The following is a 72,089-nucleotide window of genomic DNA, read 5'->3' on the forward strand; positions in this document are numbered from 1 at the left end:
TTCTTGTCACCAGCGTCACACCATGATCTCCATCATCATGATCTCCATCAACGTGTCGCCATCGGGGTTGTCGTGCTACTCATGCTATTACTACTAAAGCTACATCCTAGCAATATAGTAAACGCATCTGCAAGCACAAACGTTAGTTTAAAGACAACCCTATGGCTCCTGCCGGTTGTCGTACCATCGACGTGCAAGTCGATATTAACTATTACAACATGATCATCTCATACATCCAATATATCACATCACATCGTTGGCCATATCACATCACAAGCATACCCTGCAAAAACAAGTTAGACGTCCTCTAATTGTTGTTGCATGTTTTACGTGGTGACCATGGGTATCTAGTAGGATCGCATCTTATTTACGCAAACACCACAACGGAGATATATGAATTGCTATTTAACCTCATCCAAGGACCTCCTTGGTCAATTTCGATACAACTAAAGTTGGAGAAACTGACACACGCCAGTCATCTTTGAGCAACGGAGTTACTCGTAGCGATGAAACCAGTCTCTCGTAAGCGTACGAGTAATGTCGGTCCAAGCCGCTTCGATCCAACAATACCGCAGAATCAAGAAAAGACTAAGGAGGGCAGCAAAACGCACATCACCGCCCACAAAAACTTTCGTGTTCTACTCGAGAAGACATCTACGCATGAACCTAGCTCAAGATGCCACTGTTGGGGACCGTCGCATGGAAACAAAAAAATTCCTACGCGCACGAAGACCTATCATGGTGATGTCCATCTACGAGAGGGGATGTGTGATCTACGTACCCTTGTAGACCGTACAGCAGAAGCGTTAGTGAACGCGGTTGATGTAGTGGAACGTCCTCACGTCCCTCGATCCGCCCCGCGAACCGTCCCGCGATCAGTCCCACGATCTAGTGCCGAACGGACGGCACCTCCGCGTTCAGCACACGTACAGCTCGACGATGATCTTGGCCTTCTTGATCCAGCAAGAGAGACGGAGAGGTAGATGAGTTCTCCGGAAACGTGACGGCGCTCCAGAGGTTGGTGATGATCTTATCTCAGCAGGGCTCCGCCCGAGCTCCGCAGAAACGCGATCTAGAGGAAAAACCGTGGAGGTATGTGGTCGGGCTGCCGTGGAAAAGTTATCTCAATCAGCCCTCAAACCTCCGTATATATAGGTGGGAGAGGGGGGGCCTTGCCTTGCGGCTCAAGGAGCCCCAAGGGGGTCGGCCGAGCCAAAGGGGGGAAGGTCTCCCCTTCCAAACCGAATCCAACTTGGTTTGGAAGGTGGAGTCCTTCTTCCCTTTCCCACCTCCTCCTTTTTTTCTCTTTGATTTTTTTCCTATGGCGCATAGGGCCTTCTTGGGCTGTCCCACCAGCCCACTAAGGGCTGGTGCGCCACCCCCAAGGCCTATGGGCTTCCCCGGGGTGGGTTGCCCCCCCCCCCCCCAGTGAACACCCGGAACCCATTCGTCATTCCCGGTACATTCCCGGTAACTCCGAAAACCTTCCGGTAATCAAATGAGGTCATCCTATATATCAATCTTCGTTTCCGGACCATTCCGGAAACCCTCGTGACGTCCGTGATCTCATCCGGGACTCCGAACAACATTCGGTAACCAACCATATAACTCAAATACGCATAAAACAACGTCGAACCTTAAGTGTGCAGACCCTGCGGGTTCGAGAACTATGTAGACATGACCCGAGAGACTCCTCGGTCAATATCCAATAGCAGGACCTGGATGCCCATATTGGATCCTACATATTCTACGAAGATCTTATCGTTTGAACCTCAGTGCCAAGGATTCATATAATCCCGTATGTCATTCCCTTTGTCCTTCGGTATGTTACTTGCCCGAGATTCGATCGTCAGTATCCGCATACCTATTTCAATCTCATTTACCGGCAAGTCTCTTTACTCGTTCCGTAATACAAGATCCTGCAACTTACACTAAGTCACATTGCTTGCAAGGCTTGTGTGTGATGTTGTATTACCGAGTGGGCCCCGAGATACCTCTCCGTCACACGGAGTGACAAATCCCAGTCTTGATCCATACTAACTCAACGGACACCTTCGGAGATACCTGTAGAGCATCTTTATAGCCACCCAGTTACGTTGTGACGTTTGATACACACAAAGTATTCCTCCGGTGTCAGTGAGTTATATGATCTCATGGTCATAGGAATAAATACTTGACACGCAGAAAACAGTAGCAACAAAATGACACGATCAACATGCTACGTATATTAGTTTGGGTCTTAGTCCATCACATGATTCTCCTAATGATGTGATCCTGTTATCAAGTGACAACACTTGCCCATGGTCAGGAAACCTTGACCATCTTTGATCAACGAGCTAGTCAACTAGAGGCTTACTAGGGACAGTGTTTTGTCTATGTATCCACACATGCACTGTGTTTCCAATCAATACAATTATAGCATGGATAATAAACGATTATCATGAACAAATAAATATAATAATAACTAATTTATTATTGCCTCTAGGGCATATTTCCAACATTGAGTTCCTCTTGTTGCCCCAGAATTGCCTTGATGCAAGAGCCATGTGCTCATGATAGGCATACTTTGTGTCTTCAGGGCAGCTCTCCTCTTCCTCATCCTCTTCTTCTTCTTCAAACATTGCTTTTGCTTTTAACGCAAGGTTGGGTGAAGTTGTCTTTGAGCAAACACGAGCAAGTGCATTGTCGGCTGTTTCGTTCATGATTGACATTGCAATGAATTCATCCAACACCTCACTGGAAGACAAGGGGTGGAAGTCTGGCCGCTGACGAATGACAGATGACATGGCTTTGTTGAAAGGCATGATGGCTTTGAGAAACTTGCGCTTGACCCATGTATCATCCACATCCTTGCTCCCATGATCCTTGAGTGCCACAGCAATAGCAGTCACCCTCCGATAGAGATCACGAGGGTCCTCGTCTTCCTTCATCACAAACTCATCGGCCTTATCAAGTATCACTTCATAGTTGGATCGTTGAATGCTTGAGCTTCCCTTGTACAACACCATAATATGCTCCCAACAATCCTTAGCCAAAGTGAAGGGACGCAAGTGAGGAAGATCTTCAGGTGGCACTGCGGACTGGAGAATAAACAAGGCGGGGTGATTGTATTGATTGTCTGCATCTTCTCTTGGAGTGAGGTTGCTTGGATCATGGGGATAATATCCTTGCTCGATGATTCTCCACAAGTTTGTTGAGCTGTGATTCAAATGAGACTTAATAGAAAATACCCAGTTACCAAAGTCACCTTTCACAAGCTTAGGAGGAGGACCAACAGGATTAAGACGCGGTGCGGGAACGGATCCTCCATAGACCATGGGGGTGGAACTGAGGCATATGTTCCAGTCCCATCCTTTTTGTGAGATGAGGAAGGCCGCATACCTTTAGCCCCTTCCTTAGAGGAATTGGCCTCCGAGTCGGTGATGGTGGGTTTAACCACTAACGCCGGTTCAGGTGGACTTTTAAATCCCTCAATTAACTCTTTAAGCATGGTCTTGACTTCGTTTGTCAAGGACGTCTTGAGGGCGGCCATAGCCATATTCAAGTCGTCCCTTGTGACCGAAGTCAAGTGCATGGCCTCGGGTTGCCCATGGTTAATTCCCACTTCGCCTTCCATACTCTTCGGGTGGTGAAACCCTTAATAAAGAGACGTGGCTCTGATACCGATTGAAAGGATCAATATGGTTGACTATAGGGGGGGTGAATACGCAACGACCACTTTTTAATTAATCTTAGCAAGTTAGGGTAAACAACATACGGGTTCACAAATATTACAACAATGGGTGGACCTTAATGAAGCTAACAACGAGAGCTACTAAGACAAGTAAGAGATAGACAACAACATATGCATACACAAAGTAAAGGTTAAAGATAACCACAAGTGGAACCAATGGAGACGAGGATGTGTTACCGAAGTTCCTTCCCTTTGAAAGGAAGTACGTCTCCGTTGGAGCGGTGTGGAGGCACAATGCTCCCCAATAAGCCACTAAGGCCACCGTATTCTCCTCATGCCCTTGCACGATGCAAGGTACCGTGATTCCACTATAGGTGCCCTTGAAGGCGGCGACCGAACCTTTACAAACGAGGTTGGGGCAAACTCCACATAAAGCTTGGAGGCTCCCAACAAGACCACGAAGCTTCACCACAATGGAATGTGGCTTCGAGGTGACCTCAACCGTCTAGGATGCTCAAACACCCAAGAGTAACAAGATCCGCAAGGGATTGGTGGGGGAATCAACTTTTCTCTTGGTGGAAGTGTGGATCTAGACTTTCTCAACCAATCCCTAAAGAATCAACAAGTTTGATTGGCTAGGGAGAGAGATCAGGCACTTTTGAGCTTAGGGAGCAACAATGGAGCTTGGGAGGGTAAGAGATAGAGTTCCACAGCTAGAAGAACCCTTTATATAGTGGGGGAGAAAATCCAACTGTTTTCCCACTCACAGCCCGTGCCTAGCGGTACTACCGCTAGCACTCCAGCGGTACTACCGCTGGCTGCAGCGGTACTACCGTTGGGCCCCTGGTAATGCATAAGCACTACCACCACCAAGAAAGTCTTCGCAAAAAGGTTCGTCCACGTACAACCGCTAGGCAGGCGGTACTAAGCTCCTGGAGCGGTACTACCGCTGACCAGGGGCGGTACTACCGCTGGCTGCAGCGGTACTACCGCTAGCACTCCATCGGTAATACCGCTAGGGCCAGCGGTACTACGGCTAGGGCCAGCGGTACTACCGCTGGGGGACCATTTGCAAAGAAGAAAGAAACACCAAGGTGGGAGCCACTCCAAAGTTGCCGGCAAGGGGGAAAAGAGGTGAAGTGTGCGCGTGCAAGATTGATTCCACACAAACCTTTCCACTACGGTTCCCCTCTTAATAGTACGGCTTTCCTATGACTCAAATAAAGAGAATCGTAGAGAACACCGTGCTTCTGTTCCACGAAAGAGGGGGCGAGTCGTCTTGTGCCGTTCACGTGTGTTATCTGAAATCTTAATACACATGGTTAGTCCTTTGCGGTACTGTCATCAATCACCAAAATTACTTAGGCATAAACTATGCCCCAACACCATGAATTTGTCAAGGGGTACGAAAGTGATCCACGAATGGATTACTGGACAGCGGTCAAAAGCTATCCTTAGTAACTAGTAGACTAAGGAATTTTTCTCAATTATGGAGGTGATTAAAGAGTTCGTCGTAAAAGGTTACATCGATGCAAGCGTTGACACTAATCTGAATAACTATGAGTAGTAAACCGGATTCGTATAGTGGAGCAGTCATTTGGAATAGTTCCAAATGGTGCGTGGTAGCAGCATCTATAGGATGACATAGAAATTTGTAAAGCACACACGGATCTGAAAGGTTCAAACCCATACTAAAAACCTCTCTCACAAGCAAGATATGATCAAACCCCATAATTGTATGGGTGTTAGGTTCATTACAATCACATAGTGATGTGAACTAGATTATTGACTCTAGTGCAAGTGGGAGACTGTTGGAAATATGCCCTAGAGGCAATAATAACTTGGTTATCATTATATTTCCTTGTTCATAATAATCATTTATTATCCATGCTACAATTGTATTGATTGGAAACTCTAATACATGTGTGGATACATAGACAACACACTGTCCCTAGTGAGCCCCTAGTTGACTAGCTCGTTGATCAAAGATGGTCAAGGTTTCCTGGCCATAGACAAGTGTTGTCACTTGATAACAGGATCACGTCATTGGGAGAATGATGTGCTGGACAAGACCCAAAACTATGAACGTAGCATATGATCGTGTCAGTTTATTGCTACTGTTTTCTGCATGTCAATGTATCTGTTCCTATGACCATGAGATCATGCAACTCCCGGACACCGGAGGAATACCTTGTGGGTTATCAAACATCGCAACATAACTGGGTGATATAAAGGTGCTCTATAGGTATCTCCAAAGGTGTCTGTTGGGTTGGCATGGATCAAGACTGGGATTTGTCACTCCGTGTGACGGAGAGGTATCTCGGGGCCCACTCGGTAATACAACATCACAACAAGCCTTGCAAGCAATGTGACTAATGAGTTAGTTACGAGATCTTGTATTATGGAACGTGTAAAGAGACTTGCCGGTAACGAGATTGAACTAGGTATGGAGATACCGATGATCGAATCTAGGGCAAGTAACATACCGAAGGACAAAGGGAACAACATATGGGATTAACTAAATCCTTGACATCGAAGTTCAACCGATAGAGATCTTCGTAGAATATGTGGGAGCCAATATGGACATCCAGGTCCCGCTATTAGTTATTGACCGGAGAGTGTCTCAGGTCATGTCTGCATAGTTCTCGAACCCGCAGTGTCTGCACACTTAAGGTTCAGTGACGTTTCAGTATGGTTGAGTTATATGTGTTGGTGACCGAAGTTTTGTTTGGAGTCCCGTATGAGATCTCGGACATCATGAGGAGTTCCGGAATGGTCCAGAAATGAAGATTGATATATAGGAAGTTGGTATTTGGATTCTGGAAGGTTTTCGGGCATTGTTGGCAGTGTACCGGGTTCCGATGGCCCACTGGGTGGGCCCACCACGCCCCAAGGGGTCCACATGGGTTTATTGGATTCGCAATAAGGCTTATTGGGCTGACAAGTCATCCTAGGAAATCCCATGAGGAAAAAGGTGGAAAATCCAAAAGAGGTGGGAAATTAAGGAAGGAGTCCTCATCCAAGTGGGATTGGAGGAGGACTCCTCCCTCTCCCACTTCGGCCGAGGCAAGGAGGCTCTCCTTGAGCCTCAAGCCTAGCCCCTCCCTCCTCTTATATATGCTAGAGGGCTTAGGTATTTTTGAGGCACAACTTTGCCACGTGCAACCCGAAACCTCTACTTCGTAGTTCTTCCTCTAGATCGGATTTTCTGCGGTGCTTAGGCGAAGCCGTGCAGGAATAGATCACCACCACCACCGGCGCACCGTCACGCTGTCGGAGAACTCAACTACATCCATATCTCTCTTGCTGGATAAAGAAGGTGGAGATCATCATCGAGCTGTACGTGTGCGGAACGCGGAGGTTCGTCCATTCGACATTTAATCAGGACGGATCGTGGGACGGATCGTGAGACGGTTCGTGGGACGGTTCGTGGGATGGATCGTGAAGGCGTACCACTACATCAACTGCGTTTATTAACGCTTCCTCTTAGCAATCTACAAGGGTATGTGGATCCGGTCTCCCTCTCGTAGATGATCATCACCATGATAGATTTTCGTGTGCGTGGGAATTTTTTTGTTTCCCATGCAACGTTCCCCAACATGTAGAGTGTATAAAAATGATCATCATGAGTTGTGTCCCCGGCTACAGACAATGTAGAGTAACTCAACCGAGAATTGTCAGTTGATCTCATCACCTCTTCTAATAAAAATTAATGGGTTGAACCAACGGGGAGTGGGGAGTCGACCTCACAGGACTGGAGGACCCAGGCTCTCTGCAGAGAGGCTTGGACTACTCGGTTTGCTCGCGTGATACTAGTAGCACTATCTGGGATTGGTCCAGGGCTGAAGTGCGATGTGGATGCCCACATACTCAAACAACACTAGGGTACCACGTGATACGGTATGTCGAGGTCTACCCCATGATGCGGTGCGACCAACTAATAGAGTAGACCACTATATTAGAAACTATAGGGAAAAACTATGTTTTCTCCGACAAGGTGCATCTAGGTGAGCGGGTTTCCATTAATTGTTGACTTGCCAATACATTCAATGTATTGACCCTAGTGGCTGCAATGTATCATGTTGCAATATTTACCATATCAAAGAGAATGTATGAAGTAGGGTTACGATGTTATACTCAACTCTTGCTTGTGAGTCAATGGACGCCACAAGTCTAGAATATTATTCCACTGTATGATTGTATTGTAAGCTAGACCATGATCTAAGCATGTGTGTATTGTAAGCACTCAATCTTCAATGTAAATACTATGACATGTGATGTATTCCATCGACTGTGCGTGTCAACTATTGATCAAGGGACTGACATAGTAAGTGCAGAGATTCGAGGCCCTCTCACGGGACCTGGTCATGACACCTGCAACCGTCCAGAAACCCCTGTCAGCAAGCCTTGAAAGAAATAAAAGCCTCCATAAACATTCCTTCTCAAATGTCTTGCCCCTAATTTTGTACTCCACGGTATCCTTGTCGAGTTCTACAACACTGCTTAGATTTGCCATCTCCACTTCAGCTTTGTAGGTGTACAACAAAGCAAAACTTCCACTCCATGGACCATTAGTTATGTTAAGAGACATTTCCTATGCATAAAAAATCCTCATGTATGGGTATGCTCATCTTATACTTCTCAAACAACAACTTGTGTAGTCCTATAGGATCAAGTGATGGTATGTCTCTCATCTAATCCAGGATTACATCTACCACCCACCTAGTTTTTGCTATTTTTTTGGTTGGGCCTCCCCCTCTAGGTGGGAAAGTGTGCACATGTGGGTTTAGATTGACCCAAAATTCAATGATACAAGTGTATCAAAGAAAAGGGGTCAAGCATTACTGAAAGTAATTTGTGTGCAAAATTAAATACGTGAATAGATTTAGTTGTACGCATATAGGAGGCATGCAACCTCCATGTACACCTCTCATACGGGCAGTGAACCGTCAACCTTCTGGGCTCACTCTTGTCAATTACAAAATCATTTTGACTAAGAAAGAGAGAAAACATTATGTAGTCAGTGCATTCCTAGAGTCCATCATCGATTCAAATATTGTTCATGGAGTAAGTTGATGATCATTCATGGTCCACTCAATTGTTGGCATGTACTCACCATCGTATTCGTCTAGAACCAACATGTAAGTGTTTCCTTTCTTCTTTTCATCATCAGTGTCATCAAATCTAGCATGTTCGGTTGGATCCTCCGGGTATTCATCCTGCATTGCCTATTGGCTGAATTTATCAACCAATTCAAGCTACATCCTCTCATCCTTATCACCCTTTCAAGGCACTGGCTCGTTAGGTTGTGCATCATCTTCTACATCCACTGTAGCACTCGCCTGACTTTCACTACCAGTAAGTTTAGCCAGTCTAGATCTACGAGGAGTGCAGGGCCACTCACCATTAGGAGAGTTATCAGGCGCGACACCCTTTCCCCTTCCCATTCTTTTGGCGGCTAGAGCACGTCGACTTGAATTTTAACGAAACAATTACCAACATTAAACCAAAAAGTAATTCTAGATGCTCATTGCAAGTTTGTGAAACAAATTTTTGATCACTTCTATTGAGATATTTTAGATCAACGACATCGACTTGGAACCACGTATAATTAAAACAGAGGGATTTACATAAATCCCTAAAATGAAATAATTGTTTCTACCACCTTTGGATAACAAAATACAGACAACATATGAGATTTTGTACCCTGCAGGATGCTAGTTTCTATTCTAACTCTGAGCTGAAAGGCAAGCGCTGAATCAATCCTACGGTTAGGCAGGCAATAATTCAGTCAGACAGGCAACAATTCATGCGCCCATTGGTCAAATGCTAGGCATGTTTTTGAGTGAGATCACACATTACAAGGGATTCGAGGCTTACCCAACATGGAATCAATGAGTTCTCTGTTGCTCCAGGTTGGACCCAGTCATCCCCATGGTCGACAGGACGGAGGCGGATGTCCCTCAACATTGCCAAACCCGTGCAACTCAAGTTGTTCCTGCATGACCGCCGGCTAGATCCCCCCGAGACACTACAAGCCTGGGGCACGTACCGCTGCAGATCAATGCACCGTAGGCGAGGGTTTCTATCGATTGCAGGCTTGATGGGCGATGGTGGTTGGTTGCTTGGGTAGGGTGGGGTGTACTTGTGGTGCAGCCTTTCTTCAGTTGCCCCGCTGGCTACGGTGGATAGTGCGGCGACCGACGGTGCGATGGCAGTTGCATGGGGACGGCTTGGGTACGGGTTGTTCGAAATGGAGTAAGAGAGAGCCGTCCACCTGCTCAGGCCCCCACCTGTAGTAAGTTGCATCCGCCCCACATGACAGGATATCACGCGACTCCACTAGTCAAGAGGTACCCTAAAAAACTAGTCACGAGGTAACGGTCAAAGGCTTTGACCGGATGACAGTGCAACGTTCAGGCTTTTGTGAGCAGATGGTAGAAGGGAAGGACAAAAGTGAGCAAAGTTAGTTGGCTTGGGCAAAACTGAGCACAACTAAAAATGAGGGCATGAAAGTAAAAAGGCCATAAAATAAATTCTCTTTTGTAGGCTTCATCGGCAAACCCGTGGATTCGTCTCGATTGTCGCTCCGACGGTTGGTGACGAGGAGGGGAATCTCGATGCCTTCGCTCAAGTTAGTAGTTTAGGATAGGGTTTTTTGTCCTCGCATGTGCGACGGTCAGGAGGATGACGACGCTTCTTCTTCGTATTTGTCTTTCGAGCTTTGATCCTTCTCGAATTCGTCCGTCTAGACATTGTTGACAGAGCTCCAACGTAGACTCATGTCGTCTCCTTTGGATGGTGAGGTTAGTGTTTCTCATTATGTGAAAAGATTTGATGTCAGGTGCTTCACATCTATGCAAGGGTTCAACCATGATGACTGCAGCTCCAAGACGTTGGTCCTTAAAGGCACGTTCATGAAGATTTTTCGGTTGTTATCGACAAGGTCAAACCCGCTCCGAAAGAGGAGCGACGACACCGACACGTTGGTGACTCGTTCTGAAGGCAACAATACTTGTTTGGTGGTATGAAAATCTCGAGTTGTTTTCTATTATATTTGAAATGTTTTGTACTTCAGCGAATTTTTATAGTAGAGCTGCTCCTTTTTGTGAAAAAGGACTAACAAGAAAAAGGCGGATACAAATCCTCTGAAATGCACACTTTGGACACTGTTTTCTTGACAATCCATTAGAAAACTAGATGATGCCCCGGGCATTGCTGCGAAAAACTTGTTAAGAAAAATATGGATAAATGTTAGAAAACTAATTTTAATGTAAAAAATCATTATAAAAATGTCTTGTTCAATTACCTAGGAAAAAAATTCCTGCATGAGGGTATGTTTTGCATGAAGAGATTAATAAAAAAAAAGTAACTTATGACTACATGCATGACTTGATGATGTGACATTGTTGCATGGAGAGAAAAATTGGGTAGTGGGTTATGGATAAATGTTAGAAAACTAATGTTAATGCAAAAACTATTATAAAAATATCTTGCTTAATTACCTAGAAAAAATCCATGCATGAGGGTATGTTTTACATAAATAAATTAATGAAAAAAATAACTTATGACTACATGTATAATTTGATGATGTGGCATTTTTATATGAAAAAGAAAATTGAGTAGTGAATTCTAGCTATTTAAGAATAGAAACGCTACTCCTTTCACCATCTTATCGCGTCCATCTCTCACTGAGAGAGGCTGGGACTGAGAGGGAACTGGGCAAGCGATGCTCTGAACACCTGATTCCTCAATATACCAAACCTTAACCACCGGGCTCACACTTCCAGCAGACGAGAGCCTCGAACCTTCCATCGCCATTCCCTTCACCTACGATACGAGAGCAAACATCTGCACGCGACGGCGTTCTCCTCTCGTACCCTCCCGATGCGGCTGCCGCGGCGAGGCGCCCGCCCGAGTCTCGCCGTTCTCGCACTCGCACTCGCCCTCGCCCTCGTGGCCCGCGGCGCGGACGCGTCCATCCATGAGTACTACGGCGGCGGCTTTGCGCCGCGCGCCAACTCATTCTTCTTCCACGGCGGCAGCGAGGGCCTCTACGCTTCCGAATCCTCCTCAAACTCCTCCAACTCCTTCATCAGGTACGCCAGGCGTCCCTTCTGGACTGGACTACTTCCCTTAGGGTTTTGCGGGGATCGGGCTGCCCCGGATCAGGCGCGCTTTGGTCGGGTGCCCGAGTTAGGATCTGATGCGCTTGTTAAGTGTTGCGTGCGCCTTTTGTTCTGTTAATGTTAAATTTCGCTAGTGTTGCTTTTTGGGCGATGATGTGTACATCAAGCGTTATGATGGGGTTTTATTTATGGGCTCCAACGTGCTGCTTGATTTTGTCCGCTCTGCTTTGAGTCTCCAGTGTTCCCTCCCGGGGTTCTAGTTGTTTCTGTTCCAATTACGTAGGTGATCAAGCGAGGATTTGTGGAATTTTATGCGCATACACATTGATCTGTTGAGATTATTGGATGCGGCTGCTTCAAGTTGCCCGTTCTCTGGACATAAATTGCTTTTTTTTTCTTGTATTGTTGTGATGCCATAGACATTAGTGAATTCATCAATTCGAGCACTGAGCTTAGTCCAGTTCTTGCTCTGTTTTGTCATATTCAGGAAATGTTACCATTATCTTCCGATAGCTCAGTACGATAATCATTGCCATGGACTTAATGTATTTATTAATCTTTCACATTCACATGCTAATGTGATTGTCGTGCTCCGACATGTGAAAGATAACGTGTGTGCTTTGCATAGACAACAAACACAACATGACACTGCTCCATTGTTTCTGTACATATTAGCACCAACTCACCAACTTTTGGGGGCATACATTTCATGAAGCATCTGTTTCACAATCATTTGTGTTGTCAAAATGCATAGATGAATAGACAAGCACAAATAAAATATGGAAATAAGAATATCAAGGGCAGATATCCTTCAGTTATTATTGAATTTTCTGCTATCTAATGGGGCTACTCTTTCAGGTTTGACATTGTTACATTTCGACGGCCCCAGGAGTCAGCAGCTAGACATGAAGAAATGCAGCAAAAGACAGGATTAGTAGAGGCTATTATTGTTGAGATCCAGGACAGAGACAAAATTGGGGGTTCTTACTTACACTCTGATGCAATATGCTGCACCCCTGAGCTTGACAAGGAGAAGTCCTGTAAAGTAGGTGAAGTTATTATACGGCCAAATCCTGATAATCCAGACTGGCCAAAAAGAATTCAGACATTCTTTGATGGTAAAAATGAAGAAACTACCATGGGAACACAGAGTGTCTCTATAAACAAAACCGGGATGTACTATCTCTACTTTATGTTCTGTGATCCTCAACTCCGGGGATTGAAGATTACAGGCAGGACAGTTTGGCGGAATCCTCATGGTTATATCCCTGGAAAAATGGCCCCGATGATGACATTTTTTGGTTTCATGTCACTTGCCTATCTTGCACTTGGGCTTCTATGGTTTCTTCAGTTTGTGAGATGTTGGAAGGATATTTTGCAGCTGCATTACCATATAACAGCTGTTATTGCACTTGGTATGTGCGAAATGGCTTTCTGGTACTTTGAGTATGCTAACTTCAATTCAACTGGGACCAGACCTATCGGCATAACCTTGTGGGCAGTTACATTTACTGCTGTGAAAAAAACCGTGTCTCGCCTTCTTCTGTTGGTAGTTTCAATGGGCTATGGTGTTGTTCGACCTACATTGGGTGGGATTACATACAGGGTCGCTGCTCTTGCTGTCATCTATTTTACTGCCTCAGAAGCCCTTGAACTTGTTGAAAATCTGGGAAACATCAATGACTTCTCTGGCAGAACGAGATTATTTCTAGTGTTGCCTGTTGCCATACTTGATGCTACCTTCATCATCTGGATATTTTCATCCCTCTCTAGAACTTTAGAGAAACTGCAGGTAGCTGCTTCACTTTCTTGCTAGTCCAAGTATTCTTCTCTAAACTGTGTTTTTGTTGTATATCAACATAGCATTATTTTGGTATTTCTGAATGGCAATACAAGGGTTCGTGCTACAGCTGTTTACATTCTAGCAAAACCCGCAGGCAGTTGTATCTTATGGTAAACAGCCAACTTATACTCCACTGTGGCCATGTCTTTCAACAATCAGCATTTGTGTTGCATGTTATTGAGTTCACATGAAGTGAACAGCTGTTACCTGTTGGTCCCCTGATGTGAACATGCCACTCCAAAAAATTGGGTTTATCCCCCAACTTGTTCAGGTCCGGGATAGTTGCTCTGCTGTGAAACTGAAACCTATACTCCCTAAAAACGTATCGATTAATTTATTGTATATTCCTTCATTTTATCCTTCTATCATATATTTTATGTACTAACCTGTCTCTGATTACACCGACAGCTGCGGAGAAGCATGGCGAAACTTGAATTGTATCGGAAGTTTACAAATTCTCTAGCAATGTCAGTGGTTATCTCAATTGCTTGGATTGGTTATGAGGTATGTGTTGGGCCAATTCTATCGTTGCAATTTGGGAAAGTAGCCACGAATGGCAAATGAATAAACTCTTGCATGCAGACTTGTCGTATGATCACTAAACATCAATTATTTAATGCAAATTGTTGGAGAACATAGAAGCAAATGCCAAACTAACTATTTTGCGCTTGTCCGCCTCCTATATGATATTGACTCATGGAGTTTTTTGCCTCTTGGGAAAATTAGTAATCACCTTTATGCAGGTTCTGTTGCTAAGTATGATCTGACTTATTTGTTTGGTCTTGAATCAGCTATATTTTAATGCAACTGATCCATTGAGCGAGCTTTGGCGAAGGGCTTGGGTCATCCCTGCCTTCTGGAATGTCCTCTCATATGTCCTCCTTGCCATCATATGCGCCCTTTGGTCACCATCTCGTAATCCAACAGGGTATTCCATCTGCTATGAAGTTCACCGTCTTCTCATTTGAGTAGAATTGTTTATTTGGGTTTGTATGTACACAATGTAGTTCATTCAGCTTGGGTACTACTCCCTCCGTCCCAAAATAAGTGTCTTAAGCTTAGTACAATTTTATACTAGAGCTAGTACAAAGTTAAGACAGTTATTTTGGGACGGAGGGAGTATTTAAGTTTCTAACTAGTCATTATGTAATCAGTCCTAGATTTGTCTCTTGCTGAGACAGTTCATATTGTTGACTAAGCTGTCAATACCATTATTGTGGAAGGTTTTTATTTATGCCCGGCCAATATGTTGTAAACCATCAGCACTTCCACAATGAAGAGATGATTTAACCTTTTTTTTTTTTTACTTCTATACATATGTTATTGCAAACATGTGCCATGCTTATCCAACAATACAATCAGTGCATTTCTAAAACTATTACTCCATTTTCCATGATATTGGTCACCACTGTTATATTCTAACTCACGGTATGACTTATAAAACGAATATATTTACAGTTCCTTCAACATGTTTACTACTTCAATATGTTTACAAATGTATTTAACATTAGTTGATCATATTATCTGTAAAAACCCGTTTTATACCTGTAGCTTAGCTTAGGTAGGATTGAAAGAATGACTTGTTCCGCATAGAGTTGTTAGTATGAACCATGTGCATAGATTTAACTTTGGTTTTTTGTGACCTTGCTGTGTACAGATTTGCATATTCAGAGGAGACAGGTGATGAGGCTGACGAGGAAGGACTCTCTCTTGTAGGCAGTGCTGTTAAAGGAACAGGAGATATGGTGAACATGCATGTGTTTACTGAGGATAAACGTGCATGAGAAGTTATTGACTTAGTGCAGCTGTACTCCTTGTGGAATGCTATGGTATGTAATCTTGTGTTTTCCAAGCATGCAGATGGCACTTTTGACTTTGAGCGCCGGAGGCAACTGCCTCTGAAATATAGTTGGATAACAAGTTAGTACATAGCATAGTAAATTTGGATTAGTTGACTCTAGGTCAGGATTAGGGCTAATAATATTCACTTGAAACTTTGTGCTACGTTTCCCTTCCACTCTAAGCATGCACATACCCCATATTCACATGTTTTTTTGCTTGTTTTTTGTGTATCATCTCCACATGTTTTATCTACATTCTGCTTCTACCCTCCCTCTATCTGTTTGTTTATACAGTACTCCCTCCGTTCCTAAATATAAGACCTTTTAGAGATTGTACTATAAACTACATACGGATGTACATAGACATATTTTAGAGTATAGATTCACTCATTTTGCTCCGTATGTAGTCTCCTAGTGAAATCCCTAAAAGGTCTTGTATTTTGGAACGGAGGGAGTACTTAAGAGAATATACTATTCTGTAGCGAACTAGCATTTGCTCGTCATTTTTCTCAGATCCACATTATATGCATAGTGGGAGGCATTCCTCTTTGACATGCTTCGGTCAGCTTAGTCCTGGGTTGCTATAGAGCAGCTATAGAAATAGAATGGAACTTCATTGTTTATTTATTCCAGCAAAGAGCTACAAACCTGTTTCACAATTGTCTGCTCCATCCCTTCTGCGAGAAAAGTTTTTTGTGTTTTTGTCTTTGCATGGAAGTTTTTGAGATAAAATTGTGTTGGAGTTCAGTTCCTGTGATTTGCAAGTCATAACCGAGCCAGTTTTTGCAACACATTTAGCATAAATATGACCACCATTGTGAAGTTTTTGAATAATGTGAGACTCACTCATCATCAATGAAGTAGTAGCATCCTAAGCAATTCCGTTGTGCCCAATTGCAGTGAAGTACCGTACTGTTTCCCTCTGGATTTATGGATAGCTGACATCTGCTGAAGGTTGCGTGCATGTATAGGTGGTGACTTTGTGTTGAAGGATTTGACTTCCACATGATTTTACCCGTCCAATGATGACTACCCGGTACAAAGAAGTTGGCAAAATAAACTAGAGTTTCAGAGCATGGAGTGTGGCTTACTGCAGTTGCTGTGGTTGGCGTGTAGACTTGTAGATTGGTAGAAGCCTACCCTGTCAAACGCTTGACTGCATCGCTCCCGCTCTGCATCGATCGAAATGATGTTGCGGCACTTCCTTGTGTATTTTTATCATATGTATGCTTATAGAACGAACTAGCAACTATATAATCATATGTGTTGATGATTTTGCCTTGTTGTTTTGGCCTTGAAGATGCTACCGACTTTGCATTGTGTTGCGGCAGTTCCTTGTTGATGATTTGTGGAGAGTCAAATTGGAACATTCCGTGCAAATCAACGCTTAGAATCTGATGCTTTTGTCTTGGAATTTTTATACTACTTCCTCTGTCCGGAAATACTATCCATTTCTTTGATGAGTATTTCTGGATAGAGTGGGTACATTTTACATGCCCCTCTCTTTTTCTTTTTCTTTTTTACCTTTATTTTCACTTATATTTTCGGCTAAGCTGGGCAGCTGCATCCACGAGCATTCATGCATTTCCGTGTGTGTCCGGACAACAAACGGACACGCATGTGCCCACTTCTGGTTCGTCTCATGCCCATGCTCATGTGGTGGACGGCCATCTACCTTTTTAAATTAATAGCAAAAGGACCCGTGCGTTGCAACGTGAGAAAAACAATTATAATCTCTAATGATGTTGATCATATTATGTCTTTAAAATTTTAGGACATTTCTTAAAATGCATGAACATTTTTTGAATTAGCAAACATTTTTTTTAATTGAACTTAAAAAATAACACACAAACTTTTTTTCAAAATCATGGACTTTTATTGTTTTCACCAACATTGTTTTCAAAATTATGAACATTTTTCTGAATATGCGAATATTTTTACAAAAATCCTGAGCATTTTTTGAATTTACAAACATTTTATATTTTCTTCAAACTTTTATTTCAAAATTCCCAGTTTTATAAATTGCAAAAGTTTTTTAAAGTTTTAAATTATTTAAACTAAAAAATGGAACAGAAAAATGAAAATAAAAAATGAGACTAAAAACAAAGGCACGAACTGTTTTTAAGATTTTTACACGGACTTTTGTTTAAAATCGTTGACTTTTTTATTTTATTGACATTTTCTCAAAGTTTAAACATTTTTTATATACAAACATTTTTCAAAACTCCTGAGTAGTTTTTGAATTCTCAAAAAAAATATGTTTTTTTGAATATTTTATTTCAAAATTCTTAGTTTCTTAAAATTGAGAAAAGTTGTTTGAAGTTCTAAGTTATTTAAAGCAGAAAAATAAAATGGAACTGAAAAGAAAAATAAAAAAAACTAAACTAAAAAAACAGGCGCCCACGCATGGGCTGGCCCAAACAGGTGTGCTGTATTTTTCCAACGCCCAGAGCGTAATATAGGAGGTGCCTACATGGGCCGGCCCAGTCCAGAGATTTTCCTGTTTGAAACGTTTTTAATGACATAGGTGGCATTGATGGGTAATTTTAGTCAACTTTAAGGGTAATTTGGATGACGTATGGAAAAAGCACTATTTGCTTTATTAAGAGGTAAGACTTCGCACGCGTGAACGATCCTCACTATCAGCCTCCCAGCCGCGAGGGGCCTCGTCCTTTTTAATGTAGAGTAGTCATGGACCAACAGTCCATACTTTTACTTTGGACCACGCGTGTCTCCTCTAAACCCGATAAGTCCAAACCCTAGCCACTGGCCGTCGGAGCTCCACCTCGTCCTCATTATCGGTCACGTGCGGCATTGGATCGACGACTACAAGGGAAAGCACAATCATGAGGTCGGGTCCTCCTCCGACCATCGCAACTGCTCCACCCCTCCGCCAAATCCACCGTTCACCATCGCCCCGTCGGTGGCCAACCCTCGCAACCGTTCGCACATGAAGGTTGGGATTTACCAGAGGTACTAGAAGACGAGGACGCCGCTATTGTGGAGCGATGCCCATCTCCCCAACTACTAGCATTTGTCAGGCCGCGTGCCCATCTCGTCGGTCCCGATCAGCGGACATGACGAGATCCAGTGTCGCCGTGCCCGCCTGCCCCCCCCCCCCCCCGATCTCCTCGACGACGCCAGGTACGACGTCGACTCTCCTTTGTGTGACCCTGGTTCCGCGACGATCACGATATGCGGAGGTAGTCATACTTTGTCGGTCGTGGTGCGAGCATGCCATGGATGAGCCAGCCGCGCGGTCATGCACAGACCCGTAGCTCACCCAACGCTTTCCCCCTCGTCGTCTCGTGTCGCCCTCACGGGTGGGTGCCGAGCCGTGGTAGCCATCCCCACCACGGGAAGAGCCCGTGCACACGTCCCCGGCCAAGCAACCACTGCAGGGGCCACCTGTCCACCTCTAGCAGCCATTGTCGTACATCGACCTCACTGGGGACGACGGCGAGGAGGATGGCGGCGTCTGAAGACGGCGGTGGCATCGAGGAAGACCATGGCGGCGAGGTCTAGTTTTTTTAGAATACTTTTTTAAAGTTTTAAGTTAAGTTTAATGTGCGCCAGAGACTTGTTTAAACAGTTTACTATTTAATCAAGTTTATTTCTATGTTTTAAAATGTCTAGTCGGCCTTTTCTTTTTTTTTAACGCGTGCCGAAAAATATATTTCTATGTTTTTAAATGTGTGGCCGGTCTTTTTTCTTTTTAATGCAAGCTGGAAAAATATGATGTGACCGCCTCCTTGGGTGCCCTAGTAGGCGAACGGATAAAATCGGACTGGACCATCCATTTTTCTAATCCAAACGAAGAAAATTCGAATAAAACGAAAGGACGACAATTGGAGTTGTTGACCAGCCATGAGCGCTCGGAACTGATGCTATTTTTGACTCTTCTAAGTTGATATTGTATGCCCTCCTGCGCTTCCATCGCCCCCCGAGGCGGCGGAGCGCCTCCACCCCTCCACCCCATCTCGACCCCCCTCCTCCTCCACCCCCTTCACCACCACCAGCAGAAGCCACATGGGTGGCGCCGGTGGCGGCAGGCGGCCCTTCCCCGCGCGCTGGGAGATGGAGTCGGGGCTCAAAGCCCCCTGAGGCGGCGGAGCGCCTCCACCCCTCCACCCCATCTCGACCCCCCTCCTCCTCCACCCCCTTCACCACCACCAGCAGAAGCCACATGGGTGGCGCCGGTGGCGGCAGGCGGCCCTTCCCCGCGCGCTGGGAGATGGAGTCGGGGCTCCTTCCTGCCCAGCGATGGTGCTGATTGGCTGGCGGCGGTCTGGCTCGGCGGGGGGGTTTCGCGGGCCTCGAGTGCCCTTGACTCGGTGGCGTGGTCGTTGTCTGCGGGGCAACGTGGTGTGCGACTGGCCAGCGGAGCCCGTTCGGCCCAGATCGGGCCCTTTCGGGCCTCATCTGGGTTGGTGTTGGTCGGTGACACGGCTCCCTGGTGGTGCGGCGAGGCGGCTGTGGTTGTGGTGGTGATGGCTCTCGCGGCTGGCGTGCTGCAGTGCGGCTGCTCAGACTGTCCGGACTCATTGGGGTCCGGCCGCGCGTGTGATGGCCTGGCAAGTCCCTGTCGCTACATCCGGTCGGCTCTGCGCGGCGGTGAAGGTTGTCCCCTCGTGTCGGCTGCGTCGCGGTTGCCCCTAAGCCTGATATCTCCTCGTCCTCCCTCTAGATCTTGTGTTGGTGGCTTCAGTGAGACGGTGAAGTTGGTGTGGTGACCGTGGTGGCACAGGCTGGTGGGCGGTATGTTAGGCAATGCATTTTCAATTGTCTGGGGTAGCGGTGGTGGTTTCGGGGCGGGATAAATCCCTAGCGGCTCGTCCGCCACCGGCGCGGCTATGCCCGTGGGCACCGTCAGACCTTCCTCAGGGGCGTCAGTGATACCCCTTCCCCACGGTCATCCGCGTATCGGGGGAAACCGTAGGATTTGTCCGGACAGCAGTGGCGTCAGCGTTGCATTCCTTCCTGAAGGTGTTGCTTAGTACGCGAGGCTTCAGAGTGCAAGGCATGCGGTGGTATTTCTTCGGAGGGTACGGCGGTTGTCAGCCATCTTGGCTTGGTTGAACTACCGGCGTCGGCATTTGTTTTTTCTTTTTTCCTTTTGGCTTGTTTGTGTTGTAACCCAGCGAATTGGTTGTATCGGCTTGTTTGTGTTGTAACCCAGCGAATTGGTTGTATCAGTTGGTTGTTTATTCATAATATAAAACGGGGAAATCCTTTTTCATTAACTGATTTGCCAAGAAGCAGCTAATCAACCGACGATGTCGAGGCCATCAAGCTAGGCTTCAACTGCAGGGAAGGAACAGTGTCCTTCATGTGATACAACTGTCGTCGACCTTCCATGCACTACTCTTCCTCGCTACTACGGCGGCGCTCACGGACGTGGCTGCTTCATGAACGTGGTGCCGGGTGCGGCCGAACTGGCAGCCTCGTCTTGGTCGTCGCTCTTGCCGAACATCTCATATGCCGCCTCGTCAAACTCTCTGTACTCTCGCCTTCTAACACCGCCTGGTTGTATAGGCCTGGTCGGCATGCAGTTGCCGGAAGCATCATGTCCATGTAGTGAGCGCGCGCCTCGCCCATGGTGATGTTGGCAATGACCGGCGCGGACGGTTTCGCCGGCTCGTCGTCAGCCGCCTCTGTCATTGGCGCGTCCGCAGCGCTGGCCTCCGATGAGCTCCAGCCGGCTGTAATTGCGGCGATCTCCTTGTGTTTGAACGAGAGGCCGTCCCACAAGGCTTTTGAGCTCGAGCAAGCCATGACTGGTGTGGTGCAGGGAGGTGGTAGAGAGGGGAGAAGGGTGGATAGATGCGGCTGGGTTTCTGACCTGGGATTAAATAGCACGCGGAGGGCAGGCCTTTTATGGTGGACGGTAGACAGACGAACGGGTGGCTCTGGAATAGGTTCGACAATCACACATGTTTTTTTTGAACGGGACGACAATCACACATGTTTAATGCAAGGAGGCAGACAACCTGGTCCTGGTGTCAGTTTAAATGCGGAGAAACATTTTTTTTTAGACAAATGCGGAGAAACATGGCATTGCACCGGGAAGCGGCACTCTAGGCCGGCTCTAGTGATTGGTGCGTCCACTTGGGCCGGTATGAATGCGTCGCTGACCAGCGTCGAATGGAAAAGCGTGCGGGCGATGAAGAAGGTTTCTTAATGGGCCAGACTAGTCGTACGCGAACGTGGCAACACCCTTTGGGGGCAATAATCAGCAAGGCAAGCAAAAGCATTAAAAAAACTTAAAAAAAGAAATCGGCAATTCAGCAATAAACCACACCCAAAATTTTAAAAAAAAAACAGTGGTAGATAATGAAATTTCCACCCTTTGTGGGACTTATACATCTTTTCCAGTGTTGGACTGAAATTTCTCAAGTTATGGATCTCACAAGGAAAATTTATCCTGTACTCCTTCAAAACGTAAAATTCCAATCGGACACATCACTAAGTCTACCTAAAACCTCAACGAGGGGGAAGAAAAGGGAAATGGTTAACATATTGTCAGGTAATACAAAAGATTTGGCAAAGTGCGAAAAGAATCTGTATCTATGTACCTCTTTATTTCCTCCTAGACACAAACTCTATCTTAAATTACAGAGTATATATCATTTCCCCCATATCTGTACATTTGTCATCTGATTGTTCACTAGCCCCACCCCCCAGGGATGAATTTGTTTGATGCCTCGCCGCCGCCGTACAGTTAGTTCTTCGCAGCTGCCGCTTCAGCGCTTTTTTCAGCCTCTTCTACAACCAGAATCTCTTGTCCTTGCCAACTTGTGTCCTCGTGTATAATCTAGGGCAGTAATTTCATAAAACAACAGGAGGCATAACCGACAGGTCAGGTAGTCCACAATGAGAACTTATCACGCTATGCTACAGGAAGAACAATATCAACTACTCCCTCCGTAAACTAATATAAGGAGGTGTTTGGCTACAGAAATGGTAACGACAACGTTAACGTAATCAGGTTCATGTTCAGGCAAAGGAATCGATTGCCATGGCTCTCCTCTTCTTGCTCGCCATGCTGCTCACCGGCCGCCATCCTCCTCGTAGATGGCCTGCTCTTGCTTGACCCCAGCCAACCAGATTCTCAAACGCCGCCGTCCGTCCGCGAAATCAAGCGCCGCCGTCCGTCTCCGAGATCAAGTACCGCCGGCCACTCACGTCTTGTGCCCCGCCAGCCGTCACCGCGCTTGTGCGCCGCCGGCCGCCTCCGATCACAAGCTCCGCGGGCTACTCCGATCTCGGCGGAGAGGAGGTGCTGACGGACGAGGAGGAGGGGGTCGTATGGGGACTAGGAAGGAGTGAGCTCAGGAGGGGAGGAAAAAGGGTCGTGCGGGGGGAGTGGAGGGAGCGGTACTGCAGTTACCGGAGGGGGGTGGGCGGTATCGATCGGTAACTGGGCTGCATCCGTTTACGGAGGGATGTGTTTACAATGTGGATTAAACAAACGCATGTAGCGTTTTCTGTTTACGCTGTAAAGGGATTACGGGTAAATATCTCTGAAACAAACACCTCCTAAGAGTGTTTAGATTACTAAAATATTGTTCTACATGCTCTTATCTTAGTTTACGGAGGGAGTATAAGAGTGTTTCGATCACTACTTTAGTCATCTAAACGCTCTTATATTTCTTTACAGAGGGAGTATAAAAGTGGAAGTCACACAATGGGATGTTTGTGCCTAAAAAATACTGGAAATAGTTGTCGAATAGGAATAGCTGAAACTGCAGCACGTGTGATTTTTCAATCTTCAACCTACAGAAACACTGCTAGCTCATGATTGCAGACAGGACGTTGTTACTTTTTATGATCTACTAATACAAAGTCATAAATGCATAATTCGACTGCAGTTAAGTGATGCAAACTGTGCTCTTGCGTGTGTCTAAAAACATGATAGTAAAATAAACTAAATAATAATCATATGGCAGTCATGAATAAAGCTTACCTTTTTTTAACAAAAGATCAGCTCAACAAATGAATCAATGCAGTTCCCAAACTGGGTGATGAACTAACTGCATGAAACCATTGTTGTTAGCTGATATCACTTTCAGGCCTTGATCGACACTGTTGAGGCAGCTTCTTTAACAACTCAGCTTCTCTTGCTATTTGAATATCAGATGGCCAGAAGGTCTCATATATTACTTTGCAAAGAAACCGGGGAAGCAACCCCAAGACTATTATGAGGCAAACACTAAGCCAGTAAGTTCTTGAAGCAGCCATATTGTATAGTGTCCTGCCAAATATAAGATTCTTAGACTTTGTCACCTTTAGACAACATGAGAGGGGTCAAGAGAGCAAAACAGTGAGAACTCACCCGTAATTAGGGAATATAGGTATAGAATCTATTAACACCATGCACAAAAACGTTGCAGCTATAGAGCCCCATATGGCAAGATGGGTTATAAGCACCCAACGTTGAATGTCCATGGCCAGATGAATATTGACCAGTATAACCACCGCAATTGTCCATAAACTTCCCATACTCCATATGTCCATCGTACTGATACTGTATGTGAAGAAAGGTACATAGAAAAGGACGAGGCTTTGCCACAAGGTATCTAGCATTGTGATCCAGAAGAGTGTCATATTGTACCCCTCATTTCGAAGCCCTGCCTCATATAGTCTCGGATAATAAAGAAGAGTATTGTGACTCAAGTCCTTGTCTAGAATACCAACCACCACTGTGGGAACTGATGTGTAGATAAGGGAATAGAAAACACTACTCCAATCTGTTAGCGCAAGAGTTGCGGAATATGCAGTGTGCAAGATATACCTACATCAAATCATTTAAAAATTAGATCAACCTGCATAAGATGCCAAGAAAGGCAAAAAGGGACGGAGAATGATGGTTCTTATATTCTCACATTTGAATAGTCACTAGATGACACATATATACTTTAGCTTACAGCATAGGAGAAAAGCATAGAGGAGGGAATATGTACCAGAAGAGCATTAGCACAAAGACAGCATTCCGATAGAAGTTGTAGAGAATCATGTACGCCATACGCTGATAATTCCAGTGCCCATGTACAAGAAGCAATCTCTTCAAAAAGCGGAACTGCCCCATAGCAAAATCTGAAGCCATCACTGCTTGACGACCTTCTTGACCACATATACCAACACCAACATCAGCCATCTGTATCATTGAAACATCATTTGCCCCTACAAACAGAGAACAAGATCACAAAAACCAGACTATCAATATGAACATGAGCAGAGGCCAAATAGTGTAGAAAACAGTTAGCCGTGTCTCCAAGGTGACAAAAAAATTGGCAAGTTTGATGTACAGCAAAAACTTAAGGCATCATCCTAGAGTATCGTATTATTTTATCTCAATTGCAACGGACAGAAATGATTTGTGGCTCTGTACTAATTGTCGGGTTAAGCCGATAGGGTGCTTGTTATTGTATAAACTCGCATAAACTCTTACCAGTATATAGCTGAACTGCACAGATATGCAATGCACGAGATGATGGCCAGGATACAACAACAACAAAAAGCATTCAAACACCTAAGATACAACAAAGCGTAGGTGCAACCATGTGTTGCCAGTATTCAGACTATCATTCGTCTGGTGATGCAATCAAATAAAAAACTTTTAGCGCCAACACTCATGATGTGGTCCAACTATGGGATGAAAACTAAAAAGAAACAAATCACCAACAAAGTTCGCATTCTAGTTCAAACCAGTTATCATCACTAGTAACTTCCACTAGATATTTTACCATTCGACGAGCCAATTAATACATAAGGAAGACTACGATACGCTCAATAACAACATAGCAACATGAATCAGATGCAGAATCTCACCATCACCGATTGCCAAGGTCATGTCACTCGTCCTGCTTTTAATCAGATCGACAATTCCAGCCTTTTGTAGAGGAGCAACACGGCAGCAGATGACAACTTTACAGGAGGTTGCCAAGTCAAATAACTGCCAAATAGAAAGTTGACAAAAATGAAATTATTGCTTTAAGTATGATGACAGGTATTTTTGTAAGTGAACTTGAACTAAAGATATTGACTATATGTTTGACCAACTGAAACAGAACACAAATATGTGTATTATTATTAGTAGAATTTTTGTAAGTGAACTTGTATTAGTTACATGTGCAGCCATGGTGTGCGCACTAAAATAGCAACTACTATTGCTGAACTAAAGCTATTGACTATATGTTTGACCAATTGAAACAGAACACAAAGATATGTATTATTATTATTAACAAATAAACAGGATATGATCACAAACCTCTGATTCAAGATCTTTCTCTAGAATATACACAAGGGAGTTCCCATCAATTATCAGTGCTAACTCGGCATCATCAAAATTTGGTGATTCCTCAATGTTTACTGACTTGTCATTAGCAATAACTCCAGTCAACTGGAAATTTTGTATTCCACTTTCAGATGCTTGGCCATTAGAGGACCTTAATTTTGAAACATCGCCGTTATGCAGATCTTCCACATCTTGCTTTCCAAGGTCAGCCGACTTGATTCCAAATTTGGCTTTAGCGTCAGCTAGAAGGCGCCTGCATTCAATCTCTGACGAACCATTTATGATAATTGAATGCATACCTTGAGTTAATAATCGACATGATAAACCAATCGATATAGCAGTTTCTTGCTTATCCCCTGTGAGAACCCAAACCTTGATTCCAGCCTGACGGAGGGACTCAATAGCCTCAGGCACACCATCCTGCAACTTATCTTCAATTCCAGTTGCACCCAGAAGAGTCAAATCACACTCTACAAGGGCTGCCGCCTGACGGAGCTTTGCCGATCTCTCTGTCATGGAGGTGCTAGCTTCTTCGTACCTTTCCTGCCATTCGCTGAATTCTTCATTGCTCAGGTACTTCGAGCCAATTACTAAGGTTCGTAGACCCTCTGAGGAATAACTTGACAAATGATTTTCTGTAGTTTCTATAGTTTTGGCGTGCAAAGAGTCAAAAAGTCCATCATGGTTCCTGGTCTTCAAAATATTAAGCATTGAAGTATCAGCACCCTTGACAAGAACTTTCACAGTGTCGTCTGGAAATCTTACAACAACAGACATTCTTTTTCTCACACTATCAAATTCATGCAGACCAAGAACATCCAACCTGTTTGTGACAATGAAATTGTTTCATGAAATACAGGTAGAAGATTGTCAACAGGTACAAAATGCATTGCATGGTCAACGGGGGCAGAAATTAAAGGTAGCTTAAATGTTCTCAGAAAGAACAAAGAATGTTCTAGTATTTACCTTATCCTCTCGCCCTGAACATCTATAACAATGTGGCCAGTTGTTCTTTCAACAAGCTTGTATCCATAAGCAGAAGCTGCAATTACTAAGGCCTGCTCATCAGGCGATTCGCCCTGGTAATCAATTGCACCAACCTCACTTACTTCATTGGTCAAATCGGGAGAACCTCCTGTGCTAACTGGAATGACAGTATTGCATGCAGCCAAAGTAAGGAAAAAATCGTGGGCTGCGAGTCTTTCCTCCCCAAACAATGGCTGTTTCAGAAGTGCCAAGAGTAGTGCATCAACATTGATTTCTGACTTGGGCTTCCTGTCATGTTGTCTCGATGACTCTGCAGAAGGATACAAACTTAAGCATTTATAGGTACACGATCAAATACAAGCTTTACTTGTGTCTTTACTAGTTTCAAAGTTCCATTTTCGATGAACTAGAAACTTGAACTTTCACTACTTTGAGCTAATTAAATTAAGTACAACAGGTAGTAATTCAGCCTGGAGAAATATGGGTCTAGTTGCATATGCCAATCTATCACCAATCATCTAGGTTTTTATTAGTTACCACAGGGATGAAAGACTGATCTAAAACAGAAAGAAAAAACTGCAAAATGGATTTATAGAGAAAAAATAGTTAACTTGCCTGCAATGGTTATTTCATGTGACGAGTCACTAGTGACCTGCAAGGAGCTCCCATAATTCCTCCCATAGATGCTGGCTTGCTGAAATTCCATTTTATTTTGAGTCAAGGTACCTGTTTTGTCAGAAAATATATACCGTATTTGGCCTAGGTCTTCATTGATATTCAATGACCGGCACTGAAATCTCGAACCTGAACTACTGTCATACATCCGAGTGTCTCCAATCATGAAGTATGACTGCCCCACTCTAACTAGCTCCATGGTGATGTATAATGATATTGGTATCATTATCTGAAAGATAATCACAGAACTCAAGAAGGAGAAAAATATCTCCAATGCAAGGCCATAGAACTCAAAATCCTTTCTGTTTTCCCGGCCAAAGGTGAAGTACTTTCTCCTGTAGTATGGTAGTGCGTCAAGGTTTTTAGTATTCTTAAATAACCATACACCCATCCCTGTTGCAACAACTGAGCATGTGATCAAGAGGAAAGCTGATAACCAAAGGGTTTCCCTGTTCATGTAACTCTCTAGATTGCTGCTCTTTGAACGGGATATTGTACTGTTTAGCATAGCTTTTGTCTCCTGACCAGCATAGACGACTACCCCGATAATCCATTCTGTGTTTTTGAGCTGGCACCCACGCAATACAATGTTAGATTGGCCAAGCGGAATCCTCTGACTATTCAACTCCATGGTAGCTGTAAACTCATAGATATTTCTGTTAGGCTGCTCACATTTGATCAACCCTAAATATGAGCTGTTGCTTATCATGGTAACAGTTTCCTGGCGAGCATACCTTGTTTTCAGGTTTGACTCGCCATCCAAATTCATTGTTTGGATGTAAGCTATACCATTTGGATCACTTGTACTCAACAGGACCATATCACATGGCATTGTTTCATTGGAATGAATTTTGACAACCTCCCCCGCACAAATGTGTTTCCATTTTTTTGACCGAAAATCACCATGTTGAAGAACAAGTGCCTCTCGGTTATTTTCATTCCTGTCAGATCTGTGACGACGCCAGTCTTCATAACCATCTTTTATAGCAGTCACAAACAACACAAAAAGTAGCGGGAACAATGAAGCGGTCCTTCCAAACACAGCTAAAGGAGGCAGCTGGTTAAGAGCAGCAATAACTAGGAAGTATACATAAGCCAGCCGATGGAACTGGATGAAGAGGTTCTTGGGCAGGAAAGTAATCAAAGTATACTTGCTTGTCCGAATCTCATTTCCTGTAAATTCATATCTGTCGTTTGTTCTGTCGGGATCATTGATGTAAATTAGCCTTGGGTCATGCTCTTGCTCAGATGAAAACAGGTCTTCAAAATGCGAGCTCTTGTTCCTGCCCCTCGGGGGTCGATTTGGTTTCTCCTGGGAGGAAGATACTACTCCAACCTCTAGGGATGATGGAGAGCGCTGCATCTCCATTACACCACCCCAAGAAATCTTCCGTTGCCTCTCCTTCTGAGAGCATTCCACCGAGAGACGATGGAAGAAATGCGAATCAGCAGACTGGAAACGCTCTGCCACCCTGCTCACATCAGACTCCTCCGGACAATGCCTTGGTATGGCATCCCCTTCATCCACAAAATTAACAGAAGCAGTGTCGCAATCCTCATACACTGAGGAAGAGCATGAATCAGCACGGCAGAGGCATGAGCCCACCGATGACCGAGCAGGAGCCGTATGCTTTGAAGGCGAGTCTGCACTTCCGGATGATGACAGGAGCAAGGGGTCAACGGTACTCATATATAACTGCCGTGCACATGCATCATCCCAGTAAGCAACCAAGTTACCAGAAGGGCAAGTTCACAGAGGACTTGAGCACACCATGTGCCGCACACATCTCATACTTGACGATTCTGCACCATGGACACCTTGAAGACCACAAGATTTCTTCAGCTTACTGAAAGAAAAAAAGAGAGTTGGAGTTGAATTTTTCTCAGCTTATGATTATTGTGAGATCGACAGCTGAAAAAAGAATTGGAGCATAATAAACAAGCTAATATTACTCAAAGCTGGGTTAAAACATTTCAACGAGCTTGACTTGAATGCAGGTAACTTAAAATAGAGCAGCTAAATTAGCACGAACTAAACGTCATTAACCCCCCCCCCCCCCCCACACACAAAAGCATGGCACCACTTGCGCCCTCAACAACTGATACGAAACAGACCAGAGATTTTGGTCGCGGAGCTAGTAAATCCTTTACTCAAACTCTCTAATATCTGAGCTATACCTCGAAGCTGGATCAAACAATCAACGCCTCTTCCAGTAAAAAAAAAACAAGAAAAAAGATCTCAGATCGTGCCAAAGGGGGACAACCGGGGGACCAGACAGAAACAGGACACGCACCAAAAAGGAGGTCTCCGGATCGGACCAAACCAATGCCGAGCTGAAAGGCTCGGGCCTCGCGGCGCGGGTTGCGGGGCGGCGGATCCGCGGCGCGCTTCCGCGGATCTGACGGCGCGGCGACGGCGGCGGCGGCGGCGGCGGAAGCGGGGAGCTCCCGCGGTCGGATCCGGAGGCGGTCCGCCTAGGGCCTGGAGGCGCCGACGGCGACGAGCAGCAGGAGGATGAGATGGAGGAGACGGCGGGGGTGTGTGGTGTGGGAAGTCTTTTTTCCTTTTCCTTTTTTCCGCGCTCGCTGGCTTGGCTGGCTGGCGAGATCGGGGAGGAGAGGAGGAGAAGGTGGTACGGCGCGTAGGCGTAGGCGTAGTGGTAGACGGGTGGAGGAGCGCGAATTATTCGCCCAATCTACCTCTGATTTCTACGATTGTGTACAGTTGCATTTCTCGGGTATTCCCGTTCTGCCCATGGGGCCCCTCGGTGGGTTCTTGTTTGGCGGTTAAAATCTCAAGCTGCTCAACCTCTTTCAGCTCAACTAATTTTCCGAAAACAACTCGCCTTTATCGTGTAATTTCCATGTGCTTTTTTCAAAAAAAAGTTTATTCAAAACTCCCCTATTTTTCATTTATAAAAGTCAGGAATTTCCGTGAAAATGACGTTCAAGATACATTCAGGGCTTGTTCGATTAATCCCCACCACAAAAGGATTGAAAAGGATTGGAAGGGATTGAGGTGGAATTTGACTTACACGGAATTTAATCCTCCCCAATCCACTCCAATCCCCTTCAAATCTGTTGCAACCGAACATGGCGTCAGGAGGCTCACGTAGCCAAACATTATACAGATTATTTCCTACACCTAACTTAACTAAGCTAGGAGCTACACCATTTGTTGATTTCTTGACCTAGCTCACTTTTCATCTTTGACATGAGTCCACTAGGCCAACTGCCCCAACATTAATAGGTCCATGTCATGATTTCAAAGTTTTGCAACAACTTTGCAATCCATCTCGATACAAGGCTATCAGCATTCAATTTCTTCGACATTAGCATTGCCGGCCTACACGCTCGAAGCTCGATCCTAGCTGGGTCCGAATCTTGAGGAAACAAGTCGCATGCTCCTCCTAGATAAGTGTAACAGTCCGGAACCGTCGCTTCAGAAGATTGCCCTTTTAGCCCATTGTTGTCGTGTGATTTAATTGTTTGTCGCATTTATCATCGCATCATCCGCATTGCATCGGCATTCCGTGACCGTCATATTTTCAAACTTGCATCCGTTATTAGTTGCGAGTTCTCTCCTTTTTGTCGCTGGCCATTTTGAGACCAACCACACACGCACGCACCCGCGGCATTATTAAAAAATTATTTTTAAAAGTGTGTATATTTTTTCTTGGATTGGGTTGAAACTTGACGTGCAATCTTAATATAGTGTAGGTAGGCAGCCGACAAACCTCCAGGACGAAGCCCCGCCGTGCCATCCTCGCCGCCGACAAAACAGGAAGTTGCCATGGCCGCGTGTCACGACCTCGCTGTCGTGCTCGAAAGCCATCGAGGATGGACAGATTCGGGAGGCTCCGTTGCGGATCCGACCACCCTTGCCATCCTCGTCGTGCCGGAGGCCTACCGAGAAGCTCGCGCCGCCGACCAGGACCTGCGAGCGCCCGTGCTTCTGCACGCGGAGGAAGATGAGCGCCAGCCCCAGTGTGCGCCACGCCTCCCCTGGCCCAGCTCTGCGGCCTCTCCAGTCCCAGCTTCGCGTTCCGGCTCAGCCGAAGCTAGCTTCAGGCGCAGCCCCAGCCGGCCTGCCCCGTCGCCGCCTGGGCCGCGAGCCGTCAAGGCCCAGCCGCAACCCCTCCTCTCCAAGTCGGGCCAGGCTCGAGGTGAGCCCCCCCCCCCAGCTGAGCTATCCTTCGCCCTGAGTGTCATATTGTGTATTGCGCCACTGATAGTTTGGCCCGTTAGCTAGATTCGTCCCATGTCCGGTTTTTCCCCGCGTGCGAATTGTCTAATTAGCCCGGGATTTTAAAATTGCAGAATAGATGCATGAGTTAAAATGCCCATAACTTTTGAACCGTCCATCGGATGAAAATATTTTAGATATGACTAGCACACATGCCCGTGCGTTGCAACGGAAAAAAATAAATCACCCCCATACACACACTCGACGACATTTTAAACAATACGGGAATAAACACTAAACCCTTGTTTACATAAATGAGGAAAAAACATATATAATAGACAACCCAAATGTAATTTTAGAATTTACTAACATCAAGATAATAGCATATTTGAAATCTACATATTTTTCTGATGGATTTTTCATATATAACATTTAGATTTAGAGATGAGGTTTGAAAGATATGAATATTTTAAAAAGCATTTGAATTTCCTTGAAAAAAAGAAGTTAAAGGGAGAGTTACTGGGCCCATGCAGCCCATCAGCTATTATAGAGAAAAGAGGATAATAGGGAGGTACCTGAGATCGAACACGGCTCTCCCGGTGGGGAAAGAGCAATGCTCGCCACTTCGTTGTGCAAGCGTTGGTGATTCCACGTGGGCTTTCTTATATATGAACCAAGGGCAACTACTAATCTTTCGAACCGAATCGTTTTTCACTTATAGGTGGCATTGGCTATAATATATCGCAACTTTGAGGGTAATTTTATGACGGACGGCAGAATCAATAGCTGCTTTATTATTAGGGATAGAAAAATGTGTACAATTTCGTGTAGTTTCGCAAAATGCCACTTTCATGCATGTTAAAAACAATTAAACGTGTTGATTGCTTGTTTTGCGTGATACCGTGTTAAAATGATTTAATTTGTAGCAAATTAACCGTAGCTCCTTTTGCAATGATCTCTGTATATAAATCGACTAGAATGACGTGTATTTTCACGTGCTCCACTTTATTTTGCCGTTTAACAAATATAAAATATGTTTAGGTCAGATCTGGACAGATTCCGATATTAACACATGGGTCATTTCGGAGATGCTATATGATGTTTTCGGCCTCATTTAATATGCCTAGGTAGGAAGTTTATTTATGCTTCACCTCTTGCCATGTTTAAACAATATTTAATATTGTCGTGTATCTAAACGGGAGTGAACTAAATAATTCGTATGTGGAGTTTCGTAAATATGCAACTCGTTCCATATTGAGCTTCACTTAATGTGTAGTGTTTGATTGTTGTGAATTGCCATGTTGTGCCTTGCATAATCAAACCGATCATGCATCATATGTGTTGTGCATCATGTCTTGCATATGTTGTGGTGTTATTGCGTGTTGATTATTCTTCCGGATTGTTTCTTCTCGATAGAGTTTCGAATCGCTTCATAGTGTGATGATCTGTTTGACTACGTCGGTTCGTGTGCTTCATGGATTCGTTCTTCTTTCAAGCGGGGGTCACAAGCAAGTTGACCATTTCCCTATATACCATTACTACCATTGACATGCTAGTTGTCTCGTTTCTTTCGTTATGTCTTGTTGCCTACCATCTGTTTAATAAGCCTCCCAACATTGCCATGGAAAACCTCTAACCCCTCCACTACCCAGCAAACCTTGTTTGCCTATGTTTCTGCTTGCTCAGCCTTTTGATAGCGTTGCTAGTTGCAGGTGCAGTTGCTTCCATGTAAAAAACATGGGTTCCTTGTTATATCATCATATAATTGATATTTAAATTAATGCACCTATGTACTTGGTAAAAGGTGGAAGGTCTGGCCTTCTAGCCTGGTGTTTTGTTTCACCTTTGCCCCCTTAGTTTCGGCTACCGGTGTTATATTCCATAATCGAGCGCTCCTAACACGCTCGAGGTTGTTATGGGGACCCCTTGATAATTCGTCTTAGTTTAAAGCTGGTCTGGCAAGGCCCAACTTTGGTATTACATTTGCCTAATAACTAATAAAAATGCATAGGGACCCGTCGGCACCCACGGAGTAATTAATCAACAACCCGGGCTAGTGCTCCTCATGAGTGTTGGTTCAAAATAGAGCATTGTGCGGAGCCAACCCAGGGCAACTTGGGTGATTTCTATCAGGCCACCGTACGCGTTGCTTATCCGTCATGTCCTGAGAAAGAGATACGCAGATCTATCGGGTTCATCGACACGTCGGGTGGCCGTGCTGGACTTGTTTTACCTGTTACAAAATATCTTGTGCATCGGGATTCCCGTGATGCTTTGGGCTATCTTAGAGTTGATGTTTTTCACTAAGGAATCCGAGGAGATCACGACTTTCGTGATCGAGGCTTTCTATGCATCTTGTGGTAATTTGTGTTGGACTAATTGGAGCACCCCTGGAGGGTTAAATCTTTCGGAAAGTCGTGCCCGTGGTTATGTGGCAAACTTGGAAACTTTGTTTAACATCCAGATCTAGATAACTTGAAGTAAACTTAATTAAAATATGCCAACTGTGTGTGTAACTGTGAGTGTCTCTTTCGTGAGCTCCTTATTCGATTGAGGACACGGTGGGGTTATGCTTGACGTAAGTAGGTGCTCAGGGACATTCATTTGATCATCATTAGATCACGTCCGTTATGCGTAGATCATCCCCCTCTTTATTATTGTACTCGTAAGTTAGCCGCCTCAATTAAATGCTTAGTCGCTTGTTGCAGCCTCACCATTTAACCATATCTCACCCATTAAATTTTGCTAGTCTTGATACCTTTGGAAATGAGATTGCTGAGTCCATGTGGCTCACAGATTACTACAACAACAGTCGCATGTACAGGTAAAGTGACACTTTGACGTGAGCGCGATGGTTGTTCTATTTGGAGTTTATTCTTCTTCTTCATTGGTCTAGGTTGGGTTCTAGGCCAGCAGCCTCGGATAGCAAGGATGGATGTCGTTCTTTTATCGTTTGTTTTCGCCCGTAGCCGGACCCTGCTCTTCTACATGGTGATTGAACATGTTGTTGTATTGATGTGATATTGTTGTAGCTTGTGGCGAGTGCAAGCCAATTCCGTATACTCATCTCTTCTGTACATGTACTTGTAACGATATCCATTCTTGCCAAACGACGAGATGCGCTTCTATCCATGTCGAGGCCCTCGAGCCAAAATAAGGATATGATCGCATCTTGGGCGTTATAATAAGCACCCTCATGATTCCTAAAAACTAGACCTACTCCTCCTTTATCTTCATATTTTGAAGTTTCAACATCGACGTTCACTTATACCTACCCCAAGTTCGGCATCTCCCACTTCTATACTAGCACGACTTTAACATCTTTGTCCTTTCGGTCATGGACTCAGTGCTATTGTTCCATTAACTTGGCCACTGGTTATGCAATAGTCTCAACTTCTTCTAGCCTTTTACCATCCTGTGCATCGTTCGCGGCCAACCATAGCCCATACAATCCTTGGACCATGATATCATTCTCATCATGTGAAGCTTCAGCAAACCAGTCCAGCAACTGTCTAGCAAGATCGCTCTAGGAGCTAGCTGAAACCGGTGGGATCGCTACCAAACTCTCAACTATAAGTGCACGGTATTCCAGGATTTCACTGAGTGTTGGCACCCCCAAAATCAATGAAAGTTTGTTTCCTCTCCGCCACAAGCGTACAAAACATTCCATGTTTAATTCTTCTACGGTGTAGTTCAATGCCAATTGCCAATCCATTTAGAATCAACCTCCATGTATGCTTATTCACATTACCATGAGCTACCTGATATGTCTCAAACATATCTACTTTTCCGAACACTTTTGCTCTTATTTTAGACTCTAATTTGCATGATTTGAATGAAACTAACCCATGTCTGACGTTGTTTTCAACTCAATTGTCATGGTGTTGTTTCTGTACAAAAATAAAAGTTTTCGGAATCAGACGAAACTTTTTGTGGTTTTTTGGGAAATATAAGAACTATTGGAGCAAAGACCCACTAGAGGGGGCCACCTGTTAGTGCCAAGCCAATTGGGCGCGCCCTGATGGCTTGGCGCCACCTCGTGGCTCCTCCGACCCTAATTCCACTCCAACAAATTCACAATTATGGAGAAAAAATAGGAGAGAAGTTTTCATCATGTTTTACGAGATGAGGCCGCAACCACCTCCTATTCTTCCCCGGGAGGACTGATCTGGAGTCTGTTTGGGGCTCCGGAGAGGGGGATTCGTTGTCGTCGTCATCACCAACCCTTCTCCATAAGAAATTCCATGATTCTCACCATCGGGAGTGAGTAATTCCTTTGTAGGCTTGTTGGGCGGTGATGGGATTAGATGAGATTGATCATGTAATCGAGTTATTTTGATAGGGCTTGACCACTAATGTCTATTATGTTCTGAGATTGATATTGCTATGACTTTGCTATACTTAATGCTTGTCACTAGGGCCCGAGTGCCATGATTTCAGATCTAAACCTATTATGTTTTCATGAATATGAGAGTGATTTGGATCCTATCTTGCAAGTCATATGCACCTATTACATGTCATGATCCGCATACCCCAAGGTGGCAATAATTGGAATTAATGTATTCACCGTGTGTTAATGCTTTGTTCCGGTTCTCCATTAAAAGGAGGCCTTAACATCCCTTAGATTTCCTTATGGCCCCCCTGCCGCGGGAGGTAGGACAAAAGATGACATACAAGTTCTTATCGCAAGCACGTATGACTATATACGGAATACATGCCTACATTATATTAACGAATTGGAGGTAGTTCTGTGTCGCTCTAGTGTGTAGGTGTGAGATGATTGATGTCATCTAAATCATTATCCATTAGCGGTCCACATGCCTACTCTTTTCATATATTGAATCTTCCTAAGTTACTATTGTTGCTACTACCGTTACAATCACTACAAAACCGCTGATGTTACCATTACTACTACTATTTTGCTGTGCTACTAAAATCTTTGTTGTAGAGAGATATCCCTGGTGTGGTTGAATGGACAACTCAGTTGCTAAGACCAATAAATATTCTTTGTCTCCCCTTGTGTCAAATCAATAAATCAGGGTGTAATACTAGCCACGAAGACTATTGTGATCCCCTATACTTGTGGATTATCAAGACCTTTTGCTGGTCCCATTGTGGGGGAGCATAACTCTATTTATTGTGTTCACTTGAGGATATCCAATTGCCACTATGAAAAATCTGAAAGATACTAGAACCAAGATCATACCCTCTAAGACGAGGGGAGGTAATTAAGGAATTGTCATCTAGCTCTGCTTTTGATTCACCTACTATTTTGAATCAACTTATGACACCACCACTTGCTGTTGTTTTGATATGTCATAAGTACTTGATGATGCTACTTCTGAAATTCATGAAACTTATGATGATGCTACTGCTATACTTCATAAAAATAAATTTGTGCCACTTGGTGAATTGCTTGATGGTCATATTGCTAGATCCTTAGAAATTTGAAATGTTGAAAGTGAAGAAAACTATGAATCACGTATTATGCCTAACTCTCCTAATGGATATGAATTGCCTGATGTACCTTAGGGTTATGTTATGGATGGGGAGATAGCTAGAGATTTTCTTGCTTGTAATGATAGAGATGATTTGAGAAAAATGCTATGCAGACTGAAAGAAAGATCTATGATGGAGAAAATGAAACATGATCCTAAATTTTCTACTTCTCCTATATGTGTTGCTGATAAGGATTATGAATTCTTTGTTGATCTTGAGTTAATCACTATAGTAGAATTGTTGGGGAACGTCGCATGGGAAACAAAAAATTTCCTACGCGCACGAAGACCTATCATGGTGATGTCCATCTACGAGAGGGGATGAGTGATCTACGTACCCTTGTAGACCGTACAACAGAAGCGTTAGAGAACGCGGTTGATGTAGTGGAACGTCCTCACGTCCCTCGATCCGCCACGCGAACAATCCCGCGATCAGTCCCACGATCTAGTACCGAACGGACGGCACCTCCGCGTTCAGCACACGTACAGCTCGACCATGATCTCGGCCTTCTTGATCCAGCAAGAGAGACAGAGAGGTAGAAGAGTTCTCCGGCAGCGTTACGGCGCTCCGGAGGTTGGTGATGACCTTGTCTCAGCAGGGCTCCGCCCGAGCTCCGCAGAAACGCGATCTAGAGGAAAAACCGTGGAGGTATGTGGTCGGGCTGCCGTGGAAAAGTCGTCTCAAATCAGCCCTAAAACCTCCGTATATATAGGTGGGAGGGAGGGGGCCTTGCCTTGGGGCTCAAGGAGCCCCAAGGGGGTCGGCCGAGTCCAAGGGGGAGGACTCCCCCCCCCCAAACCGAGTTGGACTAGGTTTGGTGGGAGGGAGTCCCCCTTCCTTCCCACCTCCTCCCTTTTTTTCTTTCTCTCTTGATTTTCTTCTCCTTGGCGCATAGGGCACTTGTGGGCTGTCCCACCAGCCCACTAAGGGCTGGTGTGTCTCCCCAAAGGCCTATGGGCTTCCCCGGGGTGGGTTGCCCCCCCGGTGAACTCCCGGAACCCATTCGTCATTCCCGGTAACTCCGAAAACCTTCCGGTAATCAAATGAGGTCATCCTATATATCAATCTTCGTTTCCGGACCATTCCAGAAACCCTCGTGACGTCCATGATCTCATCCGGGACTCCGAACAACATTCGGTAACCAACCATATAACTCTAATACGCATAAAACAACGTCGAACCTTAAGTGTGCAGACCCTGCGGGTTCGAGAACTATGTAGACATGACCCGGGAGACTCCTCGGTCAATATCCAATAGCGGGACCTGGATGCCCATATTGGATCCTACATATTCTACGAAGATCTTATCGTTTGAACCTCAGTGCCAAGGATTCGTATAATCCCGTATGTCATTCCCTTTGTCCTTCGGTATGTTACTTGCCCGAGATTCGATCGTCAGTATCCGCATACCTATTTCAATCTCGTTTACCGGCAAGGCTCTTTACTCGTTCTGTAATACAAGATCCCGCAACTTACACTAAGTTACATTGCTTGCAAGGCTTGTGTATGATGTTGTATTACCGAGTGGGCCCCGAGATACCTCTCCGTCACACGGAGTGACAAATCCCAGTCTTGATCCATACTAACTCAACTAACACCTTCGGAGATACCTGTAGAGCATCTTTATAGTCACCCAGTTACGTTGCGACGTTTGATACACACAAAGCATTCCTCCGGTGTCAGTGAGTTATATGATCTCATGGTCATAGGAATAAATACTTGACACGCAGAAAACAGTAGCAACAAAATGACACGATCAACATGCTACGTCTATTAGTTTGGGTCTAGTCCATCACGTGATTCTCCCAATGACGTGATCCAGTTATCAAGCAACAATATCTTGTTCATAATCAGAAGACACTGACTATCATCGATCAACTGGCTAGCCAACTAGAGGCATGCTAGGGACGGTGTTTTGTCTATGTATCCACACATGTAAATGAGTCTTCATTCAATACAATTATAGCATGGATAATAAACTATTATCTTGATACAGGAATTATAATAATAACTATATTTATTATTGCCTCTAGGGCATAATTCCAACAGTCTCCCACTTGCACTAGAGTCAATAATCTAGCCCTCACATCACCATGTGAATTACATTGTAATAAATCTAACACCCATACAGTTCTGGTGTCGATCATGTTTTGGCCGTGGAAGAGGTTTAGTCAGCGGGTCTGCTACATTCAGATCCGTGTGCACTTTGCATATATTTACGTCCTCTTCCTCGATGTAGTCGCGGATGAGGTTGAAGCGTCGTTTGATGTGTCTGGTCTTCTTGTGAAACCGTGGTTCCTTTGCTAAGGCAATGGCACCCGTGTTGTCACAGAACAAGGTTATTGGATTCAGTGCGCTTGGCACCACTCCAAGATCCGTCATGAACTGCTTCATCCAGACACCCTCCTTAGCCGCCTCCGAGGCAGCCATGTACTCCGCTTCACATGTAGAATCCGCTACGACGCTTTGCTTGGAACTGCACCAGCTTACTGCACCCCCATTAAGAATAAATACGTATCCGGTTTGAGACTTAGAGTCGTCCGGATCTGTGTCAAAGCTTGCATCGACGTAACCTTTTACGGCGAGCTCTTCGTCACCTCCATATACGAGAAACATCTCCTTAGTCCTTTTCAGGTACTTCAGGATATTCTTGACCGCTGTCCAGTGATCCACTCCTGGATTACTCTAGAACCTACCTGCCATACTTATGGCCAGGCTGACATCCGGTCTAGTGCACAGCATCGCATACATGATAGAACCTATGGCTGAAGCATAGGGGACGGAGCGCATATGCTCTCTATCTTCATCAGTTGCTGGGCACTGAGTCTTACTCAATCTCGTACCTTGTAAAACTGGCAAGAACCCTTTCTTGGACTGTTCCATTTTGAACCTCTTCAAAACTTTATCAAGGTATGTGCTTTGTGAAAGTCCTATCAGGCGTTTTGATCTATCCCTATAGATCTTAATGCCTAGAATGTAAGCAGCTTCTCCTAGGTCCTTCATAGAGAAACTTTTATTCAAGTAACCTTTTATGCTCTCCAAAATCTCTACGTTGTTTCCAATCAGTAATATGTCATCCACATATAATATTAGAAACGCCACAGAGCTCCCACTCACCTTCTTGTAAATACAAGATTCTCCAACCACTTGTACAAACCCAAATGCTTTGATCACCTCATCAAAGCGTTTGTTCCAACTCCGAGATGCTTGCACCAGTCCATAAATGGATCGCTGGAGCTTGCACACCTTGTTAGCACTCTTAGGATCGACAAAACCTTCGGGTTGCATCATATACAACTCTTCCTTAAGGAAACCGTTAAGGAACGCCATTTTGACATCCATCTGCGAGATTTCATAATCGAAAAATGCAGCTATTGCTAACATGATTCTGACGGACTTAAGCATCGCTACGGGTGAGAAAGTCTCATCGTAGTCAACTCCTCGAACTTGTGAAAAACCCTTTGCCACAAGTCGAGCTTTATAAACGGTCACATTGCCGTCAGCGTCCGTCTTCTTCTTAAAGATCCATTTGTTCTGAATAGCCTTGCGGCCCTCAGGTAGTATCTCCAAAGTCCACACTTTGTTCTCATACATGGATCCTATCTCGGATTTCATGGCTTCTAGCCATTTGTTGGAATCTGGGCCCACCATTGCTTCTTCATAACTTGCAGGTTCATTGTTGTCTAACAACATGATTGATAAGACGGGATTACCGTACCACTCTGGAGCAGCACGTGATCTCGTCGACCTGCGTGGTTCAACAGAAACTTGAACTGGAGTTTCATGATCATCATCATTAACTTCCTCCTCAACTGGCGTCGCAACGACAGAGGTTTCCCCTTGCCCTGCGCCACCATCTAGAGGGATGAGAGGTTCGACAACCTCGTCAAGTTCTATCTTCCTCCCACTCAATTCTCTCGAGAGAAACTCCTTCTCGAGAAAAGCTCCGTTCTTAGCAACAAACACTTTGACCTCGGATTTGAGATAGAAGGTGTACCCAACTGTCTCTTTTGGGTAACCTATGAAGACGCACTTTTCCGCTTTGGGTTCCGGCTTTTCAGGCTGAAGCTTTTTGACATAAGCATCACATCCCCAAACTTTAAGAAACGACAACTTTGGCTTTTTGCCACACCACAGTTCGTATGGTGTCGTCTCAACGGATTTTGATGGTGCCCTATTTAAAGTGAATGCAGCTGTTTCTAATGCATAACCCCAAAACGATAATGGCAAATCAGAAGAGACATCATAGATCGCACCATCTCTAACAAAGTACGATTACGACGTTCGGACACACCATTACGCTGTGGTGTTCCAGGCGGTGTTAACTGTGAAACAATTCCACATTTTCTTAAGTGATCACCAAACTCGAAACTCAGATATTCACCCCCACGATCAGACCGTAGGAACTTGATCTTCTTGTTACGATGATTTTCCACTTCACTCTGAAATTTCTTGAACTTTTCAAATGTTTCAGACTTGTGCTTCATCAAGTAGACATAGCCATACCTACTCAAATCATCAGTGAAGGTGAGAAAATAACGATATCTGCCGCGTGCCTCCACGCTCATCGGACCACACACATCGGTATGTATGATTTCCAATAAGTCACTTGCACGCTCCATTGTTCCGGAGAACGGAGTCTTAGTCATCTTGCCCATGAGGCATGGTTCGCACGTGTCAAGTGAATCAAAGTCAAGTGACTCCAAAAGTCCATCAGCATGGAGTTTCTTCATGCGCTTTACACCAATATGACCTAAGCGGCAGTGCCACAAAAATATGGCGCTATCATTGTTTACTCTAACTCTTTTGGTCTCAATGTTATGTATATGCGTATCGCTATCAAGATTCAATATGAACAATCCCCTCACATTCGGTGCATGACCATAAAAGATGTTACTCATAGAAATAGAACAACCATTATTCTCTGACTTAAAAGAGTAACCGTCTCGCAATAAACAAGATCCAGATATAATGTTCATGCTCAAAGCAGGCACTAAATAACAATGATTTAAGTTCATCACTAATCCCGATGGTAGCTGAAGTGACACTGTGCCGACGGCGATTGCATCAACCTTTGAACCATTTCCTACGCGCATCGTCACTTCATCTTTCGCCAGCCTTCGTCTATTCCGCAGTTCCTGCTTCGAGTTGCAAATATGAGCAACAGAACCGGTATCGAATACCCAGGCACTACTACGAGAGACGGTTAAGTACACATCAATAACATGTATATCAAATATACCTGATTTTTCTTTGCCCGCCTTCTTATCTGCCAGATACTTGGGGCAATTGCGCTTCCAGTGACCCATACCCTTGCAATAGAAACACTCCGTTTCAGGCTTAGGTCCAGCTTTGGGTTTCTTCGGCGGATTGGCAATAGGCTTGCCGCTCTTCTTCGAATTGCCCTTCTTGCCTTTGCCGTTTCTCTTGAAACTAGTGGTCTTATTCACCATCAACACTTGATGCTCTTTACGGAGTTCAGACTCTGCGACTTTTAACATCGCAAACAACTCGCCGGGAGACTTGTTCATCCCTTTCATGTTGTAGTTCAACACAAAGCCTTTGTAGCTTGGCGGCAGTGATTGAAGGATTCTGTCAGTGATAGCTTCTTGCGGGAGTTCAATCCCCAGCTCAGCTAGACGGTTTGAGTACCCAGACATTTTGAGCACATGTTCACTGACAGACGAGTTTTCCTCCATCTTGCAAGCATAGAATTTATCGGAGGTCTCATACCTCTCGATCCGGGCGTTCTTCTGAAAGATAAACTCCAACTCCTGGAACATCTCAAATGCTCCATGACGCTCAAATCGACGTTGAAGTCCCGGTTCTAAGCCATACAAGACTGCACATTGAACTATTGAGTAGTCCTCCTTACGTGCTAACCAAGCGTTCTTAACATCCTGATCAGCCGTAGCGGGTGGTTCATATCCTAGCGCAGCATTAAGGACATAATCCTTCTTCCCAGCTTGTAAGATTAGCTTAAGATTACGAGCCCAGTCTACAAAGTTGCTTCCATCATCTTTCAACTTAGCTTTCTCTAGGAACGTATTAAAATTCAGGATGACTGACGCGTGAGCCATGATCTACAACACAAATATTTTCAAAGTGGACTTAGACTATGTTCAAGATAATTAGAGTTCAACTTAATCAAATTATATGCTAAACTCCCACTCAAAAAGTACATCTCTCTAGTCATTTGAGTGGTTCATGATCCACTTACACTATCCCAAGTCCGATCATCACGTGAGTTGAGTATAGTTTCAGTGGTAAGCATCCCTATGCTAATCATATCATCTATATGATTCATGATCGACCTTTCGGTCTCATGTGTTCCGAGGCCATGTCTGCACATGCTAGGCTCGTCAAGCTTAACCCGAGTGTTCCGCGTGCGCAACTGTTTTGCACCCGTTGTATGTGAACGTTGAGTCTATCACACCCGATCATCACGTGGTGTCTCGAAACGACGAACTGTAGCAACGGTGCATCGTCGGGGAGAACACAATTTCGTCTTGAAATTTTAGTGAGAGATCACCTCATAATGCTACCGTCGTTCTAAGCAAAATAAGGTGCATAAAAGGATTAACATCACATGCAATTCATAAGTGACATGATATGGCCATCATCACGTGCTTCTTGATCTCCATCACCAAAGCACCGGCACGACCTTCTTGTCACCGGCGCCACACCATGATCATCCATCAACGTGTTGCCATCGGGGTTGTCGTGCTACTCATGCTATTACTACTAAAACTACATCCTAGCAAAATAGTAAACGCATCTGCAAGCACAAACGTCAGTATAAAGACAACCCTATGGCTCCTGCCGGTTGCCGTACCATCGACGTGCAAGTCGATATTTCTATTACAACATGATCATCTCATACATCCAATATATCACATCACATCGTTGGCCATATCACATCACAATCATACCCTGCAAAAACAAGTTAGACGTCCTCTAATTTTGTTGTTGCATGTTTTACGTGGTGACCATGGGTATCTAGTAGGATCGCATCTTACTTACGCAAACACCACAACGGAGATATATGAGTTGCTATTTAACCTCATCCAAGGACCTCCTCGGTCAAATCCGATTCAACTAAAGTTGGAGAAACCGACACTTGCCAGTCATCTTTGAGCAAAGGGGGTTACTCGTAACGATGAAACCAATCTCTTGTAAGCGTACGAGTAATGTCGGTCCAAGCCGCTTCAATCCAACAATACCGCGGAATCAAGAAAAGACTAAGGAGGGCAGCAAAACACACATCACCGCCCACAAAAACTTTTGTGTTCTACTCGAGAAGACATCTACGCATGAACCTAGCTCATGATGCCACTGTTGGGGAACGTCGCATGGGAAACAAAAAATTTCCTACGCGCACGAAGACCTATCATGGTGATGTCCATCTACGAGAGGGGATGAGTGATCTGCGTACCCTTGTAGACCGTACAGCAGAAGCGTTAGAGAACGCGGTTGATGTAGTGGAACGTCCTCATGTCCCTCGATCCGCCACGCGAACAATCCCGCGATCAGTCCCACGATCTAGTACCGAACGGACGGCACCTCCGCGTTCAGCACACGTACAGCTCGACCATGATCTTGGCCTTCTTGATCCAGCAAGAGAGACGGAGAGGTAGAAGAGTTCTCCGGCAGCGTGACGGCGCTCCGGAGGTTGGTGATGACCTTGTCTCAGCAGGGCTCCGCCCGAGCTCCGCAGAAACGCGATCTAGAGGAAAAACCGTGGAGGTATGTGGTCGGGCTGCCGTGGAAAAGTCGTCTCAAATCAGCCCTAAAACCTCCGTATATATAGGTGGGAGGGAGGGGGCCTTGCCTTGGGGCTCAAGGAGCCCCAAGGGGGTCGGCCGAGTCCAAGGGGGAGGACTCTCCCCCCCCAAACCGAGTTGGACTAGGTTTGGTGGGAGGGAGTCCCCCTTCCTTCCCACCTCCTCCCTTTTTTTTCTTTCTCTCTTGATTTTCTTCTCCTTGGCGCATAGGGCACTTGTGGGCTGTCCCACCAGCCCACTAAGGGCTGGTGTGTCTCCCCAAAGGCCTATGGGCTTCCCCGGGGTGGGTTGCCCCCCCCGGTGAACTCCCGGAACCCATTCGTCATTCCCGGTACATTCCCGGTAACTCCGAAAACCTTCCGGTAATCAAATGAGGTCATCCTATATATCAATCTTCGTTTCCGGACCATTCCAGAAACCCTCGTGACGTCCATGATCTCATCCGGGACTCCGAACAACATTCGGTAACCAACCATATAACTCTAATACGCATAAAACAACGTCGAACCTTAAGTGTGCAGACCCTGCGGGTTCGAGAACTATGTAGACATGACCCGAGAGACTCCTCGGTCAATATCCAATAGCGGGACCTGGATGCTCATATTGGATCCTACATATTCTACGAATATCTTATCGTTTGAACCTCAGTGCCAAGGATTCGTATAATCCCGTATGTCATTCCCTTTGTCCTTCGGTATGTTACTTGCCCGAGATTCGATCGTCAGTATCCGCATACCTATTTCAATCTCGTTTACCGGCAAGTCTCTTTACTCGTTCTGTAATACAAGATCCCGCAACTTACACTAAGTTAGATTGCTTGCAAGGCTTGTGTGCGATGTTGTATTACCGAGTGGGCCCCGAGATACCTCTCCGTCACACGGAGTGACAAATCCCAGTCTTGATCCATACTAACTCAACTAACACCTTCGGAGATACCTGTAGAGCATCTTTATAGTCACCCAGTTACGTTGCGACGTTTGATACACACAAAGCATTCCTCCGGTGTCAGTGAGTTATATGATCTCATGGTCATAGGAATAAATACTTGACACGCAGAAAACAGTAGCAACAAAATGACACGATCAACATGCTACGTCTATTAGTTTGGGTCTAGTCCATCACGTGATTCTCCCAATGACGTGATCCAGTTATCAAGCAACAATATCTTGTTCATAATCAGAAGACACTGACTATCATCGATCAACTGGCTAGCCAACTAGAGGCATGCTAGGGACGGTGTTTTGTCTATGTATCCACACATGTAAATGAGTCTTCATTCAATACAATTATAGCATGGATAATAAACTATTATCTTGATACAGGAATTATAATAATAACTTTATTTATTATTGCTTCTAGGGCATAATTCCAACAAGCCCGTCATCAAGTGACAACACTTGTCTATGGGTAGGAAAACTTAACCATCCTTAATCAACAAGCTAGTCAACTAGAGGCTCACTAGGGACATTGTTTCGTCTATGTATCCACACATGCATTTATGTTTCCATTCAATACAATTATAACATGGATAATAAATGATTATCTTGAAACAGGAAATATAATAATAACTATTTTATTATTGCCTCTAGGGCATATTTCCAACAGGGCCACCGCAGGGCAACCCGAGGTTTGGTTTTACTCAGTGTGACCCATCTGTCGTGTCCTGAGAACGAGATACACGACTCTTATCGGGATTGTCAACACGTCGGGCGGCCTTGCTGGATTAGTTTTACCTTTGATGAAATATCTTGTGCATTGGGATTCCGATGATGCTTTGGGATAATCTTAGAGCTAAAATTCTCCACTAAGGAATCCGAGGAGATCACGAGTTTCGTGATCGAAGCTTTCTATGCGGCTTGTGGTAATTTGTTATGGACTAGTTGGGGCACCCGCGCAAGGTTAAATCTTTCGTAAAGCCGTGCGAGCGGTTATGTGGCAACGTGGAAACTTTGTTTAACATCCGGTTCTAGATAACATGAAGTAAACTTAATTAAAACTTGCCAACTGAGTGCGTAACCGTGACTATCTCTTTCGAGATCTCCTTCTCCATCGAGGATACGGTGGGTTATGTCTGACGTATGTAGGTGTTCAAGATCATTCATTTGATCATCAGTACTTCACGTCCGCTGTGCATAGATCACCCCCCTCTTTCATTCTTGTACTCGTATGTTAGCCACCTCAATTAAATGCTTAGTCACTTGTTGCAGCCTCACCACTTAACAATACCACACCCATTAAGCTTTGCTAGTCTTGATACGTTTGTAAATGAGATTGTTGAGTCCCCTGTGGCTCACAGATTACTATAACACCGTTTGCAGGTACAAGTAAAGAGTTACTTTGACCTGAGCGCGCTGATTGTGCTACTTGGAGTTTCTTCTTCTTCTTCATCATCTATGTAGGATGGGTTCCAGGCCGGCAGCCTGGGATAGCAAGGATGGACATCGTCCTTTTATCGTTTGTTTTCGGCCATAGACGGACCCTACTCTTCTTCTTGATGATTGTATGTATTGTACTGATGTGACTCTGATGTAGCTTGTGGCGAGTGTAAACAAACTCCTTATACTCATCTTTTCAGTACATGTACTTGTAACGATATCCATTCTTGTGAAACGACGAGATGCGTTTCTATCCCTGTCGAGGCCCTCGCACTAAAATAAGGATAGGATCACATCTTGGGCGTTACAAGTTGGTATCAGAGCAGTACCGACCTAGGAGCCCCCTTGATTGATCAAACTTGGCCGAGTCGAGTCTAGTTAAAAAAACTGCTCCGAGTCTAGTTATATATCGAAGAGTAGGATTCTTTTTTCTCCTCTTTTATGCTCTCGTGAGGAATCTTGACGTCAAAATTTTAATTCTACTCCTCTTCTCACTCAATTTTTTTAGGATCACGCGGATATTTTTGGAATCTATATGATGGTGATGTGACAGAGTTCTGACTTGGTGCCTCCTACTATGTTGATTTTATTCTGGGGAGTTGAGCTCCACGGGATTCTTGAGCACATCGTTATCATTCAGATTTCTTAGTATCTCAGGACGGGGGATGTCCAAAATTGCTTCAATACTAGTAATAGCGAGATAAGCCCAACATCCCGAGTGATGGTGCATAGAGTTCGGGGGTACCGCCATACTTAGTATCGTTGTGATTACGAGGGTCTGAGATAGATGAGGTGCCGAGATTCTGGTTATGTGTTGACATGTGTGATACACTGGTCGGGTTAGATGCTAGGAGTTGAGTGATGAATTTCTCCTTGTATCCGTGGATCCGATTGCATGACCAAAATTTTTGGAAGTTCTTTGGTGGGAATTCAAGTAGTTACTTATAGGACAATCTTCCAACAGATGCATGATGTGAGGTTGGGGTTCGATATCTAGTGGATTCGTTTGTTCATGGTCGTCTTACAACGGTTCTCGTTGTGTCTTAAAGAGTCCTTGTAGCTTGCTACGACTCGGGGACGCTTCGTATGTCGTGTGCACTGCCTAGTACATGATGGCTACTGTAGGATAGAGCCCGCGCGATCCTATCCACGAAAATGTCAGACGAAATCTTTGTCATGAATTTGTTCTGGTTGTTTCTTAAGCCTCATCCTTTGTTTTGTTGCAATATGGTAATTTCAGTTGCTTCGATGTCAAATAGTGATTTCATATCTTTTCTAAGTGGTGCTCTCATATTTTTATGGGAGTACAGTTCTTTTGCTCAATCAAGTTGTGTTTTCAATTATTGTCAACCGGAGTCGTCATGTCTATTGTTTTCCATCTGGTGTGCTTCTCGTCAAGTCAATTCTATCCTCTCCAATTTTGCAAGATCAATCTCTCATTTATTTCCGGAGTTCATCTCATCTGTCCCAAGTTGTCTTTGTTTTCCCCGCCCTCCCGCCCTTTTTCTTCAATATTTCAATTATCATCCAAGTTCCTTTCTTTCCATTGTTGCTTCCGCTATCTTCTCTTCTGTGTGGTATCTGGTGATTCTTTGTGAAGATTCTTAGGAGTTCAAGTTCATCATTTCTTCATGTTGTTTTCTTAAACGGTGGATTCAATTCAAGATCTCGGTGTTCATCATATCCTTCTCATTTTTTTGGGATTTCTCTTCAAGTCTTTCTTGGTTAGTCATCCATCTCTTTCTACTCGGAGTGTTGAAGATATCTCATAGTTTCTTGTTTTAGATCCTTCCAATTATTTCAAGGTTCTCACCTCATCAAGTTTCATTATGCCGGTGCAATATCTCTCTTTCTAGGCAATCTTTTCAACGGTGTATCTTTTGAGTGGGCCGATAACCCACATGTTTCTTTCAGGATCTTATCTGGCTCTTCTAATCTTTTCCCAGAGATCTCTAATTATTTTCAACTATGACGCAAGTATGAATTTCGTTAGTCATATTCCTTCTTCAAGAACACTTCAAATTTATCTCATCATTGGCTCAACCTTTCTTTGTTCATTATTCCGGAGTGTCTCAGTAATTTTGGTGGTGTTCCTTCTCGTCATTATGTGCATTGAAGACCAAAGAGGTGTTTTTTCTCAAGCCTTTTTCCATTCTTTGAAGATTCTTCATTTCATTGTGTCATCATCTTGAATTGTTTCCAATCACGAGTAATCCCTTTCTTGCTATCCGGTGCATTTGAGATTCGTTTTCATTCTCGATCATCCGAAGGCCACCATTTCAGAAGATTTCTTCGTTCTCAGCTTTCAGCTTTCATTCTCAAATTCTTCTCAATTGTCGTCTCTTCACTCGCATCTCAATTATTCTGGTTCCTTGTCCAAGTTTCTTCTAGGTGGATCATTATCTCTTCATTCTCAAGTATATTCATTCATTCATGGTGGTCTCATTCGTTTCACTTCTTACCGGTGCTTCGTTGAAGACTTTTTCAAGTTTGTGCTCATATCTGTCTCTATCCCCAATCTTTCCAAGAAGAATAAATGGTATGCTAAATCCATTGATTGTCATCAATTTAACATGATGAAGGATAAGCATAACATAATTCTAATTCTTGTTGCATCAAATGATTTCAATTCTTCTTCCGAAATGGCTCATGATATCAATTCTTTTCTCAAGTGCTCATCTTTTCTTTTCGGGAGTTCCAAGTTTTCTTAAGTATCTCTTCGTGAAGCTTCATCTAAGTCATGGAGGGCTTGAATTTTATTCTTTCCATCCTTCATATCTTTGCATCATTCTTTTGTAGACGGAGGTTCGTCATGGTGGTTCTTCAAGATTTCTTTCATTCTCAATGAGTTCTTCAAGATTCTTGCTGGAAAACCTCAAGCATTATTTATCTTGCATTTCAAATAGAAATTCTTCCTCCTTTATCCTTTGAGGTGCTCTTATAGCGTTCTTGTTAGTGGAGGAGTCTCGAAGAAAATTTATTTCAAGAATGAGATATTTAAATCCACCAATTCTTTGATCATGAGATATTCTCAACCCTTGATTTCTTCATTGAGTTATTTGGATTTAGATTTCACCTAAAGCTTTTCCTAAGGATTGTTGCTATGATGGATTATCGTTGATCCAAGTTTTCAATATATCCTCTTGGTGTAAGAAGTTTTGCCTTTCTTGTCGCATCCAATCAATCCTTGTTTCTCTTAGTGGCTGGTTGTCACCTCATTAATTGAGATGGGTTTCCATAAGCCCACAACAAGCTTGTTCTTTCGTTGTTGATTTCCAACAAATCCATTCAATTCTTCTTGTCAGACTGCTCTTCAATTCAATTGGGGTAGTAGTTGTCATTTTCTTCTTCATTCCTTCTTCCTAATGATCTAGTTTCTATTCCTTGTTCCACAAGATTTGTGATGTTGCTCTATTTCTTCCAATGTCTTGGGAGATGTAGATCATATTCTTTCCATGCTTTTCAGTTAGTTGGGTTGTTGTTAATCTTCTCTAGATCTTTCCATCTTATCAAATTTTGCCCTCTTTCCTACCGAAGTGCTGCACAAATTTTGTGTGAATTCTTGCTTGTTTCTCATATCATTCTTCATCTCTTTGCAACCTTCAAGGATCGTTGGTTTCACTCGTTTGTCAAAGAAGCAACTAAGATTTACCGTTTGCTCTTTCTCTTCCTCTTCCCCTTTTCATTCTTAGATCTCGGGGCGAGATCTCTTGTTAGTGAAGGAGAGTTGTGAAAACCCGAGACCGAAGCTCCAGAAGATTCCCCTTTTATTCCGCTGCCGCTGTGCGATTAGATTGTCTGTTGTATTCATCATCGCATCGTGCGCATCATCTGCATTGCATCGGCACTCCGTTGCCGCCAGTTTTCAAAAACTTGCATCAGTTATTAGTTGTTTGTTCTCCCCGTGTTCGTCGTTTACCATTTTGAGCCCGACCACACACACACCGCGCACGTGACATCGTTAAAAATATTGTTTTTAAATGTGTCCGAAAAATATTCTCGGATTGGGTTGAAACTTGGCATGCGGTCCTAATTTAGTGTAGGTAGGCCGCCTGCCAATTTTCATCGCAATCGGAGTCCGTTTGATACCCAAACTGTCGGCCGTAGCGGCACCGTCATTAGTTTATCGTCAAACGTTGTTCGGTGTTTAAAGATCTCGTTGCGATGCCACTAGTCTCCCTCTCGTCTCCACCTAGCCTCTCTAACTCGGCCCACTGCAGCCCACCAAAACCCCTCCGATAGGAATCGTCCGATTGCAATCCTACGGTCGAAATCAGAGTAAAAAACCCTAAAGCTAGCCCCTTCCCTATATAAACACCACTTCCCTGCCTAAATTGGTCTTCCCCCACCTCTAGCCTTGTTTTCCACCCAGAGCCGTCACCACCTCGCCACTTGTTGTAGCCACCTCTACTAGCGTCGCCAGCCGCAACCAACCAGGAGCTGCCATGCGCCCCTGGCTGCCCTAGCCGCCGTCGGCCCCGCCGTAGCCCGCGTCTGGCCCTTCGAGGCCCGAGCTAGCCCAAGCGCACCCTCGCTCGTCCTTGCCTGCCCTGAGCCTCGCGCCTCCAGCTCCACCGGGCCGCAATCGCAACCCCACCGGAGCCCCATCTCCGTGTCGCGCCCTGCTGCTAGCCGGACCTCGCCGGACCTCGGCTGCCGCCGTGCGCACCCCATGGCTACTCGAGCTCTGAGGCCATGGCGCCGAGCAACCGTCACCGATCTCCTCAACCGGGGCGCCTCGGAGCTCCTCACCACCGGAATCGGATGGATCCGGGCAGCCCCGCCCCAGATCCGACGCCTCCGCCTCTAGGACCCCGTGCAGCCGCTCGCATCTTGTTGGTGACCTTGCGTGCCGCCATGGCTCCTCTCCGTGAGGAGCATGGGAGGACCATGACACTCGAGTGCTCCCCGTTGACCGCAACACCCGAGTGGGCTGGCCACCCTCGGCCGAGTCAAGCCTCGCCACGCGAGCCGGCCCAGCTCCAGCATATCCAGCCCAGCCGCCTTCCACCGAGCCGGTCAATGAAGCTAGGGTGAGTAGCCCTAACCTATGACCTGTGCATTTTCTTATTATGTCATGCCTGTGTACTATTGGCCCAGCGGCTCTCATACGGCCCGTAGTTGTTTTTTTAACCTACGATTTTAATTAATTTCAGAAAAATGCATATTTTCAAACGTCCGTAGTTTTTAAACCATGCGTCAGATAGCGACAAGTTATATATGTATAATGTGTAGAATTTCACATAGAATAATATTTTCCAGTCCCCATGCATATTTAAAACTGTTTTACATGTTGTTTGCATCGGTTTGCGTGTCGACGTGATAGAAATGGATTAGGTCATAGTTATTTAACCATAGCTCCGTTGGAGATGAGCCATATATGTAAATGGACTAGAACGATGAGTAGAATCACGTGAACCACTTTGTTGTGCTGTTTAACAAACATAAAATGTGATTAGGACAAATCAGGACAGATTTAGAATTTAACACATGGGTCAGATCGGAGATGCTATATGTCGTTTCCGGCCTCATTTAAAATGCCTAGATAGGTAGTTTAATTTATGCTTCGCCCCTTGCCACGTTAACAATATTTGAAAACTGTCGTGTACCTAAACGGGAGTGAACTAAATACTTAGATGTGGATTTTCATCAATATGCAACTCGTTGCATATTTAGCTTCACTTAATGTGTAGCATTGGATTGTTGTGAACTGCCATGCCATGCCTTGCATAATTTAAACTCGACATGCATCATATTAGGGTGTGCATAATATCATGCATGTGTGGTGAATATCGTGTGTTGATTCTTGTTTCTGTTTTGCTTCGTCTCGATAGAGTTCCGCAAGCGGGCCAGAATGTGAGGATCCGTTCGACTACGTCGGTTTGTCTGCTTCACGGGGTCGTTCTTCTTCCAAGCGGGATCTCAGGCAACATGAACATTTCCCTAGATACCATTACTATCATTCCCATGCTAGTTATATCGTTTCTACCGCTATGCCTCGCCGCCTACCACCTGTTAAATACCAACCTCCCAACATTGCCATGAAAACCTCTAATCTTTCCACTACCCAACAAACCACTGATTGGCTATGTTACCGCTTGCTTAACCATGTGTTAGCGTTGGTAGTTGCAGGTGCAGTTGCTTCCATGTGATAACATGGGTTCCTTGTTATATCACCCTATTAATGCTATTTAATTTAATGCACCTATATACTTGGTAAAAGGTGAAAGGCTCGACTTTCTAGCCTGGTGTTTTGTTCCATCTTTGCCGCCTTAGTTTCGGCTACCGGTGTTATATTCCATAACTAAGCGCTCCTAACATGATCGGGGTTGTTATGGGGACCCCCTTGATAATTTGTTTTAGATTAAGACTGATCTGGCAAGGCCCAACTTTGGTACTACATTTGCCTAATAACCAATGAACCACATAGGGAGTAATTAACCCGAGGAAATTTAATCAACCCCCAGGACAGTGCTTCGCATGAGTGTTGGTCCAAACTGGCAGACTATGGGGCCACCGCGGGGCAACCCGAGGTTTGGTTTTACTCCTAGTGTGACCAATCCGTCTTGTCCTGAGAACGAGATACGCGACTCCTATCGAGATCGTCGACACGTTGGGCGGCCTTGCTGGATTAGTATTACCTTTGACAAAATATCTTGTGCATCGGGATTCTGGTGATGCTTTGGGATAATCTGAGAGCTGAGGTTTTCCACTAAGGAATCCCAGGAGATCACGAGTTTCGTGATCGAGGCTTTCTATGCGGCTTGTGGTAATTTGTGATGGACTAGTTGGAGCACCCCTGTAGGGTTGAATCTTTAGAAAAGCCGTGCCCACATTATGTGGCAACGTGGAAACTTAGTTTAACATTCGGTTCTAGATAACCTGAAGTAAACTTAATTAAAACTTGCCAACTGAGTGTGTAACTGTGACTGTCTCTTTCGAGAGCTCCTTCTCCGATCGAGGACACGGTGGGGTTATGTCTGATATAAGTAGGTGTTCAAGATCATTCATTAGATCATCAGTAGTTCACGTTCGCTGTGCATACATCATCCCCCTCTTTTATTCTTGTACCTGTAAGTTAGCCACCTCCAATAAATGCTTAGTCGCTTGCTGCAGCCTCACCACTTAACCATACCTCACCCATTAAGATTTGCTGGTCTTGGTACCTTTGGAAATGAGATTGCTGAGTCCCCTGTGGCTCACATATTACTACAACACCAGTTGCAACTACCGGTAAAGATTTACTTTGACGTGAGCACGCTGATTGTGCTACTTGGAGTTTCTTCTTCTTCTTCATCGATCTAGGATGGGTTCGAGGTCGGCAGCCTGGGATAGCAAGGATGGACGTCGTTCTTTTATCGTTTGTTTTCGTCCGTAGACGGACCCTGCTCTTCTGCTTGATGATTGTATGTATTGTACTGATGTGACTCTGATGTAGCTTGTGGTGAGTGTAAGCCAACTCCTTATACTCATATTTTCAGTACATGTACTTGTAATGATATCCATTCTTACAAAACGACTGGATGCGTTTCTATCCGTGTTGTGGCCCTCGCGCCAAAATAAGGATATGACCGCATCTTGGGCGTTACAATAGTTGTGCTTTGAAAGTGTGTTATATTGACTAGAGGGGGGGGTGAATAGGCAATTTTTAGAATTTGATCACTGAGGAAATCCCTTTTGAGGAAATTCCTCACCGATGAATAACGTGCAGCGGAAATAGCGCAGGATCAGAGGTGCAAAGAATACAACAACAGTTTTCTTGATGAAGATTATGAAAAACGGTTTGCACAGTATGCACGCATAGAATAAGCAGGTGAAGATTAACTGGTGTGAAGAATTTGAGGTTGACAAAATTCAGAGAAAGTCTTGAGAAAATTCTTCAAGCAGTAACAATGAAAGTCTTCAACATACAATATTGAGGAATTGAAAGAGTTGAAGAAATAGAACTCGTATCACGATGAAGACATTTATTAATGACCCAATTCCAACTGCTCTGACAGTCGTACGTCTGGTTTGGATCGGCTTGGTATTGAAACCAAAGGACACACAATCACGGGACACTCAGTCCCTACCGTATTCTCCTTGAGCTAAGGACACACAGTCCTCACCCAACACTCGTGGTAAGTCTTCAGGGCAGACTTCCAAACCCTCACAAACTCGGTCACCCGACGATTCACAATTGACTGCTAGATTGCTCTAGACCATGACGCCTAACCGTCTGGAGGATGCACAGTCCTCAAAGGTAAAAGGCTTCAGTTCCACACAGGAAGAAATTCTTCAGTGATGCTCAATCACTTGGTTTTGGTTTGTGGTTTGGTTTTTGGGGTATTTCCTCACTGATGATTTACTCCCGAAGACTTTGAGGAATTTGGGTTGCTCTAAATGACAAGTGTCAGTTTCTCGCAGAGCAGCCAACCAGCTAGTGGTTGTGGGGGGTGGCTATTTATAGCCTGGGAGCATCCCGACCTGATTTGACATAAATGCCCTTTAATATTGTGACCGTTGGTGTGGATAAGATCGGTGAGGTGGCGTGAATCGCGACAACGGTTGGAACTATCAATTGTGAGAGTCCACATGTCTCTCATATTCCTCACTTGAGGCTTTTGTAGGTTTTGGCTTGGGTTGAGCATCATGAGGAAATTCATTTCGTAGTATTACCTCGACCCCCTTTAACAGTACGGTGTTCCTATGACTCAAGAGTAAAGAATATGAAACAAAGAGAATAAATCTTCACGCTTCAAAGTCTTCAGACTGATTTTCTTCAGGACACACCGAATTCCTCATCTGCAATATCTTCATGAGGAATGTCATTTTCATCACAATTTCTCCGCGATCAAAGTCTTTAGCATAAGACCAATTTCTTCAGCCGAAGGCATACATTTTTAGGGGTCGATATTCATCGTATAACTCAAACTCCCCAACGACTTATAGAGCCTGTGTACACTTATAAACACATTAGTTATTTAATCTGTAAGTCTTCAAACCACCAAAATCACTAAGGGCACTAGACACACTTACAATCTCCCCCTTTTTGGTGGTTGATGACAATAAGGTTAAGTTTTCAACGGGGATAAAAATATGAAGTGTAAATACTGAGTTTGAGGAATTTGAAATCAAGATACTCAGAGACTCCCCCTAAAGATGTGCATATTTTGAGGAATTTGCTTTTCACAGCAAATGCACGTTGATGATTTATATCATGGATATCTCCCCCTGTATCTTGTAAATCATGCATACATTTTACATATAAAATGAGGAATTTGAGAATGCATGATGAGAAATGGTATCTGACGAATTTCAGCATGCGTGCATTTATATTTTGAGGAATAAGTATGCGAAGAAAAACGTTCAAAAGCATTAGAGTACCATCGGGCTTAAGTTACAACTCATTAGATAAAACACTTCAGAAGAACTAAGAGTTTGTAACTTAATAAAGTTCATAAGCCCCAAAATATATCCTGTGTGAAGACTAACTCAGATTTCTCCCCCTTTGTCATGAAGTGACGAAAAGGGACAAAACTAAGGACTAACGCCCCATGAAGACTTTCACTTCTTGGCTGATGAAGAGGCGTGAGGATTCTTGGCGACAGGCTTCTTCCTTGGACCACTTGCAGTGTCTTTAGGTTCTTCATCAGACTCTACAGTGCGGAATGAAGAAAAAGAACTGTCCTCAAGGTCAGGCACTGGAATTGGTTTGAATTTCTTCGTGGGAGGCCACGACCAGTCGAAGTCCTGAGTAAACTCCAATTCTTGAAGTTCCTCTTGAGTCTTCAGATGAGCCAAGGTGGCCCAGGTACGATCAAACACCTCATGAAGATAATAGTGATTTTTCCTCACTGCATTCCGAGTCTCGTTGAGGGTTTTCACAATGGCACTGAATTGACGTTTGACCCATTTGTGATTGCGGTCGACCTTTTGATGAAGACTGAGGAGTAGCTCTCTGTTGTTCATCACTCTTGGGGCAGTTGGGCTTGGTGGATCTTGAGTGGCGGTGTCATCATATGAAGAATACAACTTTGCTTCATGAAACTGGCCATCAAGGGGCCGATTTCCTTCATCAATAACAGATTTTCCCTTGCCTTCAACAGGCTCAAATGTCTTCTTGATGAATCTGATGGGCGACAGATATCCGATGTGATTAGGAAAATCAGCATGGTAGTTGATGCCTGACCTGCTTCTGATGAATCTCATGATCCACAGAGCATAAATCTTCATGTAAAAAGGCGATAGTGCATTATCAGCCAAAGTCCTCAGGAAGAAGTCATGAAGGTTTATTGGTATGCCATGGACGATATTGAAAAGGATATTCGTCATGATGGCTACGACATATTCTTCATCATCATGGTCTTTGATAGGAGCGATGACATTGGCCAAGATTGTGTAGACTGTTCGTGGTTCATACTTCAAGTCTTGAACCAAAGAGCGAGTCCTAGAGGTTGGTCCTTGGCCAAAGGCTTCATGAGGACTTCCATCAGTTTGTTGGGCAGAACTGAAGAATTATGTCACATTTCCAGTCACCTATGTCAGTGCAGAGAGGCAATAGTCCAGCTTCGTGAAGAACATCGAGGACTGGAGTGAAGCAAGGAATTTCTTCCATGTCAGAGTGAGGAATATGCTTGTGCTGAAATATTTTGTTCCCCCCACAGAGCATAGAGGCATAGTAGTTAAGCTGATTACTCGTCCGAAATTTCCGATGCCTGATGCGAAGCTTATCATACGGATTTGCGCTTGTGAAGTACATCCGTTCTTCATAGAATGCTTCCTTTTGAAACTTTGGCCTCTTTGAAAAAGGCTGATTTTGCTGCGGTTGAAGATTATGCTGCTGTTCTTGAGGAGGAGCTACTATCATTTTTGTTTCTGTGTTGACCACAACAATAGTAGTTTCAGTATTAGGGGCAGGAGCATTTTCTTCATTCTGACCTTTTTCTTCAGGTTGAGGATTTTGCTCAGCTTGAGGATTTTCCTCAGTTTGAGGAATTTGCTTGGTGGAGGAGGCAGTCGTAGCATTGGACGCTGCATTATCTTCAAGTGATGCAACTCATCCTTGAGCAGATTCTTCACGGAAGGTCTTCCCATCAGATCCTGTGAGGATTTCTGTTGCAGCACGAGTAGGAGGGATTTGGGTAGACCTTGGTGAGCGATGAGTCTCTTCCCAGAAGTCATGACAAAAAACTGTAGTGGTGCACTCAATTTCATTAGAGGTCTTTTGAGGAATGGAGGGTTGAGGAATGTCATAAATTTGTATTTTCCTCATCCATGATTTCTTCAGCTTCAGCATCTTCCATTTCCTCATCCTCTTCAGTAAATGACATAGTCAACTCCGAAGGGAACCAGTGAGTAGGATGGAGCTACATTCAGAGGCATAGCATCCACTGGGTGGTTGAAGATTCTATCTGAGTGACCTTTGGGTGCTTGGCCTCTGAGAATTCCGAGGTCATTGAAGCTTTTCTCTTCTTTGCTTATTTCTCAGTAGCTTTGGTATTCTTCACGTCTGATGCAGACGGAATCATCTTCTTCACCTTTGAGGGTTGGGGTGAAGAATTGTTTCTTCAGGAGCTGGTGCAGACACAGTCCTGACAGTTTCCTCAGTTGAAGCATTTTCTTTAGTTGGAACATTTTCTTCAGCTGGAGCAGATTCATCAGCTGGGGTATCTTCATGAATTTCCTGAGTAGCAGGTTCATCAACTTCATCTTCTTCTCTCAGCTAAACCGTGCAGCTATTCTCAGGTAGCTTTTGCTGCACAGGAGGAGCAACTTTCTTGTTGTATTCATCAACCGCATATGTTGCAAACTTGATGAAATTCACCTTGATACTTTGACGATCAGATAGGCTCGTGTACTTATCTATCAAGGTTTTCAGTTTAGCCTGGTTGAAACAAGAGCTTCAGGCGTCATATTGAGGAGATTCTGCTTAAGGAATTTCTCCTGCTTCAGTTTAGCAGCCTTTGCTTGCTTGGCTTGATGTTCTTTCCATTTTTCCTCATTGATGAATGTGGCAACCATGTGACTGATACCAGGGGGAAGCTTCAAGTCATCAATGGGAGTGTTTGGATTTTCATACCACACATTGATGAAATCCAGCAGAAGCTTGGGGTCCATGGCAAGAGGAATAGAGCTACGTGAGGCTTGTGCAACTCGTTCCTGCTTGTTTCTGATGATTGCTTGAAGAGTTTCGTCATCGAATTCCTCACTTCCTTCTAATGCAGAAGGGATGTTGACGACTTTGCTTGGACTGGGCTTGATGCCTCTTCCAACAGTCATTTTAGTCTCCAAAAGAGTTCGTGAAGACTTTGTAGCAGAGCTCGTGGCAGATGGCACTGAGGAGCCGGAATGAGCAGGCTGATGCTTAACGATCTACTTTTGTTCGCGCTGTGAGGACTATGGTGTTGTTGAAGGTTTTGGCACTGGTGCAACCTTTTGAGGCAATTGCTCTTTAGGCACTGAGGCCTTTGGTTTCTTTGGCATGTTCTTCATCTAAGGAATAGTCGTACCAGAGGCTTCAACAGCTGAAGAGGTGGCTGCAGTGGCAGCAACAACAGATTCCTCGTTGAATTTCTTCACTGCAGCTTCTGCTTTCCTCTGTAGCTTAGACAAATGTTTGTCTTTCTCCTCAGGGTAATCCTCAATAGTTTCAACACTTGAGGGATGTGCAACCTGTTGATTACCAAGAGGAGGCCTCTTGCATGGTGGCTTGAGGGCGAATTTCTTCGCATATTTTGGAGTTACATAGCGATATTCCTTCCACTCCTTGGTCCACCTGCGTTCGATTTTCTGAAGCCTTATCTTGCGCTTCACCATGGTTTCTTTGCCATATATTTCCTCATCAGGAGTGCATAGTCAGCATATATTTCTTCAGGAATATCAACTGTAGTGTTCTGTTCGAGTTTCTTTCCTCCTTTTTGCTTTCTGTCATCTTCCATTTTCTTCAACTGAGGCTTTTGCTGAGGAATTTGCACTCTTGAAGATTCTGATGACACTGGTAAAGTTTCTTCGAGGAACGATGCAAATGAGTTAAGTTGATGAGAACCTAGTGATTCATCAGCTGACATTTTGTACCCGTGAACAGAGTATGGGTCGAAGAATTTGGAGAGGTCATATGCATTTTTTTAGAAGTTGAGGAATTTGACTAAGCATTCTGATCTTGGGTTCCAGAGTTGTGCAGATTCGAGAATTTACACAATTGAGGAATCTCATGAAGAATTTGAGTGGCTTAGTGAAATTCATCAAGTGTTTGAGGAATGAGTGTGCGAGGCTGACAGACACTGAGGAAAAACAAATTCCGCGGATCTAAAGTGGAATAACAGATCAACAGAGGCAGTAAAATAAGATTTTAATTACCCAGAGCGAAGAACATGAAGAACATGAGCAGTAAAAGTGAGAAGCTCTTCGATTCAGATCTTCTGTGCCCTAACTTGGCGGCAGAAGTCAGCTACGGAGGTGGCAAAGGAAGAGATTCCGCTTCCGGCGTGAGTTCGGCGACGGCGAGGGCGAGGCAGTGAAGTTGTTCCTCACCGGCGATGAGTTTGCTAGCGGTGGTGCTAGGATTGAGCTCGAGGGGAGAGGTGACAAGAGGACGAAGGGTTTTACCTGGGGGGGGGTAAGGACCTATTTATAGCTCATGTGAAAAATGGTTCGGGCGAATCTTTCAGATCGTACTGCCCTTGCCTATTCGTCTCCGTACGACACGTGGAGCCTGTCGGGACCCCGATCCTAAGCCATAGGAATCCAGCCTGTAACACATCGGATCTCTCTGCGGTCTCACGCACGGTTATCCCCACAACTGCAACCTTACCTTAGCTGGGACCGTTTGCGCCTTTTGACTCGCGTATGCAATTGTGTCGCTAGCAATCCAATGACAAAGAACCCGGATCGACATGTCTAGTCATAAACCAAAGCGGCAGTTCCGCACAGGGACAGGCATACATGACCCAGCAAAGCAGGTGTCGGTCACCAGCGAATGTAGACGAGTCGTAGCATGCTACAAGGACTCCATTACATCGCGTGACATTTCCCCAACGGGGACAGACGCAGCAGCTAATAAGGACACATGCCGGTCAACCAATGTGTCCGCAGCAGTAGCGAACTACCATGGCTCGTTGGATCACAAAGGGGCATTTCCCTGTAAGGAATGCTACTAAAGCCTACGACTAGATAATCGAACCCCATACATATCAAGTATAAAACACGTACGCATGGCATACAGATATGTATGGATACATCGATGGCATCACAACATAACCATAAACATACAAACTTTATTTAGAAGGCTTGGAAGAGCCTCACACATAATATTACACAGTAGGGGTCTCACGACCCATCATAACAGTCATTCAAGTTACAACCAGCGGAAGTAATTAAACTGTCTGAGTACAGACAGATGAAACTAGAAGGCACATGGCCTGACTATACTATAGACCCACCCTAGGGCCAGATCGTAGCTGGGATACCAGCTACTCGTCGTCGTCGATGTCTAGGTAGAACCCTGCATTAGGGTCATTAACAACCTTTGCAACAAATTATTAAGCAAACGTGAGTACAGAGGTACTCATCAAGACTTTAGGATAACTATCAACTCATGCAATGTATCAATAAGGAATTGTGGGGTTTCATGAGAAAAGCCAGCATTTGACTCGTGGCTAGACAACTTGCATTTTTTAAATAATTTTGACAACTTGACTTCTCGCACACGAGTCCACTAACACTACAACAATACTCCATCGTGGAATCATTCCGTCTCCATATGGAAATGCCGTCCACGACACTCACGCTTATCTTGACAATTTTATGAGTAGCCATTGAAGTTATCTATGAACAACATATGTCTCCAAGTAGTCCATATCCGCGGACGCGGCTATTCGAATAGATCATAACCCTGCAGGGGTGTACTTCTTCACACACGCTCTCGCCACTTATCGCCATGTGCACGTCATGCACCTCGGCAACCTTCAAGCGGAAGCCGAGCGAGGGAGTCGGCCACGACCGTTAACCACGCTAATACTTAGTCCAGGTCTATCGCCTATCTCAGGGTAACCCGCACGGAAGTCCGGCCGAGGTTTCTGTCATGGCCCCAAACGATGTGCGTAGGGTTCCCAAGCCCACCATCCGGGTGCCACTTGGTACACCGTGCCACTGCCTACCGCATCATAGCCCACCTCTAAGGTCAGCGCTACGCACGGCCTCCAGCATGACTATAAACACCAGAAACTACTTGCAACTCCTGGACCGAGTACTAGGCGATCAATAAGTCGAGCGGGGTCATATTTCAGGGCCCAGCATGTGGTAGTATCTCGTCTTGGATTACACACAGGGAACTCAGTTCCTAAGGACGGTTCCAATGAAACAACCCGCCATGTACTCCTACATAGCCTTTTACCGGTACCTTTACCAAATCAGGTTCAACACACAACCTTTACTTACTGAACACATTCTCACAATTCTGTTCATCACCCAGATGACATACCATACACAACTCTAAGCATGGCATGCATAGCAGGATAAGGCACATCATGGCTCAAGCATCTACCAGGTATGCTAGGTTGCAAGGTTCAACTATTTACTGTGACAAAGACAGGTCATGCAAAGGAAGTGGGTTCAACTAACGTGGCAAAAGCATTTGAAGCATTTGATCCTAATGTAATAAGTAAGTGCAGGAGCGAGAACATGGGATTTATCGGGATGATCAAGGTTGTTGCTTGCCTTGTTGCTCAGTAGAGGGACAATATCTGTCAGTCGGATATTCGGTGGAATCCGGAGGAGCGGAGCCTACCGATAGAAATGACATCAATCAATAACAATCATATGCAACAAAATGATGCATGAGCATGGCATGAAGATGCAAGGTGGTATGCTAATATAGCTACCATTTATTAAGTTGAAGTTGATTTGATTCGGGATTCAAATTATTACTTCGAACGAGGTATTTTCAAATACCCTTTTAATTGATTCGACCTGATGCTCAGATCATCTTGTTTTAGCATGCATGCAAATGGTATGATGGGTTGCTGGTTGTTATTGAACATTGTTTGATCATAGCATTGGAAGTGGGGTTCAAATAATTTTCAAATTCCAACTCCAAAGCATTTATTAAATTTAACCTATTCATCATTTTACATGTTTGGTCAAGCTAACATTTTCAAACATGTTTGAAAATGACATATTCAGATTCCTTGGATTTTTATGATACTTTTTCATATATAAATTATTTCCATTGGAGTTACAGATTATTTTCTATGATTTTTAGAAGTTTTGGGCATTTTCTGGAATTCTTTTAAATCAGAAAAACTACTTATTGCGTCAGGCCCACGTCAGCATGGCGTCAGCCGTCGGCCGACCTGGTCAGGTCAAACCTGACAGGGGGGACCCACTGGTTAGCCTCATAGGGCTAATCCTGCGCTGACCAGCCCCTGATTGGGTTTGACTTGCATCTGGGGCCCACTGTCAGCGACTACTTAGCGTTTAAACCGGTGGATTAGCGAGGCCAGGTCAGATCCTGCCGGGAACTGACCGACGGCGACCAGATCCGCGGCGGATCTTTGCCGGAGAGTCGCCGGAGATGGCTGTGGTGCTCGGGAACATGGCCCGAGAGCACTGGGAGGATCCCCAGGCTCGGCCTCATCCAGTACGGGCCTCAGGGAGGACTGGGGAGGACCGGAGGTCAACGACGACGAGCTGAGGCGACGGCCGGATCTCGGGCTCGTCGGTCTAGTGGCTAGGGTGCACGAAACTGAGGGGAAGAAGAGGGAAAACGAGCGCAAGCTCACGGTGAAAGCAGTGGAAAGCTCGGACGGCTCGGGGAGGCACTGTGGGCGACGAATCCAACGAAGCTCGTCGGCGGCCGAAGGTTGAAGACGACGTCGATATGGCGCAGCAGGGCTCGGGGAGGTCAGAAGCTTCGGCGTACGTGGCTAGCTTGACGAGGCAGAGAGGTTGGAGCGCTCGGAGGGACTATCGTGTGGCCAGAGGCTCGGGCAGCTCGATCTCGAGCTTCTGTCAATGACGGCAGGAGGAGAGGAAGGAATTGAGAGGAGGGGGGAGGAATGGGTAGCGGGGATGGATAGGGACGTGCTCGGGGAGGTTATCCCTGCTGTCGCGCTGTCCTGGGGGGCACCGAAGCGTGCCACGGCGAAGCAGGAGGTGGAGGAGCCGCCGTGGGCGTTCGCTCTTCTACCACAAGGCAGGAGGAAGAAGACGCCCCTGCCCGTGGTGGGCTGGGCCTCCTGAGGGCGACAGGTAAGCTCTTCTTCATTTTTTTTGTTTTGTTTCTTGGTTTGCTAACTAATTTGTTTTGCTATTTATTTCAGCTCCAAAATAGTTTATAAAAATATTTTGAACATACCAGAATATTAGTTAGAATATTTCCAACCATTCCCGAAGTTTTCAACATTTTTGAAAACTTAAAAGTTTTTGAATTCAAATTTAAACTCAATTGAGTGGCTTTTTTGCATTTAAACAAAATGCCAAATCTGTTTTAAAAATAGTTTTCTTCCCTCATGATTTGCTTTCAAGAATTATTAGAAAAGTTGAACTTTTCTTGAGGCCATTTTGGGTTCATTGATTTTAACAAGTTTGGAATTTCTTTGAATTTGAGAAGTGGCTAGGATTTTTGAGTTTTTGCTTCACCACTTGCTTTGATCTTGTTGCAATTTCTTGGATGCAATGCAATGAAGATATGAGCACAATGCTAAACCTTAGTTAGGGTTCCAGGGATGTGACAGAGCCCATGATTGAAGCGGTGGAGATCGTGCTTATCCGATCATGGGAAGTGGGTTCAGTTACTGTGTAACGATATAAAATTCATTTTTGAAGATTTGAGGATTTCGTTGCAAAATCCTCAGCTGACAAGGACACGTTGAGGATTTTGAACAAGTTTCAAGTAGAACGCATATGAATAATTGAATAGACCGGGTTGAGTATAGCATAGAGGGGAGTCGGGTCCGATCACATTCACTTAGATGAAACATCAAATTGAAGACAGAGCTATAAGTGAATGATGTTGAGGACTTTGAAATCTCAGTCTACACACACACACACACACACACACATATATATATAGGCAAATGAAAATCATCAAACGTTTTGAAGATTTTGAAGATTTTGAGAATCTTGAGGATTTTGTGACAAAGCGTCAGGATGATGAATTTCAACTTTGAAGAAAAACAGCTTGAAAAATTTCAAAGTTGGGTGGTGGCGTGACCCACCATATAAGAATGATGATTTGAGGCGCCGCGTACAATTGTCGTAGGGCCCTGAGAACCAAATTCTTCATTAATTTCCTCACACTAAGAGTGATATTCTTCATTGATTAAAGAAAATCGATTCTTCATGTGTTGCACATCTAAGTCATCAATTTTGCATAAGCGTTAGGATGTGTGCATGTTTTCACAAAACATCTGAAGACCCTAAGATATTTAGCTCACACCTCAACTTGCAAAACCTTTTCTCATCCAAGGGCTTAGTGAAAATATCTGCTAGTTGATCGTCAGTCTTCACATGGTCGATGATGATATTGCCCTTGAGGACATGGTCCCGAAGAAATGATGATGAATGTGGATGTGCTTAGTCTTCGAGTGTTGTACTGGGTTGTATGCGATCTTGATTGTACTCTCATTATCGCAGTAGAGAGGCACATTCTTCATGTTGATGCCATAGTATTTGAGGGTTTGCTTCATCCATAGCAATTGAGCACAGCATGATCCAGCGGTAATGTACTCGGCTTCGGCAGTGGAGAGAGAAACACATTTCCGCTTCTTTGAGGACCAACAGACTAATGATCTTCCGAGGAAATGACAAGTGCCAGATGTTGACTTGCGATCCACACGGTCACCAACATATTTAGAATAAGAATACCCCATGAGATGAATATTTGAGCCCTTGGGGTACCATAATCCTAGTGTTGGTGTGTGAGCTAAGTATCGAAGAATATGCTTGACAACCTTATGGTGTGATTCCTTTGGTTTTGCTTGAAAACGAGCACACATGCAAACACTAAGCATTATATCTGGCCTAGATGCACATAGATACAATAAAGAGCCAATCCTCGAGCGATATACCCGCTGATCGAAATCTTTACCATTTTCGTTAGTGCAGAGGTGAACGTTGGTAGGCATGGGAGTCTTGGCGCCTTTGCATTCATGCATGTCGAATTTCCTCAGAACATCCTTGAGGTATTTCTCCTGTGATATGAAGATGCCATTGCGTTGTTGACGAATTTGAAGACCTAAGACGAATTTTAGCTCCCCCATCATAGACATCTGATATTCTTCACTCATCATGTAAGCAAATTCATCACTGTGACGTTTGTCAGTACAGCCAAAGATAATGTCACCGACATATATTTGGCACACAAATAGCTCATTATCATAGGATTTAGTGAAAAGAGTTGGATCGAGTGAACCAGGTTTGAAACCTTTCTTCATGAGGAATTCCTTTAATGTATCATACCACACCCGAGGGGCTTGTTTGAGGCCATAAAGTGCCTTTTTGAGTCTGAAGACTTTGGTTGGATTCTTCGGATCCTCAAAACCTAGGGGCTGAGCAACATATACTTCTTCCTCAAGCTTACCATTGAGGAATGCACCTTTCACATCCATTTGATATAATGTAATGTTATGATGATTAGCATAAGCAAGCAGAATTCGAATAGCTTCAAGTCTAGCAACAGGTGCAAAAGTTTCAGCAAAATCAATTCCTTCAACCCGTGTGTAGCCTTGGGCTACAAGTCGTGCCTTATTCCTCACCACTTGACCATCCTCATCTTGCTTGTTTTGGAATATCCACTTAGTGCCGATGATATTGTGCTTGCGAGGATCTGGTCGTTTGACGAGTTCCCACACGTCATTTAACTTGGATTGAAGAAGTTCATCTTGCATGGCTTGAATCCACTCAGGTTCCATGAAAGCCTCGTCAACTTTTGAAGGTTCTGTGATAGACACAAACGAGGAATGCCCACAAAAGTTAACTAAATTTGAAGCTTTTGAGAGAGTGAGAGGACCTCGCACGTTGATGTCATCGAGGATTTTGTCAATTCTATTTCATTTGCAATCCTTGGATGAGCTGGTTGAGGATTTTGTCTGGGCTGAGGAATTTGATCTGGAGCAATTTCCCGAGGAGTAGCTTCTTGAATTTCATTAGTGCTTGGGATGATTTCTTCAACAATTTCCTTAGTAGGAACAATGTCTTCAGTAGCTTTGCACTTAATTGCTTCCTCAGGTGATAATTTATCTGGGACATGAGGCAATTGCTCTCTTTGCGAGCCATTAGTTTCATCAAACTGCACATCTACAATTTCAACAACCTTGTTGTGATAGGTGTTGAAGACTTTGTAGGTGTGCGAGTCCTTTCCGTAACCAAGCATAAAACCCTCATGTGCTTTAGGTGCAAATTTTGAGCTATGGTGAGGATCTCTAATCCAGCATTTTGCACCGAAGACTTTGAAATAACTTACATTGGGTTTCTTGTCAGTGAGGAGTTCATATGAGGTTTTCTTGAGGAATTTGTGAAGATATACCCTGTTGATGATGTGGCAAGCAGTGTTGATTGCTTCAGGCCAGAAACGACGAGGAATCTGATATTCTTCAAGCATAGTCCGTACCATTTCAACCAGAGTCCTGTTCTTTCTTTCAACGACGCCATTCTATTGAGGAGTATAAGGAGCAGATAGTTCAGGATTAATACCAAGTTCATCAAGATAATCATCAAGACACGTGTTTTTGAATTCTGTCCCATTGTCACTCCTGATGTGTTTGATCTTGACGTCGAAGTTCGTCGAGGCCCTTGAGGAAAATCGTTTGAAGTCTTCCTGTACTTCAGTTTTATACAGAATGATATGCACCCAAGTATATCGAGAATAATCATCAACTATGACAAAGCCATATAAGGATGCTGCATTGGTTAGAGTAGCATAATGAGTAGGTCCAAATAGATCCATGTGAAGCAATTCAACTGGACGAGTAGTAGTCATGATAGTCTTCGAGGGGTGTTTGGATCTGGTCATTTTTCCAGACTCACAAGCACCGCAGAGGTGGTCCTTGAGGAATTTGACTGATTCGATGCCAATGACATGCTTCTTCTTCGCCAGCGTGTGCAAATTCCTCATTCCCGCATGACCAAGTCTTCGATGCCATAGCCAACCTTCTGAGGTTTTTGCTAGTAAACATGTGGCTGGTTGAGGACCTGTGGAAAAATCAACAATGTACAAATCTCCTCTCCTAACACCTTCGAAGACTTTGGATCTGTCAGATTCCATGATGACTACACATCTATATTTTCCAAAGATAACAACCATATCAAGATCACAAAGCATTGAGACTGACATGAAGTTAAACCCAAGGGATTCGGCAAGCATTACTTTGTCCATGTGCTTGTCCTTGGAAATAGCCACTTTGCCAAGTCCCAATACCTTGCTTTACCTTTTATCAGCATAAGTGCTTCAGTGGTGATGGAGTCAGTGGCATATTCATCAGCAAGCTTTTATCACCAGTCATGTGGTGTGTGCGGCCACTATCAAGAACCCACTCAGTACTCTTGGGTTTGTCATCGTGTAGATGAATTAGTAGAACTTACCATCTCATATGCTTCAGACTTGAAGATTATGATATCAATTTCATCAGATAAGAATTTCATCATAAATAGTAAATTTGAGGACGTGTGAAATGTTATCATTTCATCAATTTTAGGTTGTGTCCAATCAAGCATTTTCCTCAGGTCTCTAGCAAATTCTTCAGATGATGATTTTCATCTGGAGACCTGACCTGCAGAAGTGATTAGTTCAATTTCTTCACCACCCACATATGAAAGGATGGCAAAGAGTTCATCATCCTGCGAGCACCATATGAGAAAGGGGGCATTGAAGCTAATGCACTTCTCTTCATAGTAGGGGGTTAGAGTACTCAAATGAATAGACAGAGAAGTTCTTTGAGGATTTATGAACATAATGAATTGAGGTATAATGCTCATATTCATATCCCTTGTAATTTCCCTGCATATTATAAGCATTAGCACGAGTACGAGCATAGCTTTGACTAGTTGAGGATTTTGATCCTCTTGAAGACTTTGGTACACCTGAGGAATTTAATTTGGGGTTCTGGTTCTTCACTGGTGGTGTCATGAGGACATTCACGTGAAGATTTTCCCAGAAACTTTTGGGGACCCAGATTTTCCTCAGGGGTGGTCCGTTCCTGCAGTTAGTTCCAACATATCGAGCAAATACTTCACCAGATTGATTTTTGAACAATTTATAGTTGGAGTCAAATGACTCATCTGAGGAATAGGATAATTCACATGCAAAGCATGTTAGATTGGATGGATCAACACGAGGTCCTTTAGTAGCAACCCATGAGGTTTTGGGATACTGCTCAGGTTTCCAGTATGATCCATTAGCATTCAGTTTCCTTTCAAAGGCAATTCCTTCTTTCCTCGGGTTCCTGTTTAAAATCTGATTTTTGAGCACATCGCAAAGGGTTTGATGCCCTTTGAGACTTTTGTACATGCCTGTCACATACAATTCCTTCACACCTGCATTTTTGTCAGTGACATTTGTGGTTTCCTCAAGTGAGGAATTTGGTACCACACGAGCACTTGAAGAATTTGTAGCAATAGAAGCATTTGATGATTCTGGTGAAGAATTGACAGTTTCACGTTTGATGCATTTGATACATGGTGGAGTGAATTCAACCTGAGCAGCACTGATCTATTGAGCAAGTAATGAATCGTTTTCCACTCGAAGATCACCATGAGACATCTTCAACTTCTCAAGATCAAGTTTCCTTTGAAGAAATTCATAGGAAAGTTTCTCATGATCAGCCAAGAGTGTGCCATAACGATCTTGAAGACTATCAAATCTGGACTGAAGACTTTTCACATCTTTAGTGAGGATTTGGGTATGATTCATTTCATCATTCAACACGTCATTACTTCTGTCTAGCAAATTTTGAAGCTTTTCAATGGCACTTTGTTGTTTAGTTGCAATGTTGGCTAATTTACTATAACTAGGTTTTTTATAATCATCAGGTTCACGGTCACTTGAATCAGAGGAGGAAGTGTCATAGGTTGGAGCAAAGTCATCATCATAGGTAGCGTTGTCATTTTCTTCAAGATTGAAGATTGACTTGCTGACGAATGTGGTGGCCAGTGCAAGACTTGCCACACGAGACTCTGAGTCTTCTTCAAAACCTTCCTCTTCATCACATTCCTCAAGTTCTTCCTCAGAATCCATTTCCTTGCCAATTAGTGCCCAAGCCTTTCTGAAACTAGTCTTCTTGTGTGATGGTGACTTTGAGGGTGAGGATTTTGAAGATTTCTTATTTTTCTTTGAGTCATGAGAACTTTCATCCTTGTATTTCTTCTTCTTTGATTCCTTCACCCAGCGAGGACAATCAACAATATAGTGACCAGATTTCTTGCATTTATGGCAGGTTCTTTTCTTGTAGTCCTCAAATGAACATTCTGATTTCCTCATATCTCTTCTTAAAGATTTACCAAACTTGCCACGCCTTGTGAACTTCTGGAATTTTCTCACGAGCATTGCAAGCTCCTGTCCAAGTTCTTGAGGATCACCAATGCTGCAATCTGAGTCTTCTTCTTCAGATGAGGAAATTGCTTTGGCCTTCAGTGCACGAGGTCTAGAGTAGCTTGGTCCATACAGATCTCTCTTTTCTTCCTGTTGGAATTCATGAGTATTGAGTCTTTCAAGTATATCAGCAGGATCAAGCATCTTATAGTCTGCTCTTTCTTGAATCATCAGAACCAGTGTATCAAATGATGGATCTAGAGATCTTAACAGTTTCTTCACAACTTCATGGTCAGTGATGTCTCGAGCTCCCAGTGCTTGCAGTTCATTTGAGATGTCAGTGAGGCGATCAAAGGTATCTTGGCAGCTTTGATTGTCAAGCCTCTTGAAGCGATTGAAGAGATTGCGAAGAACATCAACACGGGAGTCACGCTGAGTTGAAATTCCTTCATTAACTTTGGACAACCTATCCCAGATAAGCTTTGTTGTGCCCGAAGCACTCACTCTGCCATACTGACCTTTGCTCAGATGGCCGCAAATGATATTCTTCGCTTGAGAATCAAGTTGCTTGAATTTCTTCACATCAGCGGCAGAGACAATAGCAGTGATGGAGGGAATGCCATGTTCCACAATGTACCAGAGATCATTGTCAATAGCTTGAAGATGCATCTGGATCTTGGTCTTCCAATAGGGAAAGTCCTTTCCTTCGAAGGTAGGACATCCTGCAGTAACTTCGATCATACGTGCAGTCAACATAACTAAAACTCCAGGTGGTTAAACCAAAATCACACAGAACAAGGGAGTACCTTGCTCTGATACCAATTGAAAGTGCGTTATGCGACAAGGAGGGGGGGGTGAATAGGCGATTTTTAGAATTTCATCGCTGAGGAAATTCCTTTTGAGGAAGTTCCTCACCGATGAATAACATGCAGCGGAAATGGCACAGGATCAGAGGTGCAAAGATTACAACAATAGTTTTCTTGATGAAGATTATGAAAAATGGTTTGCACAATATGCACACACATAATAAGCAAGTGAAGATTAACTAGTATGAAGAATTTGAGGTTGAGGAAATTCAGAGAAAGTCTTCAACACATTCTTCAAACAGTGACAATGAAAGTCTTCAACATACAATATTGAGGAATTGAAAGAGTAGGAGAAATAGAACCCGTATCACGATGAAGACACTTGTTGATGACCCAGTTCCAACTGTTGTGACAGTCGTACGTCTGGTTTGGAGCGGCTTGGCATTGAAACCAAAGGACACACAGTCCCGGGACACTCAGTCCCTACCG

General features: G+C 44.3%; 2 protein-coding genes across 2 annotated transcripts; one reads left to right on the forward strand and one right to left on the reverse strand.

The window, feature by feature from the left end:
* The first annotated feature begins 11,342 nt into the window (after nt 1-11,342).
* LOC123448706 (transmembrane protein 87A) lies at nt 11,343-16,762 on the forward strand. Its single transcript, XM_045125677.1, has 6 exons — nt 11,343-11,772; nt 12,661-13,594; nt 14,054-14,149; nt 14,437-14,573; nt 15,303-15,474; nt 16,387-16,762. Exons 1-5 carry the CDS (start codon nt 11,561-11,563, stop codon nt 15,427-15,429), a joined length of 1,506 nt encoding a protein of 501 aa, XP_044981612.1. The 5' UTR covers nt 11,343-11,560; the 3' UTR covers nt 15,430-15,474; nt 16,387-16,762.
* Nucleotides 16,763-21,817: 5,055 nt separating this feature from the next.
* On the reverse strand, nt 21,818-29,846 carry LOC123448707 (phospholipid-transporting ATPase 1-like). Its single transcript, XM_045125679.1, has 9 exons — nt 29,740-29,846; nt 27,386-29,292; nt 26,750-27,080; nt 25,757-26,606; nt 25,318-25,441; nt 24,450-24,669; nt 23,822-24,280; nt 23,453-23,740; nt 21,818-22,300 (listed from the first exon to the last, which is right to left on the reverse strand). The coding sequence occupies exons 2-8, from the start codon at nt 29,133-29,135 to the stop codon at nt 23,539-23,541; spliced, it is 3,936 nt and encodes a 1,311-aa protein (XP_044981614.1). The 5' UTR covers nt 29,136-29,292; nt 29,740-29,846; the 3' UTR covers nt 21,818-22,300; nt 23,453-23,538.
* Nucleotides 29,847-72,089: the final 42,243 nt, after the last annotated feature.

The sequence above is a fragment of the Hordeum vulgare genome, chromosome 4H, assembly GCF_904849725.1.
Source record: "Hordeum vulgare subsp. vulgare chromosome 4H, MorexV3_pseudomolecules_assembly, whole genome shotgun sequence".
Classification (NCBI taxonomy): domain Eukaryota; kingdom Viridiplantae; phylum Streptophyta; class Magnoliopsida; order Poales; family Poaceae; genus Hordeum; species Hordeum vulgare.

Bases quoted from the DNA above. Each gene is read 5' to 3' on its own strand.
- LOC123448706 (XM_045125677.1), top strand. From the start codon at position 11,561: ATGCGGCTGCCGCGGCGAGGCGCCCGCCCGAGTCTCGCCGTTCTCGCA. The intron at 11,773-12,660 runs GTACGCCAGGCG...CTACTCTTTCAG, and splicing joins TCCTCCAACTCCTTCATCAG to GTTTGACATTGTTACATTTC. The intron at 14,574-15,302 runs GTATTCCATCTG...TGCTGTGTACAG, and splicing joins CCATCTCGTAATCCAACAGG to ATTTGCATATTCAGAGGAGA.
- LOC123448707 (XM_045125679.1), bottom strand. From the start codon at position 29,135: ATGAGTACCGTTGACCCCTTGCTCCTGTCATCATCCGGAAGTGCAGAC. The intron at 27,081-27,385 runs GCAAGTTAACTA...ATCCTTCTGCAG, and splicing joins ACATGAAATAACCATTGCAG to AGTCATCGAGACAACATGAC. The intron at 23,741-23,821 runs GTGAGTTCTCAC...TATATTTGGCAG, and splicing joins CCTATATTCCCTAATTACGG to GACACTATACAATATGGCTG.